General features: G+C 38.6%; 4 protein-coding genes and 1 pseudogene across 4 annotated transcripts; 2 read left to right on the plus strand and 3 right to left on the minus strand.

The window, feature by feature from the left end:
• Nucleotides 1-2,767: 2,767 nt before the first annotated feature.
• Nucleotides 2,768-4,160, minus strand: LOC141845116 (uncharacterized). The gene is made up of 2 exons (XM_074733165.1): nt 3,711-4,160; nt 2,768-3,625 (listed from the first exon to the last, which is right to left on the minus strand). Exons 1-2 carry the CDS (start codon nt 4,059-4,061, stop codon nt 3,035-3,037), a joined length of 942 nt encoding a protein of 313 aa, XP_074589266.1. The 5' UTR covers nt 4,062-4,160; the 3' UTR covers nt 2,768-3,034.
• Nucleotides 4,161-7,650: 3,490 nt separating this feature from the next.
• LOC141845553 (magnesium dechelatase SGRL, chloroplastic-like) lies at nt 7,651-9,292 on the plus strand. Its single transcript, XM_074733613.1, has 5 exons — nt 7,651-7,960; nt 8,178-8,357; nt 8,465-8,632; nt 8,717-8,863; nt 8,935-9,292. The coding sequence occupies exons 1-5, from the start codon at nt 7,787-7,789 to the stop codon at nt 9,043-9,045; spliced, it is 780 nt and encodes a 259-aa protein (XP_074589714.1). The 5' UTR covers nt 7,651-7,786; the 3' UTR covers nt 9,046-9,292.
• An 8,834-nt stretch (nt 9,293-18,126) lies between these two features.
• LOC141845125 (amino acid permease 3-like) lies at nt 18,127-20,184 on the plus strand. The gene is made up of 6 exons (XM_074733175.1): nt 18,127-18,306; nt 18,392-18,625; nt 18,712-18,805; nt 18,884-19,098; nt 19,191-19,330; nt 19,421-20,184. Exons 1-6 carry the CDS (start codon nt 18,198-18,200, stop codon nt 20,069-20,071), a joined length of 1,443 nt encoding a protein of 480 aa, XP_074589276.1. The 5' UTR covers nt 18,127-18,197; the 3' UTR covers nt 20,072-20,184.
• Nucleotides 20,185-27,495: 7,311 nt separating this feature from the next.
• LOC141845042 (cytochrome P450 736A117-like) lies at nt 27,496-29,342 on the minus strand. Its single transcript, XM_074733058.1, has 2 exons — nt 28,470-29,342; nt 27,496-28,391 (listed from the first exon to the last, which is right to left on the minus strand). Exons 1-2 carry the CDS (start codon nt 29,340-29,342, stop codon nt 27,777-27,779), a joined length of 1,488 nt encoding a protein of 495 aa, XP_074589159.1. The 3' UTR covers nt 27,496-27,776.
• A 31,315-nt stretch (nt 29,343-60,657) lies between these two features.
• LOC141845457 (cytochrome P450 736A117-like) lies at nt 60,658-62,442 on the minus strand (annotated as a pseudogene).
• Nucleotides 62,443-72,089: the final 9,647 nt, after the last annotated feature.

Below are 72,089 nucleotides of genomic sequence, written 5' to 3' on the forward strand. Positions count from 1 at the left end.
TGAACTTTGCCTTTGATAGAAGACGACAACAACTAGAAGAAAGAGATGAGAAGTTGTTGCTTGAAGACTGAAATCCGATCTATCACTAGAAAAAGAGCACCATATAAGGAAAGTTACAATTTTGGTGGTTGAAATTTGCTGGAGCGGAAGAGAAAAGGAAGAACATTTGCGACCTTATGGTGAGCAAAACTTGGAAAAAGTTTGCTATTGGCCAGTCAGAAAATGAGACAACACTTGATTGAGGAAATGCTGTTGCAAAGCGGCTACTGTTAGAGCGGAGAAAGAGAAGGAAAACGAGGACTGTTACTGTTATTGGTTATGAAAAGAAAAGTGGAAGATTTGCTGGCATTGACATCATGCTGCAAAAGATTGGAATCCGCCAACCTAGCGGCCCCACACGATTGGCTCCCCGACCATCTGTGGAGAGGTAAATTACGGTGAATGCGGGGCTGACCAGGGCATGGTGGCCGAGGGATTTGGAAACATGGCACAGATTGATGTTATCGCAAATGCAACCATGAGCCCTCGAACCGCCCACCTCATGCTGCAAGCACCCATGCCCTGACCAGCTGACCCCGCTCGTGGGGGGCAAAACCTCCAAGCAGATGTAAACCTAATTGCTGGCATTGACATCGCTGGAAGAACAGGAAGAGGAAGAAAGAGAAGAAAGGGAGAGAAAGACAAAGAGAGGAAAAAAGCTTATTGTCCTTAAAATTAAGGAGAAAGAAAGTGATGTTGCTGGAAAAACAAGAAGAGGACGAAGTAGTTGGGAAGAAGAAGAAGAGCTCTGCTCTTGGTTTGAAGAATAGGAAGGATGGTTGTCGGCTGCTGAAAGATAGCAAAGATGTTATTGTTGGTCGGTTGGAAAACTTGCTACGATTGAGAAGAAAAATAAGAAAAAGAGAGGTTGGAAAAGGGCAACAAGGTATTGCCCTTGCTGCTGTTGGGAATTGCTCTTGTTGTTGTTGATGTTGACTTCTAGCAAGAACAAGAGAAAGCAAGGAAAGGTTTATTGTTGATGGTGGTTGAAAGAAAGAAGGAGAAAGTTAGCTGTTGAAGAGAAAAAAAAAAAAAAGAGGAGAAAGTTTGTTAGAGAGCATAAATGACTTTCCTAACCTTGCAGGCTGTATTTGAAGGAGTATATGATAGTATTCATTTGATGTATCTCCCATTTTGAGCTGCCCCAATTGCAATCAATATATGAGGATAGTCATCTTGGTCACAAGAGAAAGTTTAATTTGTTAATTTGTTAATTTGTAATCAAACATTCTTTATATCTGTTTAAGGAGCCCAGCTCATTCTTTAATTTGATCGAATATATGCAATTCAATCCAATAACTAGTATCTCATGTGTGATTGTCCTCCAAAACTATTAATTAATTCTATAGCATTATTCCATTCTCTCTTTTTTTTTTTTAAGCTAATGCACTTCATTTGCCGTCAAAAGACTAGACCAATTATTTAAAATGGTTTAGGTTTACGTGCGTGCCTAAATATATTTAAATAGTTGAGTTTTATGCTCTGTCACTCCGAAAGATGGAAACGGAAGAGAAAAGAATCTAAGATGGATTTTCATAATTTTTATTTCCATCCTCCACAATTAATATATGAGTTATAAATTTTTTAAAAATATAAGTGATAGAGAACAAAGTAATATAATCCTTGCATTATTGGAGATTGATTCTCCAATAGCTACTAATACATTTATTCTTCCTAGACTATAATTTTTAAGAATCTTTATAATTCTTTGATTCGTAGTCTTCCTTAAAAGTAGTCAAGCATTAGGAAGTGCACGTAATTATTCCACTTTCCATATATATATATATATATATATATATATATATTTTGTATCATGTGTTCATTTATCTTTGTCGATCTTATTTTCACTTGTATCTAATGGTTATCATCATCCATTAGTGGAGCCAACTCGAGTGAACTTTGAGTTATGCCGATGTCACATTTCGAACTATCTTCTTTGTTCTCTCAAATTTTCTTTTCTCTCATCCGTAAATTCAAACTTTTTCTCTTTTTGATGCCGTCGGACCCTCGGATTATAGCCCGGGTAGCTACAAACGTGGCTCCATCCATGTCATCATTATCTCACTTCAGTAAAAGGTAAAATTTGCCATCCCAACTGTTTCACATAATCAGTCCTACGAGAAATTGCAGTTGACTACTACAGAAGAAGACATTGCCTCGACTTCGTTCTACTCCGTAGTAACCAACTCCACCATATTTCAGAGACATCATCATCATTTCACTTGAGCAAAGGTAGAATCCGCCTCATCAATGCGGTCTCACACAATCGACCTCATAACTATCTATGAAAAAATAAATTTAAAATTTACAATTACCGCGATAATCATCATCATCTCAAAATCATGTAAGAAAAGGTGTACATTTTTTTTTATCTTTCAATAAAGTTTATCCCTTCGCTCGTCTTCTTCGATTGAATAAAAAATAAAAAAGAATCAAATATAGATTTTTATAATTATAAAAATTAAAAATTAATCCCGGAGGCAATTCAGAGCAATGAAGCAGTAAGGAAACAGTGGTTTTCTGTCTGTTTGCAGGGAAAAGGCTTTATTTACCATGGCTGTCGCCATCGATTTTTCACGTCCATTTCGCCAGACAAGGCGATTCCTCTTGTCTTCTTGTCCACCCAATTTCGACTTTGGTGATCCCACAGAACACTAACAGATTTAGTTTCTTGTAAAGGTAAAGAAGAAAAGAAAAGATGATATCTTCTTTAACAAGAAGCTGAGATGAGATTCTTCAGCAAAGTTCAGTATTAAAAATTTCATCTTTTTTTATGAGAGAGATTTCACATTCTATTCTCAGTGTTTTGGTGGAAAGACTACAGAGATGCTAAAGAGTGTTGTTGTTGCTCTTTGTATATCGCTAGAACAGTTTTGTTTCAGATGAACAATACTTGATGCAGACAAATCTAAAAGGTAGAAGAGGCTTCTTCCTCAAACTTCTCTCTGCTGCCGCTGTTGCTGTTGCTGTTGCTGCCGTAGTTGAACACTTGAACTCACTGGTGGCTGCAGATGTCCAGTAGCTTCTTCCTTCCCTCCACGATCTCATCGAACAAGTCGTCCAGCTGCCCGATGAGGTTCTCAGTCCCGATCCTTAACGTCAAAAATAAGTCTTTTAGTCCTTCCAGCTTCTCCTTGAGCCTCCCTGCGGCGACATCTGGTTCTGCCTCGGCCTTCTCCAGCTCCTCCCTCAGCTCCTCCGTCGCCGCCCGCGACGCCCGGAACTCGTGCAACAATGTTCCCGGACCGCCACCGAGTCCCTCCACCTCCCCCAGCAGCCTCTGTTGCAGTCTCGCCATGGGAGTGGCGTAACCTCCGGCGTAGAAGGCGGAGCCGTCGAGGTTGCCCTGTTCGGGACAGCAATAGACTGATCCCCATATCAAGATTAAGAGAAGGAACGAGCTCACGTTCCTCAGCGCGTATAACACTCCTCTGAAGCCGTTGAATCCGTTGAGCCTGGACCCCGAGAACGCCCTCTCGTCATCCAACCGAAGCGAATCCGGCTCCAGTTTGGTCTCCGCCAACACCCTGTTCTCCTCCTCCAGTCTCATTGCTTCTCGCCTACAAAGTGTGATCGCTCGCAGCGCCTATTAGCGAAGGAAATCAGGTTAGAAAACACAACTATGCAGCTTCAAGAAAGATTTTTGAGGAGCCAAGGAAGTCAACCCGGACCTGGAGAGCGAGGTCGGGATTGGGATTCCGGTGCCATACTTCGAGGGAGGAGACCATATCAGATCCACGGGAGTTGTAACTCTCCATGCCGGAGACGCCAAGCTTGATGACATGGCAGACATCCCAAAGGCGGGAGCTTTCGTCCATGTACTCGTCGAGCCACCGCTCACCGGCAGGCAGTTGGAGCTTCTTCACCAAGCTGATGAGCTGGGAGTGAAGCGAGCGGAGGAGAGCCATGGCACGCTGCAAAAACTGCAGCGACATGAAGCTGTTCGACGAAAGGTCGAGCTCATTTAGGCCGGCAGAAAGGGAAGAGAAGAAGCCGTTGACGGAGTAAGGAGAAGGCCTCATCTCATGGGTTTACGAGCCGGGAGAAGGGCGAGGATGGTGGGTCGAGGTGAGCCACGGGAGGAGAGGAGATTTAATGAGATGAAAGGGGAAGGTTTGACGACAATGATGGGTGTCTCCTGTGGGGGGTGAAGGATGATTAGGAATCTGCCATGTTGAGTTGTTTAGTGGCAGAAAGGAAGAGCTAAGTCATGGAAGTTGGAACACAAACCTAATGAGTTGTATTCATTGTTCTCTTCTCCTTGGACTGCCTCCTGTTCTCAGATTGGTTCCTACCTTTTTAATTCCTCTCAGTGATGCATCTCCACGATGGGGTGGGTGGCGTGGGGGGAGGCCACCACAATCTTTACTTCCCTTTCAGCTTCAAGTGGAGCGAGGCGAGGGCCCTCTGCTTTCTTATCTTTTTCCACTAGGACACCAATTTCTTAGCCATAAATGATAAACAGATCTCCTTGTCTTTTAAGTTTGAAAATCGGTTCCATGGAACCTCTTCAGTCTTCATGATGATGAGCAGCTGCCGCACTTGTCGATTCAAGGAAGAAGAACTTCAGTAACATACGAATCAGCGAATTGGACAAGGAATGGCTTTGTCCAGCTACAGAGATGCACCATCATTCATCCTAAACCAAGGGAATGATGGGATTTCCTGAACCAAACCTGCACTCACATCAATTTGTTCTTCCTTTTACTGCACAAAGAGGTGGGTCTTGGTGTTGCAGAAATCGCAGTGGTCTTGTCTTTGCTGAATGGGAGGAGCCACTCATGTACCCACTTCTTTTTGCAGAATAAAGAGCTTGTTTGGCTGAAGAACGTAGTTAAAGCAGCTTGGGACTCATATTTTAAGATAATCTCTCTTTTTTCAGATAGATCTGCAGCCATGTTTTGCATAGTGAAGTTAGAGTGGCTGTCGACGTTAATTGCTTGATTTTTCTGACCACTGTTCGTTCTACTGTGGATGAGATGTTGTCTGATGAAGAATAATAGCAAGCAACAGAGAAGTTGGAGGATGATGATGATGGTGTTGGGTTCCTCTGGAGGGGTCGCGATCAGGATGTCTCCCTAGTCGTAGATAGTATGGAGGGGGGATCTTTAGTTGTCAAATAATTCCATTGGTTTGGTTTTACTTGTACTAGTTGTCGGCCCGTGTGATATGACATTGTATAGAGCATTCACATGAGTCGACTTGAAGCGACTCAAATTGGTGTCGTGTCACTGCACTAATGATCAAAATAAATGTTAAATAGACAGCCATCTGCATTAACTGTGATATTAGCAATATTGGAGCTTCCCATTGAAGCCGTGGTGCTGTAGTGATCATACTTTGGAGCTTCCCATGCATCCAAGATTCAATGTTCAGAGAGTGTCAAAAATTCTCCTCCCGTATTTGAATCATTGGGATCATTAGATCATCGTGTGGAATGTCATTTGTACTTTTAGATTTATCTCGATAGTCAATTAAAAATTTTTATAGGACCAGATTGATTACCTTTAGAATTAGTTAGATAGTAAGATTTAGATATACAAAAATGATACTAATAATATCTCTTCTCCGGGACTATGATGTAATAGTAAAAGATGAGGCATACTCCCTAAGCAATAAGGATTTAAATCTCACTTAGGACATATTACAGTTATAAAGTTTAAAAAATTTATAATACTGAATTATCCACCAGGATTATCCATATATGCTTTCTGATTTACCCTGGTAGTCGATAGAAAACTTCTATAAAATCGAACTGATCACCTCCAAGATTAATTAAATCGTAAGAGTTGAATATCTGACTTATTAAAAAAAATATGATGCTAGTAATATCATCAACAATATCAATGTCTAACGATGTAAATCAAGCTAATATGAATATCTTTTATGACAAAAAAAACACCTTATGATACTTCAACATCTTTATGACAATTCGTGAACTTATCAATTTTTCTATTTAGGGTGAAAGCTTATTTATATTTGTTCAATATACATAAGATAATTAAATGAACAAGCTTGAGCAGTTCATTTAGCTAAATAAACAAGTTATGAACACATCTATGTTTAACTTGTTAATATTCATGAATCAAGATTGTGTCTATTCATGAGTAATATTTAATGAACAAAACTTATGGATCATATTCATTAACAAATCTCTTATCAAATTTGTAAATAAAAAAACTTTTAAAACAAACAAATAAGTTTGTAATATCAAACTCACTCACTAATCAAACAAGGACAAGGCAACCAAGTGCACTAAACTCTCATGAGTGTAGGGTTTTGAAAAAAAGTCAGACCATATTGAATTTATTGTATACAATCTTATTTTATATTTTGTAAAAAGTTATTTTTACAATTTGAATCCGTGATCTCAAGTCACTTGACATCAACTTTATTATTGTCCTAAAATTCCCCTTCATTACCAAATAAGTTTACAAATATAAAAAATTTAAATAATCAAATAAGTTCAAATTAAGAGCTCGATCATATCTAATGAATTAAGTTCAAATTGAGCTCATGCACAAAAAAAAAAAAAAATCAAACTAAGCTTAAATAATCATTTTAATAGTTTCATAACTAGATTACATTATTAAATAAATTTGAACAATATATACAAATTTCACTCGACAGTCCTATTTCTATTCCAAAGTAGACAAAGAGGTTAACTTTATATGTACCAAAGCAAATCAAACTATTGTCATGTTCTTCATCTTTATTACACCAATCTAGCTGCTTACTTGAGTCCACCTCCATTTGGCATGACTAAGCCTATACAAATGAAGGGCAAATATCAAATACACACTAATACACACTAAGTCTTATTGATAAACCATCAAAACACTATTAACTCAACTATAAGGGAGAAATAGTGAAATAGTTTGTCTAACAAATTGTGTTTTTGTTGACAATTTGGAATATAATATTTTATTTTCAACATGGTATCATTTCAATTATTGATCCTTATCTAATCATCTCAAAAAATACCATTGAGAGGAGGTTACTCAAACAACTTTCCTTCCCTCTCAAACTTATCTTCCTTTTTTTTCCTTCATTTAATTGTATTTTGTCTCCACTTGAGTTGATGATGCTTTGCCGCTTCCTTCAATGTCACATACATCACCATGTCACACCTTGCACCATCTACCATGGCTTCCTATTCATTTTTGATACAGATTCAACATGATAAATTTTTAAAGATCATAACTTTTGACTCGAGTATCAAAATGAGATATGATTTTTAATCAAAATTCTTTTACTGATCTATATTCAATATAGGATAAAATTCTTCTACAACTCTGCTCCGTCGTAACCAACTCAGTTATATTCCGGGAGTAATATAGGATAAAACTCATACTGAGAATTCCGTGGTGAGGTAAAAGTATTCATGTGCGGAAAATTAAAAATTTAAGCTCTCTGGATATATTCCATGAATGAACCCTGGATTGAAAAAAATCCACATTATCGTTTCCTTCCCATGGCAGCCAATCCCACCAGTCCGCGTGGCTGAGTAAAGTAGCGGTCATGGCGAAGAGGAGCTGGCCACGCAGCGACAGCAGGTGCCGTACGAGTCCTTATTCCGTGGCGAGGGAAGGCTCGAACGATCCCAAGCCACAGCCGCAAAGCACAAGCGGTTAGATTCCACATCTCGTCAATCTCCACGCCGAGCCTCCACGTCTCGTCGCTTCCGTCGCGAGGAAGGTCATGGGGACTGCGCGAGGCCACGCCTGAGACGCCAGAAGGGCTCCCCATGGCTTGTTACTCTGCTGGAAATGCCTTCGTTGTACCCACCGTTTGTTCTCCGCCTTCTTCCTCGTCCTCTTCCACGATGGGCGGCACGTCTCGCATGTCCGTCGTCTCTGTAGCCCCGGCCAGCCGCCTCGTGGTCTTGAGCTGCCAAAGGAGAGATTTTTACGGACCTCTGGTGCGGAATTCCTAACCCTATTTCCTTCATTTAACAATGCTGACTCAAAGTATCAAAAAGGTTGAATCTTTAGGGCGATGCCCCATCTCCCAATGCTCGAACCTATTCGATCTAATGCTCCGCCAAATTCAAGTTTTTAGAAGCACAATTTCTGAGTTTCAATAAGAATTTGTTAAAGATATGATGATTTCATCCCACTGCGTTGTTCCATAACCAGGCTGCTAGACTTTTGGGTCCTCCGACAAAATTTGAAGCCTCGAAGCTGAAAGTAGTGTTCACGGGAGAAGAAATGGAGAAGCATGCTCCAAGCACCATTCACCGAGCTTACACACTCACACATTGCGACTTCACAGCGAATCTGACCTTATCAGTCTCCAACAATATCCACATTAAGATGGTATCTCAATCACTAGCTATTTCGCATGAAAGTGATAATACTTTACTTAATATTTACGATATACAATCATAACAACAATGACCTGTGAAAGCTTAATACGATCACAGTTATTGGACTGGCAAACTAGGTTACATAAAGATGGTGTGGTGGCAGAGTGGAAGAAGGTGAATGAAGAAATCTCTTTGCATGTTCACTGCTTTGTGAGTGGAACTAGCCTCCTCCAAGATCTGGCTGCTGAATTCCGATACCATATATTCTCGAAAGAGTTGCCATTGGTAAGCTTACGAGATGGACATTAGTCACTGAACTTAAATCTATCTCCTTGTCAAATTACTGAGTTGTCAATTTGGATATAACAGGTTTTGAAAGCTGTGGTTCATGGAGATTCTGCCCTTTTTAGCAAGCATCCTGAGCTAATGGAAGCTGAAGTATGGGTGTACTTCCATTCGAAATCAAAGAAATACAATCGATTGGAATGCTGGGGTGCTCTCAAGGATGCTGCACAGGTATGAGAAAACTGCCATAACTTACATTCTTTTCATTGTTGATGCAAAAGTTGATGAAGGCTGGTTGCTAGAGGACGTTGGACGACGGATTTGATACTTTTCAAGCTTCAGTGTTTGATAGCCTTGTGAAGTTTGGTAGCCCGAAAACAATCCTGCATGCCTTAGTTGCTTTCCTCCTATGAGACAGAAGCTACTGCATACAAACAAGTATATTTTTGGTTTCATTCATTTCCCTTCAGTCACAGAAGCTGGTGAGGGTATTAGCATTGTTCATCTAAATCCAAGTATTTGGTTAATCGATGATTTCGACAGAAGGTGCTCACTGCTAGAGAATATGAGAGGCACCCATTTACAAAAGGCCATTAGTTTGCAGTGTCTCTTCATTTGTACAACTGATACTGAAGATATGGTCGTAGTAACACATTAATCACAAAGGCTTTATGATCTGATTGCTTTAATAACTTGTGTTGGATTAGTTTGTTGACCTTATAAATTGATGATCCTCTTCCTTGGCTCATCTCTCTCTTCACCTTCGCCTCCTTCCTTTCTCTCCTCGACACCACCATTGCTAGAGCTGCAAAGGCCTTTTCTTTATCTATTTCTTTAGCACCACCATTGCTGGAGCTCCTTAAAATTTGGAGCACTCCTCTCCATTAAAAGATCCTCTCGAGGTATAGCCAACATTTTTTGAATATGATGACCTTCCTTCCACTATAAAACAAAAGTTAAGGCAGGAGTAGTTTTATTCTTTGCTATTCGACATCAAGAAAGACTAGGAAATTACTGAATGAGCACATTTTCTATATAGGTTTTTTTTGTGAAAGTCCAAACGTGCACCTTGAATGATCACGAATAATCTAAATGCCTAAGACAAATGATGCATCACCAAGATCCTTTATTTAAAATTCACCTAATAGAAATGACGAGATTTTTGGCAGCAAACCCTTATCATTATTTGCTAGTAATATATCATCCATATACAGAATAAGTATAATAAACTTATTTTCACTAAACTTGATATACAAACTTCCTTAATCTACATACTAGGAATTTTGAATCTTCCGGTTCAAAGTTCTCTGACTACACCATGTATATAGTTTCCTTAATATTTCTATTAAGAAATATAATCTTTACATCCATTTAATGGAGCTCTAGGTCATAATAAGTTATGTGTCATGATTACCTTAAAAGAGTCTTTCGTTGAAATCAGTGAAAAAGTCTCCTTGTAACCAATATCATTCTTCTAAGTGAATTCCTTTACGATAAGGCGAGCCTTATATTTTTTGACATTGCCCTACGAATCCTATTTGATTTTAAATATCAATTTACAAGCAACAAATTTCACTCCTTCATGCAATTCAACAAGTTCTCAAATGTCATTGTCCATCATAGACTTCATCTCTTCCCTCATGGCTTCGATACATTTTTCCTAATGAGGGCACTATTTGATTTCTTGGAAAGATATTGGATCATCTTCCAATCTAATGTTAAACTCATGCTCTTGGAGATCAATATAGTCATGTGGCATTGTAGATCTCTTTCCCTAATAGATCTCTTTAGAGGCACTTGTCCTTGAGGTGGTTGAGAGTCATGCTCACCCGTAGAGAGGGAATACATCTATTTGAGCTGACTTACCCTTCAATTGTATTGGAGGTGATATGGAAATATTGTGGTTCACTACCCTTCCGGTTATACAGCTTCAACTGTATGTAGAATGATAACTATTTCACTATCAATTGCATCAGTAGTTATTATATTATGATCACCGATATTCTCCTCAAATGATATTTCCCTAATTTTATCGCTCCTACCATTCTCAATGAATTTGACATTACCCATCTCGAAAAAGGATCTGCTCGAGGGGTTGAAAAACTTGAAGCCCCTTGAGTTTTCAAAGTATCCTATAAGACAGCTAACGATTTTTGCATCCAATAACCTTTCATTTTGCCTATAGGGCCTAGGCTTAGTTGGACAACCTAGACATGTAGATGTCTAATATTAGGTGTTCTACCTGTCCACAACTCGTATGAGATTTTTGTTACTACCTTACTAGAAACTCTATTGAGTAAGTAAACCACAATCTTAAGTGTCTTATCCCATAAAGACTGCAGTAGAGAAGAAAATGACATTATATTTCAATTCTCACCATATCTTTTAGGGTTCGATTTCATCGCTTTGTCACACCATTATGTTGAGGAGTCCCAGGCATGGTGTATTGCGATGATTCTGCACTCAGTAAGGTAATTCGCAAATGACCTAGAACGTTGTTCACCTAATCCATAAGATTTACCATAGTACTCACCACCATGATTTGATCTGATAGTTTTATTCTTCTTACTAAGTTGATTTTCAACTTCGACTTTGAAGGTTTTGAACATGTTTAGGGATTGCGACTTCTTGTTGATAAAGTATAAGTGTCTATATAAGGAATAGTCATCTATAAAGTTGATAAAGTATGCTTGACCATTCTATGAAGTCTTAGAGAACGGTCCACATATATCCGTATGTCTTAGCTCTAAGACCTCATTTCTCCGTCTTAAATCCTTATTACTTTTGTTAGTCGTCTTCCCCTTGATACACTCAATGCAAATCTGACATATCAAGGGAATCAAGAATTCCTAATGACATTAACCTTTCTATGTGATATTTAGAGATATGTCTTGAACGCCTATGCCACAACACAGATGAATTGTCACTCGTCAAACCATACTTCACCCCTATACTATGCATTACAATAATATCTGTATGAGTTTCAATGTCTAATCTGTATAGTTTATCAATTAAGGAACTAGTACCATCAAAATAGAATTTAAAAAAATATTGAATTTTTCATTTTCAAATGAACAAGTGTATCCAGATTTGTCCAAACATGAAATAGAAATTAAGTTTTGTCTAAATGACAACTCTATAAATATGTTTTTCAAATTCAAAAGTATATTGTTTCCTAAGTAAGGTCTAAAGCCACCTATGACATTTACGTTCGCTTTCTTATCAATTCCCATATAAATGAATCTTCAGCATCAATTGACAGTCAGCGCTAAAGGCAACTATACATAGTTACACTTATGTGAATAGTTATACCCATATCTATGCACCAAGTATTATTAGGTACAGTAGCTAGGTCGACTTCTAAACTGACAAAGTTATGAAGTTTATCTTTCTTGACATGCCAGTTGACGTATTTAGGGCAATCCTTTAAGTGACATTTCTTTTTACAAAAGTAACCTATTGGATTTGGATCTTGTTGCTTTTGCACCTTATGCTTTGAAGTTCTAGTCACTGCAAGTTGTTTACCCTTACTCTTATTGTATCCTTTTTCTTCTTCTTGTTCGAATACTGAGATAAGAATACAAAGTGAGCACTATGAGATGTGTCATGTCTCAATCTCAATCTCTCCTCTCCTGTACATATTGAAATATGAGTTTATTTAGTGTTTACTTCTCCTTTTGAGTGTTATAACTTATCTTAAAAGGAGTGAACTGTATAGGTAGAGAGATTAGTACTAGGTTCACAAGGACACTTTCATACATTGCTAGTTTTAGTGTCTTAAGCCTTATAATCAAATTTGACATATCCATGATGTACTCTCTTATGCTACCCTTCCTATTATATCGCATGGACATCAACTTCGTAAGAAGTGTGGTAGTCTCGACCTTTTTTGTTTGAGGTGAATCGGCCTATTAATTCCCTAATAAAGGTTTTAACATCCTCATTCACAGTTATCGAACCCTAATTGATTCTGGAATAGACATTCTTCATGATCATAAACTCATGCGATTATATCACTCCCACTTGTCAAAAATCACCTTTTGATCCATAGTGGAATCATTGGAAAAAGGTGCAGGACAATCGTGTCTAAATGCAAAGTCTAGATTCATGCAGCTTAGTAATACCATGATATGCTCTTTCCATTGATCAAAGTTTGTGTCAGTGAGTATGGGGATGTTGTTTAGATTGATATATATTGAGAGTGCTACATAAACAAAAGCAAATAGCATAGTTCAATTTAACAAACAAGGCATGTATCTTTATAGTTATATATCAACAAAATGCCACAAATAAAATATGCAACTTTATGGGCATTGATTGAGATATCTAATGCAACATTATATTAAAATTTTGGACTAAAATGTAACTTGCTATGGTATTTTTCACCCAACTCATAATTACTTTCATCTATCACACAACTTGCCTTCCTTTCGGCCGACGCATTATACGCATGATATTTTATTTATGAGCTTCTATAGTTAGCTTATGTTTTCAACTATCACTCATAATTCTTCTAATCGACCACATAATACCCCTTCCTTTTAGCCAACACACTACGCACATAACTTAAAATATCCAAACTAGATTTGTGAGCTTCCTTAAATATATATCTGGCATAAAGAATATTTTTTATTTGGACCAACCATTTTTAGCATAGATATACATCCATCTACTCAAATACCCCAAGCCTCTCTAATAGTTCTCGCTTCGGTGATAATATTAGCTTGATTAAGTAGTAAGCGTGAAGAAGAATCCAGGAAAAAATTGTTTAAAACGTAGCTAATCAGATATCAATCGGTTGATATTAATACCAATCCATGCATTGATACCCTCATCAATTGATTGCCTTCAGACAACAATCGATTGATACGTCTTATGTATCATTTTCAAGACACAACAATCGATTATCCACCATTGGCAATTGATTGCTCTATAGTAGTCGAGTTTCTTCATCGATTCATAAGGCTTTTGTTCGCAAGTTAATCCATAGGAATTGATGGAAATCAATCATGATATCAATCAGTTGAACTCGCCAATCAATTTGAAGACCTTTTGTAGACAACTGAGCGAACAACAATCAATTGGACCTCATGACAATCGATTAGTAAACACTAGTCGAACTACCCAATCGATTCTGCGACCTTCTGTACGTAACTCCAGACTCAACAATCGATTGGCTTTTTATGGCAATCGATTGGTGTCAACCAGTCAAACTATCCAATCGATTCTAGACCATTCTATGTCCAACTCTAGGTTCAACAATTGATTGGTCCTCATGGAAATTGATTGGTGACAACCAGTCGAACTGCCTAATCGATTCCAGATCATTATGTGTGCAACTTTAGACTCAATAATCGATTGACACCTTATAACAATCATTTGGTGTATCAATTGAATCCACCAATCAATTCCAGGCCATTCTATGCCTAGTTTTACGCTTAGCAATCAATTGGTGAGTTTTACCAATCGATTGGTAGCTGAAAATCTGATTTTTACACACAATTTTTTAGCTAAAAAAAACTCTAAAATCATGTCATTATTCGCATTCTTCACGGATAATGCAAAATACTCGATTACTATGTTAAATCCTAACCTATCCATCCTACATTCGATGAATATACATCAATTTGAAGCTCTGCAATTGAATTGAATGCCAAAACGATGCATATTTTTCAAATCGTTGAACATAATCCTTATGCCTTAAAGATGATGATAAAACAATTTTAAAGCTTTGATACCAATTGAAAGCAATAATGGTACATCAAACATAATCAATGATACATCTACAATGACCTAGTTATTATCATCTATAAAGCAAAACGAAACTAAATTGATACAAAGGCGAACAAAAATGACTGACTTGAATCGAGAGTCAATGTCATTGTATCCCTTACTTGTCGTCGGAGAAGTTCCTTCAATGCAATAAAACTCTTCTGTAGAAATAGACGGCAATAGATCTTAGTCTCAATGGGGAAGAGTCCAAAGAAAAAGAAATGTCAACAAAATTAGCAAGATGCCCAAATCAAGGACCTCTTCCTTTTATACAAAGCTTATGCAGAGACCATCCACCATAAAAGCTCTTAACTCATTAATAGTCCATTAATATTAATGAATTGAGTTATTTGATATATATATTGAATCCACATCCAATAACATAAATCCCGTTTCATGCAACATACATTAGATCACTTAATTGGAATTTAATCTGAATTGTAATTATTATGTATTGTTGTTTATCTCATATTGGGTCACCAAATGGAGACTTAATCCTTCAAATACAAGATGATGTGAGTAAATAGAATCAAGTGGATAACTTTGCAAACTTCACCCAACACAATCAAGGTGGCCTTGGCTTCACCACATAGTTTGGATCTTGGTCTACCACCACTATGACTTTGGCTTATCACTCTCCTCTCTCCTTAATTTGCCACCATTGTAAGAGATGCAAACGCCCTTCCTTTCTCTATTTCCTTAGATGAAGTGAAGTTTAGCCTTGACTATTTGCTTGATGATACTCACTTGCTTAATTGCTCTTGCATGACACATGCTTACCTTACCTTGCACATGAAGAGACTATTGTAAAAACCCTTCTATTCTGCACGGATCGATGCATTTTTAGGAAACACAAGGGAGAGAAGAGATGCTCAAATTAAAATTGGAGCACAGCGGCACTCCTATCCTTCCATAAATTAAGATTCTCTTGAGGTAAACAGCAGGTCTCAGCCTAGTTAGTAGGAGGGCTGGATTAATGCAAATCCGCATATTAATTGGATAAGGATAGGAAAGAGGCAGATAGATAGTTAGATCCACTATCTACCTAGAGATGAGTGAAGATTTAGAATCAATTCATTACCTTGTGTTTTTAGTAAATTGTAGCCCTCACCAAAATCAAGACAAAGTTGGGGGTGGAAAGATAAAGATGGGCAAAAATTAAAAAGACTTTCTTTTTATTAATGAAATAGTAAATGGATGTTTATTTGTTATTTATTATCAAAATATTATTTCATCCTGTCCCTCTCAACTTATTTTTATTTTCAAAAATGTCTTTATATTTTAATATAATTATAATAATTATGAAATTATAACTGTTATAATTATATAATAGTTATGATTATGTAGTTATTACAATTATACAATTGTAATAGTTATGATTTCATAGTTGTTATAATATAGTATTATTAGTATTGATAAAGTTAAAATATTTATGTTATACAGTTATAAATCATAATTTCTATAATAATATTAAATAAGAGTATTTTTAAAAATAAAAAAATAAGTTGACATAGGATGAGATGTTGTCTTAATAATAAATGAAAAAGTAGCTATTAGTGAAATTAAATGAAGAAGAAAGTAGGGTTGTAAATGAAGATAGAAGAAGAAAGAAGTATTTATAAAATTAAGTAAAAAATATTTCAATTATTGTCTATATGAATATTATTATAAGATTCTATATAAGATTTGTGATCTAGTAATTATTATTAGTCAATGAATCAAATATTCATGAATAAATTTAATGTTCAATTGGATAAGAGTTTATTTATATTTGTTCAATACATATAAGATCAATTAAATAATTAAATTTGAACAACTCTTTAAACTAAATAAATCAACTTGAACACATATGTGTTCAGCTCGTTAATATTCGTAAACAACATTCATGAATAATATTCGTGAGCCATGTTCATCAATAAAATTCTTATCAATATGCTAAATAAATAAATAAATAAATAAATTTATATTATCAAGTTCAATAATTAATCAAACAAGTTTAAAATGAAAAATTTTTAAACAATCAAATAAACTTGAATTGAAAACTTAATAACATGTAAACAAACAAAACTGAAATAAACTTGAACACCACGAAGTTTAACTCGTGCTCAGCTTATTTGCAGCCCTACTAGTAACGGTGGCCAAGGCGGAAATACACGGCAGAGTTCTCGATTTACCTGCATGATCTGTGGTTCACAGATAGTCGTGGGGCCGACCGTATGGGGCCGCTAAGGTGGCGAATTCCACCTTTATTGCAGAGGTGGTTCAACACGTTCCACACGATCGAAGAGTTGGGATCGAAAACCAGAAACAAGAGGAGATGAATAAGAGAGGAGAAGGGGTATATACTTTGCACGTGTACCCTAATTCCCATTCCACGTCGATGCCATATTAGCCGTCCTTCATTCGATAATAAATACATTTAAGAAATGCCCATTCCTTTGACATTTTCAGTCTTCGACTTGTCCACCCAAACGCTTTCAAGTCGAAATTGAACCATGAACCACCAAATTGGTCCACACACCATTTCATTTCTTCAACTTGCAGTGGAAGAACAGTAAAAGGCAGAGCAAAGCCATGAAAACCGCTTAAACTTGCAGATCCTCGAGATCCATCTCCGAATCTTTGCCTCTGGTTCATAAAACAGAATAATTGATGGCGTCGGAGAGGACCATCTTATCGCGCAAGAACAGTCGTCCATTCACTGACATGAGTTGACTTTTGGTACAGCAAAAGGAAGAAGAAAGGCATGCATCGTATTATTTCTTGATCTAAACAGTCAACTAATCTCATTCTTCGTATCGTAGAGCTAGTTTGAAACAAGTAACTATCACACTCAGGTCACTGTGGATCGACAAAGTCTCAATCGATAACGACTGCTAACCTACACTTTCTTTGACCATTTGAGTTTGACTTTGCCGTGTACTACGCACAACGATGCTAAAGTTGACTGGCTTTTCCTACATTTTGGCCACGAGCTGTTCAGAAAAGCAATGGACGAACACGGTTGCAGATACGAGCGAGTGGCAGAGCAAATCAAAGATCATGCATTCATACATATTTCAACGCTAATAATTCTGAAAGCATATAAACCGTACGTTTGTCCCGAGTGCTCTGACCTCTATGATTTTTTAAACCATGCAATCTTTTCCTTGTTTCACTCTCTCCCAATCATTTCTCTAATCACTGCAATTCTAAAATTCAATGAACCATTCAATTGTTTCAATGAGTCATCTGGGAAGTGCTTCATCTGCTATCGCACAAAGTGGGAATATATGTGAAGATCACATAAATATATCTATCTATCTATCAATGCTAGCTCACGTACTGCCAGAACAAATTCGATCAAAGAGGAAGGTTTAAAATTAAGATGTCACACAAGCTGGCATGGCAAATTAAAAGCTACGGTGTTCATCGTGAAGACTGCTGTCCGCACTGTTTCTTGACAGCCACTGCTTAGTTGAAGCTTCAGCAGCACCAGGAAGAGGAGAATCCAATGCAGAAGGTGAGGTTTAACTTAACATCTGGCCAGCTTGGGATATTTTGAGAGCTTCTGTTACTTTTGCCCTTTTACCCATCACTCGGAAAGTTCCTGCCGTCGACACCACAGCCAGCCAACCTTTGATCTGTACGCTCCTGGCTCCTATAAAAGATCTCCTCCATCGGCACTCTTCTCTGCATCTCATCTATCCAACGTTCTCTTCGTTAGCGTTCGTTCTTCTTTAGAGAAATTTCCTTGCTCTACTCTAAATTTGCATTGGTTTCACTGAACTGAATTCTCTGCGCGTGGATAAAGATGGGTGAGAACGGCGCCGCCAATTACTACCAAAATGCTGCCTTGGAAATAGGCCTGCCGCAGGGAGCTTCCAAATGCTTCGACGACGATGGCCGTCTGAAGAGAACCGGTAAGGAGCGAGACAGGATCACTGTGTTCTTCTGTTACTCTACATGTTTTGTTTTGGTTTTTGTCTGAATTATAATCGTGTTCAGGCACCGTGTGGACTTCAAGTGCGCACATCATAACTGCGGTCATCGGCTCCGGCGTGCTGTCTTTGGCCTGGGCGATCGGTCAGCTCGGATGGGTCGCCGGCCCTGCCGTCATGCTCTTGTTCTCCGTTGTAACTTACTACACATCTGCTCTCCTGTCCGACTGCTACCGCTCCGGCGATCCCAGCACCGGCAAACGCAACTACACCTACATGGATGCCGTCCGTGCTAACCTCGGTGTGTTCCGTACTCTCGAGCATCGGTAGGACTCCGTAAATTAAATTACAGTTCCTAACGTGGATGCGTCTTCTTGTTCCCGACAGATGGCTTCAAGGTCAAGCTCTGTGGCTACCTCCAGTACCTCAACATAGTCGGAGTTGCGATTGGATATACCATCGCTGCTTCCGTTAGCATGGTGTAAGCAGATTGCTCAAGCAGGTTTATCATCAACCAATGAAGATGAGTGTTTTGATGTTTACTTTTGGGTGGAAACAGGGCGGTGAAAAGGTCGAATTGCTTCCACAAGAACGGAGACGACAGCCCCTGCGAAGTTAACAGCAATCCTTACATGATCATGTTCGGGGTGGTACAGATCATCTTCTCGCAGATCCCGGATTTCGACCAGATATGGTGGCTCTCCATCGTCGCCGCCGTCATGTCCTTTACCTACTACTCCATCGGCCTTGGTCTCGGCATTGCCCAAGTTATAAGTAAGCTGAAAACTCATCCACTGCTCGATTCAACGCCATGAACAAAGTGTTGTGGAAACTAAAAATTGTGTTGTGTTTTTTTCCCTTCTCAGAAAATGGTGGTTTCAGAGGTAGCCTCACCGGAATCAGCATCGGCGCCGTCAGCCAAATGGACAAAATCTGGCGCACCCTACAAGCCTTCGGTGACATCGCCTTCGCCTACTCCTACTCCATCATTCTCATCGAGATCCAGGTAGTTGATTAGTTGAAAAACACAAGGAAAAGAAGTCGCTTAATTACGACGTGCAAATGCTCACTCAGTCATTTTTACATACACTTTTAGGACACAATTAAAGCTCCGCCACCGTCGGAGGCGAAGGTGATGAAGAGGGCGACGCTGATCAGCGTGGCGGTGACAACCGTCTTCTACATGCTCTGCGGGTGCATGGGCTACGCGGCGTTCGGTGACCTAGCGCCGGGCAACCTCCTCACCGGCTTCGGCTTCTACAACCCTTACTGGCTCCTGGACATCGCCAACGTCGCCATCGTCGTGCACCTCGTCGGCGCCTACCAGGTGTACTGCCAGCCGCTCTTCGCCTTCGTGGAGAAGTGGGCGGAGAGGACGTGGCCGGAGTCGAGGTTCGTTTGCGGCGAGATCGAGGTGGCGTTGCCGGGGGAGCGGACCTACAAGCTCAACCTCTTCAGGATGACGTGGCGGACGGGGTTCGCGGTTGTGACGACTGTGGCGTCGATGCTGCTGCCGTTCTTCAACGACGTTGTCGGCCTGCTCGGCGCCGTCGGGTTCTGGCCGCTGACGGTGTACTTCCCGGTGGAGATGTACATCGTGCAGAAGAAGGTGGAGCGGTGGAGCACGAGGTGGGTCTGCCTCCAGCTTCTGAGCCTAGCGTGCCTCGTCATCACCGTAGCTTCGGCCGCCGGCTCCATCGCCGGAGTGGTCAGTGACCTCAAGGTTTACCGGCCTTTCAAAGGCTGAGTGGCCAGTGATTTGCGCAGCTTGCTGGTTCCCATTGATTTGCATCTGCTTTGCTTCAGTTTACGTGATTGTTTGTAATCATTCAAAGAAAGTAGTTCAACTGAAACTCGTAATGATCGCCAGCTGATCAGAGCTTCAGAATAAGATTAATTAATTATCACAAAAATGAAAATTATTGTAAAAGAATGGAGGAAGAATCTCCTTTAAAAACTCAGGAAAACCTTGCAATTAAAACATCAACAAATTGTGTAATCCCAAGTATGTTTCATAGGATTTGAATGCCTTCCAACATGATCTTTCATCTTTTCTCTTCGTGAAAGATTAAGTTTTCATTTGGTGGGCTACTATATATGAGATTAATATAACACATGCAACAACATTAAGATTAAATTCTAATTAAGTGATATATTAGTAGCATAAATGGAGATTTAGATATTGGATGTGGATTGTATATGTAGATCCGTCAATCCGATTCTTTAACATTGTCGGTACAAGGAGTGTTAGATAATCGAACTTGAGTTTTGATATTGATAAAGGTTTAAAGTTAAATTTAATTATGATCTAATAGCTTGATCAGTTTGCAGGTAGCACAATCAAAAAAATTCTAATATGTCAAATTGACTAGATACTAAATAAGTTAAAGTCTTAGTATGTTAGTTGGATTGAATTAGATAAAGAAGACTTGCAGATCAAGAATACCAAACAACTAAGTCTAGATTGGTCAATAGACTAAACATCTAGCAAAATGAACTTGATGAGTTAGTGAGGATCGGAGATCAAGTTAGAAAGTCCTGGGGTCAAGTGATCGAATGCTGAGCAGAGGAGCCTTACATGGGTATGAAGGACCAAGGGTTTGACCAACGGTAAGTTGAGGTAAACTCTTGAAGTGAAATGATTCTTCTAAAAAGAATAATGGGTAAGGACGAATCCTCTTTATATGGACAGCCTTAGACGACGGTTCGACAAAGGGGGGGGGGGGGGGGGTTCACTCGAATTTCGAAGTTGAGATTGGATAGTTAGGAAATTGTCAGATTCAATATCATGATTTAAATTTCATATTATTGTGCTCACTCAAATTTGCAGGATTGATAGACCGATCGACCCAATCGGTAGATTGAAAGGATCGATAGATTGAAAGGCTGGTTCAGTCGACTGAAAGTTTATGTCTTAGCCAAGTTATCCTGTGTGCTGACATGGTATCCAAGGTGGAATGGATAAGACTTGGAATGTTGACGTGACATGGGATAAGAACAAAGTTGCTAACATGGCAAGGAGATACACTTTGACTAGCTGATGTGGCAGAGGGTGTGGTCAAGGACAAGGATCACGGTGCTGACATGACAGAAGGTCATCATCAAGTAGCTGACATGGCGAAAGAGGATTGGAAGAAGGTTGGATTGGTAGGCTAATCCTGGGGATCGGTAGACTAATCAATTGGATTTGGATTTGATATCGGTAGATCGATCCGGGTCTAAAAAATAAGGTCTCAACCTGAGGCTTCATTATCAACTGCCAAATACTTCTACTCTCGCCTCGGTCTAGCTGCATTATTTCTCCGACAACCATGCTCAACGATGAAATCATCTTTGTCAGTATCTTTTGTTCATTTCTATGTATCACTTCATTCTTTAATTTCTAAGGGGTGGTGAATCTTCACCCCACTTTTGTAAAGAGGTGAATCTCCATCTCCGAATTATTATTTAGACAAGGACATGAATAGTAAATTACCTATCGAAAGCGATTAAAGATTGAGGGTCATAGAGTAACAGCCAAAGTCTGTGAACTAAGTAAAAACAAACTTATTTTATGTGTTTATTTCCACTACATATTTTTGAAAATGATAAAATGAGAAAAATAGTTTTAAATGAGAATTAGTCACAAGTGCTACTCACCCCCTCAAGTGCTTTTTGATCCTACAAACATTATTGAACTATTAACGAATATGGACTTCATGTTGATGGTCCTTGCAAGATGGACCTTTGGAATACAAGGGATGGGCCTTTGGTATGTAAGGGAGAAGTCAAACATTCATTTAAGGCATCTTTTGAAGAATTGTTGACTCCTCTTTTCCTCCTCTCTTCCCCCATTGAGAAAGAACTCTAGTTACTGCCCATTCCTGTTGAAAACTTCCATTGCATTGTAGGAACTTCTCCGATTACAAATAAGGATCAATGGCTTTAGTGCTGGATTTAGGTAAGCAATCGAAATGTCATTGCTTCCATTCAAATTTTGATTTTGTAGCCTTATTGATGATGATAACTAGATCCAATTAATGCATCCTTTACTTTGTATTCATGTATTGCAAGTGCTTTCAATTAGTACAAGAGCTTAGGATTATCTTATTATCATTTTTAAGATGTAAGGATTGGGAAGCTTATAAATAAAGTATCATGCACATAATGTGTCAGCCTAAAAAAAGACGAGTTATGTAGCAGATAAAGGTGATTATGAGTTGTTTCGAGAGTACCACTAGCAAAATACATTTTAGTCCAAAAGACTTAATGTAATATTGCACTAGATATCTCAATTAATACTCATAAAGTTGCCTATTTTATTTGTTGCATTTTGTTACTACACAACTTTAAAGATATATGCCTTGTTTGCTAAAGTGAGTTATGTTCTTTGCTTTTATTTATATAGTACTCTAAATATCTGTCAATATGAACAAATCTCCATGCTTATCGGCACAAACTATGATCCATGGAAAGAATATATTATGGTGTTATTAGGCTGTATGGATCTAGACTTTGTATTTAGACACGATCGCTCTGTACCTTTATCTAGTGATTCCACTGTGGATCAATAGGTGATCTTTGACAAGTGGGAGAGATGAATCGCATGAGTCTTATGATAATGAAAATGTCAATTCCAGAATCAATTAGGGGGTTTGATAATTGAGAATAAAGGTGCGAAAATCTTCATTAAGGAGTTAGCAAACCAATTCATCTCAAACGAAATGTTGAGACTACCACACATCTTATGAAGTTGGTATTCATGCGATATAATTGGAAGGGTAGCATAAGAGAGTGCATCATGGAGATGTCGAATTTGATTATAAGTCTTAGGACACTAAAGCTTAAAATATCCAAAAGCATACTTGTGAACTTTGTCTTAATCTCTCTACTTACTTGTGAAAACTTATTCCAGAAAACACGCAATAACGTTTGTTATGATCGTTTCTGGAGTTTTTAAACTATCACTGGAAATCATATTCTTGGTGTAATTTTTGGTGGTCAACCATTGATCGCCAATAATGGACAAACAACTGAAAAATCTTTTCAGATCACGATGGAATAATTTTTCGGAACCTTCGTAAGCTTCCGAGAAGATTATAGGCAGTAAAACTCCTGACTACAACCCGACAATAATTCGAGTAGCGATTTCACAAATCACCACCCACAGAAAGCCAGCTTCGACGACAAGAGGCAGCAACTCCGGTGACAGATCCTTCACAGACCAGAGGGTCCAATCTAGCAAAAAACCTTTAATCCGGCGGATGGAAATCAAAGGTCGACGGTTTCACCTACCGACCGTGGAAAGGAAAGGTGGTGTCGAGCGCAAGAGCACAGGAGAAAGCTGATGGGAGAGCGAAGCCGGCGCTAGGGTTTCGGCTTCTCTAACCGGCAACCGCGCGATCGGAAAGAACCTTCTTCGCTATGAACGAAGGAAGACTGGCGAGCTAATCGCAATTCTTCGATGAAGGAGGATGATGCGATACAAAACCTCTTGATGATCCTCTTCCACACAGCCGACGGAGCATAGGCGGCCGGCCAACGGAGCAGGGGTAACCAGGCGGTAATCCTCAACGTCAAAATCGCAATCCAATCGCGATTCACAGCGAGTGAAGGGTGGATAGCTTTAGGGCTTCGGTGCACCGTCCTCCCACGCGGCTGGGCTGGTCGATGACAGAAGCTCACTGGTCCGGCGACGCCCTCGCATGGACGGAGCATGGACGATGACACACCCTCGGAAGCCTCTTCTAAACAGAGGCCTCCTCTATTTTTATCGCGCGGAAGGGAGAAACTATAGGACACGGCTACGGGCAGGTCGGGTGTGAACTGGAGGGAGAGGATTAGGGTTTTAAACCGAATCAAACCCGATTAGAGTTTTTGGCCTGAACCAGTTTAGTTTAGATTGGTTACTGTAGCAAATCGAGTTCAGACTTGGTTCGCTTGGTTCAATAACCAAATGACCTCCGATTTGACCCAAATTAGTTTTGTTCAATTCATCTTTGCAAGATGAATCTACTCATCTCTTCCATTTTACCAAAACCTCTTCCATCATGGACCAAATCAAGTTGGTTCAATTTGGTTCAAAATTGAATCATTTGGTTCATTAACCAAACGACCACTAATTTGAACGAAATCAATTTCGTTCATTTTATCTTTATAAGATGAATTCCATCATTTATCCTTTGTCCGGTCCAATCAGACTTTATTTCTCTCATTCTGAGAATCTAATTCTCAAACTCGTTTTAAGTCTTTTGGAGAACTTGTAGTGCGTGTGACCCAATAGGTTCCCGGTTATATTGGTTGTCCGTAATTAACCATTAATTATGGAACGATTATGAGTGACACCTAGTAGTACATCATGATCCCCAATTGATCAAAAAATCAATGATTGATTATAGAACGTTTCTAAACCCTTCAACAACTCCAATTAAACGTGCATTGTTCCTTTCACCTTCTTATACTTGCTTGGTTCAGAACATGGTCTATGTGTCGGTCTCCACTAGGCTGACTACGTCACACCTAGCCCAAGCTAGCTTTCTTATCCTGTAGATTCAAGTTACTTGTACATGTGCCCAAGAGCACCATACTCTTAACATGTAATGCTTTGGTCAAAGACTTTTAGTAATAATCCTGACAAGTAACCACAGGGTATACGTCTCCTTTTTCAAGGAGCGATAAATCCTTTGTGGGTTATTCAAACACTATCAAGCACTTTGACTTATATCCAATCATCTTGGGTCCATACCTCATCGGAAATGCTTACTTAAGATGTCAAAGAATAAGCCTTCATGATCAAAGTGACTTGAATACCGCAAGTCAAAGGAAACTCGCACTTAAGCTGTACTGAGATCTTCATTGACATATGTATAGAACCATATGAAGTCTCCAGACAAGTCACTCCAATGGATTGATTACCTTTAACCAATATCCACTTTTAACTCTCAACATCCAATGTGTCCAGCAGTAAAATCAGCTGTTTGGTTAACCAAGGAGTTTAAACGTGCTAGTCTCGACAGAATCGATGATGTCCCTGCTCATCAATTCCTCGACTGGGATAATTTCAATACATTCATAATTGCACATGTAGAGATGCTCACTAGTTGCGATCCAATCATAAATTCTCTCATGCTATGAATCGTATTGCAAACATTCAGTATTTGAATTTAAGATCCAATCAAACACATAGAAAATGTGTACTCAAATAGTAAATTGCTATTTATCCAATAAATAGTATAACTGTAAGGCGATTGTCTTAGGATGCCTCTCAAATCTAGCATGTTGTATGGTCCATAACTCAATCAAGACAACCCTCTACATGCCTTAGTCAATGTAACTCTCAATTTGTCTGACTCGAGGTGGGAACTCGAGTCAAGTTAACCAATTCAAAATGGGACTTAGCTCAAAATAGTCGACTCATGTTTGAACTCGGGTCGAGTCAGTCAGCTCAAGGTTGAGTTCAATCTAAGTCAATCTAAGTCACATCCGGGTGGAGCCTAACCTACTACAGTGCAATGAACGCGACCGTTACTCAAGCCACCAACGACCCCCAAGAGGACTCGACCATTACTCACACCAACAACCCCCAAGGGGCATGGCCGATACTCAAGCCACCAACAACTCCTAAGGTATGCGCAGTTGTTACTCAATACACTAGTGACCCCCAAGGGGCATTGTCATTACTCAATCCATCATAGGCTCCCAAAGGAATGTGATTGTTACTCAAGCCGCCAGCAACCCCAAAGGATGCAACTGTTATGCAGGCGACGAGCAGCTTTAAAGAACATGATAGTTGGAGCAAGTGCAAGTTACAAGAGATCATGCCTTTTGGGGGGGGGAGGAAAAAGGTTCATCCCTCAAAGATACTTTCTCTTATTATTGTCTTTCCTCTTTGATTCTTTCTCTCAAAATTTAACTTAAGTATCGGAGGGGTCACGACGCCAAGATACGCTGACCCTCTTTCTAATCTCCTTTTAGTCATTTTAGTAGTTAGCGTAGAAGAACTTTTTCTGAGTTTGTACGATTACTCAGCACAATAACAACCAACTTGACAGGAGCGAACTTAATGAGAGCCAACTCAACATAAGCCAACCCGACGCGCATCCAACCTACCTAAAGAGCTCGATTGTGAACACATTAAGGGCATGTTTGGTAAGGGGTAATCAAGTTTGTAATGTAATTAGGATTACATTACAAGATGATTTACTTTGTTTTGTAATATTTTAGAGATGTAATATAATGTAATTGCATTACAAAAAAAGAGTCAAGATCTGTAATCTCGATTACAAAGGAAATAGTGCGGAATCTGATTACATTACAAATTCTATTTTTATCATACCAAATATATCCTTCCGCTCTTCACCGTCTCAATCCGCACGATGCATAGCCTTCTCTTCCCCACGACGGGAAACAACCCTGACGAATGGCCTCCTCATCGGACCTCCTCTTCGCCTCGTCCAACCTCTTCTGCTTAGAGGACGCCGGCGACGTGGCCTCCTGGGACGCCTCCGTCACTCTCGGGGACAAAGAGTGGGCCCCGCGCTACCGCGCCACCGTCGCGGTGCTAGCGGACGACACTGGATTGACCTCCCTCCTCGCCGCCAAGGCCGACCATCCGCCTCCCGGCGGCGCCCACTTCACCGCTCCTCTTCGCCGCCGCCCGCAGTCGAGTCGTCGAGTGGATCCTCAAGGCACGCGGTCTTCTCCGTTCTCTCCATTTATTGAAAAATGCAGGTTGGTTTATTAAATCGGTGTATGTAGGTGAACGAGTTCTATCGATTCCAAGCGGTGACGGCGTACCTCTCCGTCACCTACCTCGACTGCTTCCTCTCCTCACATTCACTTCTGGTGAGTTCCATTAATCGCAATCCATTCAATCAATCGGCTGCCTTTTTGTTTAATTCCTGACCGAAATGTCGATCGATTTGGCTGGATTTGTAAATAGAAGGCGATGGAGAAAGGGGACGACGTAGGTTGGTTGATTTCTGTTATTGAGGCGTCCCTACCCTGTTGGCGCTATCGTTGGTGATCCCTCTCCACGAGCCCCGTTAGGGAGGGAGGATATTATTGATATTTTATAATAATAAAAATTATATTTCTTACTGAAAATAATGGATACCAAATACTGTAATGTAATCATCCTTGTAACCAAAGATTACATGCATTCCTTCAACCAAACATAGTAATGTAATCTTGATTATATTACATTACAAACTTGATTATATTACAAGCATGATTACATTATGTCCTACCAAACATAACCTAAGTAGTCATCTCATCCCCTAATCTTATACAAAATTAGACAAGAACTTATTCATTGAACCTAGAAAAGCAAAGAGTACTCAGCAACAAGCATCCAACTTTAAGGTAACACTCATATTTGATATTCACATATGATATAGTATTATTAAGCTGAAGTGATTCAGACCATCAGGCTTCACCGGTTTATTGTTGATGTAGCATATGCAGAGTTAATTTTATCCATCCCACGGTTTGGCAACGACATGAAGTCGCCCTTCTCGCCGGACCACTAAACCCGCCACCTCCTCCATGCCGAATTCCTCCCTGCTCAATCCAGCAGGCAACCCCCAGTCGAACCGATGCACCAAGTTCGCCAGAGCAAGCTCCACAGATGCCACGGCGAAGTTCAATCCAGGGCAAATCCTTCTGCCCGCTCCGAACGGAGTGAACCGGAGGTCATTCCCGGTGAAGTCAACTGCGCCGTCCATGAACCTCTCCGGCCGAAACTCTAGGGGCGCTTCCCAATACTTGGGATCTCTGCCTATCGTCCATGCGTTCACGAACAGTCTCGTCTTCTTCGGGATGTTGTAGCCTTGAATTGGGCAATCCTCCAGCAATTCTCGCGGTAGAAGTAATGGAATGGGGGGATGCAGCCGGAAGGTCTCTTTGATGACGGCCTTCAAGTAAGGCATCTGACAAAGCTCTTCCTCTTTCACCATTTTACCTCCGCCGCTGGCTACGCTTCTCACTTGGTCTTGCAGTTTTTGCATCTTGCCTGGGTTGCGAACCAGCTCCGCCATGGCCCATTCCAGAGTTGTGTACGACGTCTCTGTTCCGGCGGCGAACATGTCCTACAAATTGCAATCACATGTGGTTTGACTATTCGACCTATTGTTATTGGAAGTTGAGCAGAGGAAGAAATAATCTACCTGAAGAAGCGCCTTGATTATTCCCGGAGTGAGGATGGATTCCAACACGGGATCCTTCTGAAGGGAGATCAAAACATCCACGAAATCTTCCTCATCATCGGACACTCGCTCTGCATGTTCCTTGATAACCTGATCGAGCAGATCGTCCCACCTCTTCTTGTTCTTCTTCACGCTCGCCACTTTGCCGAGCAACCAATCCATCCAACCGAGCCGAGGGAGGTAGTCCCCGAGATAAATCTTGGCCAGCAGCACCGAGTTTTCTGAGATGAGCTCCGAGAACAACCATTTCCTCCCTTCGAAGTTCTTCCCCGCGACGACCCGACACATGATGTCGTTGGAGAAGGCAAACAGGACGGCGGACATGTCGATCTCCGCCGCCGATCCCCGGGAACATATGGCGGCGATCATGGCTGCCACCTCGTTCTCGCGGACCAGGGCGTAGGACTGCACCATCTTGGGGCTCAGCAGGTGGAGCGTGCAGATCCGGCGGCGTTGCCTCCACTCGTAGCCGTAGGGGGCGAAGGCTACGTCGCTGCAGTCATCGAGGAGGATTCGGGTGGCGGTGGTGGCGGGGCGGCTGGCGCAGATGTGATCGTGGGTGCGGAGGACGTCTCGGGCAGCGTCGGGGGAGGAGACGACGAGGGTCGGGACGCGGCCGAGGCGGAGGAGGATGAGAGGGCCGTGGCGGCGGGAGAGGGCCGCGAGGGACTTGTGGATGAAAGGTTCGAGCTGGAGAAGGTTGCCGACGAGGGGAAGCCCCGACGGCGAAGGAGGCAGGTCGCCATGCGAAGAGCTTGACTTCCTTTTGGCTCGTAGAAGTAGAAGCAGAAGCAGAGGAATGAACAAGAACAGGGCAACGCTCTGAAACGCCATTAGTCACATTGTTTTCAGAAGCAATCAACTTCAGCTATTAATTTGGGTAGACCTTGAACTACTGTACCTTAGTATTAAAATATTTATTTTTAGATCGTCTTATAGTTACTAAAAATATAAAATATAATAAAAATAATTTTGTATTAAAAATAATAAGTGGATTTGAAGTTGCCCAGTCAATTTGATTGATAAATAAAATATTATGAGTTTATATGATTTAAAATATTGAATCTATCTCTAATTTAACCTTTTGTATTAAGTAAATTAACTTGATGGATCACGGTCAATGCTAAACAGAGGGAATCTAAATGGATACAGAGGATCAAAGGTTTGGCCAACGATAAATTAAGATAAATTTTTGAGCGGAGTGATTTTTATGAAAAGAAAAATGAGAAAAGACGAGTCCTTTTTACGTGAACAGTCTTAAGCAATGGTCTGACAAAGAGATTCACTTGAATTTCGAAATCGATATCGGATAGTTAGGCAATTGTAAAATTTAATATCATGGTTTAAATTCCATATTACTGTGCTAATTTGATTTTGTAAGATTGGTAGATCAATCGGCTCGTATTGGTAAACAAAAAGGATCGATAGACTAAATGGCTGATTCGATCAATTGAACGTCGATGTGTTAGTCAAGTTGTCTTATCTGTTAACGTAATATCTGAGGTGAAATAAATAAGACTCCGATTGTTGACGTGACATGGGATAAGAACAAAGTTGCCAATGTGGTAAAGGAGACAGCCCCAGCTTAAGGCATAGGCCATTAAAACCTATGCCTAGGGCCTCAAATTTATTAAGCCAATTATTATTTTAAAAAATTATTTTAATAAAAAAAATTTTATATCAATCGCGTTCGTTTCGCGAGACCGTAGTGCTTCGATTTCCGCAAGGTTATATCACCTCTGCATGACTACGCATGAGAATTTAATGTCACTTCATGCATTTGCTGCACTGTTGCTCATGCCTGCATGCATAAGAAGTTGCTACATGCATAAGAATGAATTGATGCATCATTCTAAAAACAACGGTAAGACTAATTAATTTTATATTAATTATAATCATTATATTAATTATAATCATTATATTATTATAAAAATATAAAATTCTATTTATATGTCAATACAAGCAATTTTCTTTTCTTTCATATAATTTTATATCTTCATCCTCTCAAGAGCTAACAGAATAATACTGTGTGCTCTGTAATTTTCTTTATTTATCGGTGATTTTCTAAAAGACATCCTTCTCCGCAAAGCTCAGTCATCCTTTACTCGTTAATATTGTTTTCATTCTTTGTTTCTTCTAATATACTTCAAAATAATTTTTTTTATTCTGTATAATTTGTAAATTATAGATATAATGAATAGAATTTTTTTCTCAATTTTTTATGCAAGCAAATTATTACCATCACAAACTTAAAATGTCATAAAATATAATTTTTTAATTGTTAATATCGTTATTGTTCTTGCTTTCATCCATATACCATATTATTTATACCCGTCTTATTTTTTAGCAATTTAACTTTTTTATTTAAAAAGTCATTTTTAAATTAATATTTTATTTTTAAAAAATTTTTAAATCTGTCGTTGTCGGTCCCAAGTCCAAATGAAAAAAAGGTGAGAAAAAAAATTATATTAAAAAAAAATATATTAAAGGTAAAAAAAAATAGCTTAGGGCCTTATGGAATCTTGAGACGGCCCTGTAAGGAGATAAACTTCAACCAGTTAACGTGACAGAGGGTGTAGTCAAGTATAAGGACTGCAATGCTAATGCGACAAAAGGTCATCATTGAGCAACTGACATGGCAAAAGAGAATTGAAAGAAGGCTAGATCGGTAGATCAATCTTGGGGATCGGTAGACCACTCCAAGTCTATAAAAGAAAGTCTCGATCCGAGACTTCATCATCAACTGCCAAATCCCTCGCTTCGAAGCTTCAACACTACTCTGCAATTTGTCATTGTAAATTTTCAAGTATCTCATTTAGGGTGCTACGCCCACGGTGCGAGGCTTGCTCAGTCAGAATATGCCTATCACGACCATGACAACTATCCATGAGATCTAAAAGCTATAATACCAACTAATGTCGGGCATAATAATAATTATCTTACAAACAATATTGATTTCGTTAGTTCAACTTGTGAATGTCAAAAATAATCTTATAAAATTTATTAATTTAAAAGAATATCAAAAAATAAAAAATAATAAATAGCATAGTCATAAATATTATTCATTAAAAAAACTCTCTAACATCAAATAAACAAACACTTATATAAATCTAAAATCTTAATTTATAAAAAATAAAAATTATTATAAATATTATAAATATAAAAATTAAAAATTATTTTAAAAAATAATAAAAATTTTCTGATCATTTTACATTCTGATAAATTTAGAGAGTTCTGGTACAATGAATTTTACTGCTGAGATTCTAGTTATTCTCAGAAATGATATGCATCTAATGATTCTCTAAGTAGAAATCACATAACAAGTGGAATGCACACAGACTATTCGTAACGTGTAATTCTCTTTCGAAAATTATATCTTTATTTTATCATCTTGAAGATATCCCGTTAGGTCTTTTTAGAGTTATTCCTATTTTATTTTTATTTATTTATGAGGTTATTTAGATTTTGAGAGTCACATTTTATAACTATTTGAGAACAGAGTATTCATGTTTTAGAGTTATTCATGTTTTTTTTAATGAGGTTATTTAGATTTTGAGAGTCACATTTTATAACTATTTGAGAACAGAGTATGATAGCCCCCGGAGCATAATTGACTTGGTAACGACGCAGCAGAGTTGTAGAAGAGGATAAGGATTTGAATTCTGACGAAGTCAAGCAACACTCTCTTGTATCGTGATCAACTGTAGTTTCTCAATTTACTTTTTCATAGATGATTATCGATCGTATGGGATCATTAAAGTGATGGATTCCATGTGATATAACTATTTGAAAACCGTATTTTAACGGAGAACAACATCATTTAAAAACATTATCACACGGCCAAAAATGGTCGCTAGATGTTCTTTTGTGCTATAAAGATGCGTGACTGCACGTCAGGTATTCGGTAAAATGTTTGTGAGTTAAAAAGGTGGATACTTTTATGGGAGAATGAACAGTAAACTAGTTGAGAACAACATCATGTAACCTATTTAGAACACTATACTAGTTGAGATAAACATCATATAACTATTTGAGAACAGCATCACACAGGTAAGAATGGTCGCTGCTATCTTGATGTTCTTTTGTGCTTTCAATGATGCGTGATCTGCACGTCAGGTATTCGGTAAAATGTTGCACAAAGGCATTTTGTGGAGTTAAAAAGGTATACACTTTTATTGGAGAATGATAACAGCGAATCTTTTATGATATATTCCTCATGGCTTTCTGCTTCTTACTGACTTTGAAATCATGGAAGATTGTTTCTAGTTATTTCTTTCTCTCTATGAATGATGAGTGAATATTCAACAGTTTGTCAAATCATATTAGGTGGCAATGCTTCTTTTATGCTATATTCGTCATGGTTACCTAGTTTTTCTGTCTTCTATTGGTTTTGAAATCATGGGAGATTGTTTCCTATTATTTCTTTCTCCCTACAAATGATGAGTGGATATTCAACAGTTTTGTAACTGTAAAAAAAAATAAAATTCATCGTTCTAATAATGATCTTACACGACCATTTATGAAAAGGTAAATCGAGAAGTTATAATTGATGATGATGGAGGAGGGCATTATCTCGGCGAAGCTGAGATTCGATCATTGTCCATTTTAACAACTCTGTTCCGTCGTAATCAACTCAATTATGCCCCGGAAGCAACAGTTTTTCAACTCACTATTAGATGAAAATGACATTGAGGATAATGTCTCTGCATCAAGTTTGCTACATCCTTATTAATACTGGATAAACACAGCATGTTCCTTATGTCATGTTTACTGGAAGCTCATCTAATTTTGTGGGCTTCTAAATGTGTTAGTATACAAGGTCAAAGATGACTGAAATCAAATGAAAGACTCATAAGTTACCATGTTGTAGCATTTGAAAATTTTGTTCATGTTTCCGAGGACTGCATTTCAAATATCAAATATTATTATTAAAATCCTTTCTATACTAATATAGTATAGGAAATGATTCAGAATATCTCTCACAAGGAATATAGTCTATGTGTGATAAATCTTAAAATCAAATTTTATATGTAAATAATTTTGAGATTGGATTTAAGCTGTAAATGCTAAAGACTAGTAACGAAAGACAACTTATCTAACCTAAACTATGATTGCAGCAAATTAAAGAAGTTGAAGCAATTAGTGAAACTTAAGCATTTATCAAAACCTAGTCTAATCTATCATACTTGCATGAATAGAAAATTAAAGAAAATATGCTAGGAATGCAAATCAACTCGTGAAAAGTAAGAAAGCCAAACTAATCTAACTACCATAAGCTTTGCTCATTTTCTAATTCTCCATCATCATAAAAACATAACACACATGAATCAAAAGGATTTATTATGAAATGTAATAGAATCAAAATTAACTAAGTGAAGCAATTAAGATGATTGAAAGAAAGGAAATCAATGAGTAAATGAGAGTGTTGAAGGAATAAACTTGATGAGTTATCCAATTCGATATGCATTAAAGAATACATCCTGATAGATCATAAGTACTTGGAGGGTGATGAACACCATTTGTCAATGACAAAACAAAAGATTTAGTCAAGTTCCTCTTCAATTGGATAGCTACCCAAGAACTTGGCATGCTATCTCTTCAACTTGATACACTTCCTTGTACCTCTATTTTTAATGAACCCACACAACCAAAGAGCTCCAAAAATGGAGTTAAACCTCTGAAATTCTGATTTCCAAAATGCAGTTTCAGAATTTTAGAACTAGGCACAGCACTCAGAGAATTAGTTTTGAAAATTCAGATTCAAATAGGTCCAAGGCTGAATCATGCACGGCTCGGAAGGGAAGGAAGCAATACATGCAATACATGACACATCTCAACATTCCAAAGGAAAAGTTCAGAATCCTATCATAACCTATCTTCTTTAGATTTCCAACAGAAAGTTTCAGAATTTTCTAGTTGATGGAGTTTCTGCTTGAATCATGAAGAGGAGAGATTAACAAGGACTCTCATTTAGCACTAGAATGATTGGAGCTTCAATCCAAAACAACGTTGATTAGAAACAGCATCAGCAGTTGGCACAAGGAATACACTCCACTCCTTGTATCTATGAGTTCAAATTTCCAGCAGCAATAATTCAGATTTCCCAGTATTGGTGCTAGTATCTATGAGTTGTTGCTTCAAATTTTTGTTGCATCCCGAACCTCATTCCTTACAAAAGAATGAAGAGTTTAATGCAACCATCTCATAGCTCAGATTTCCTTAACAGTAAATTAATATCAATTCAGTACATCCAACTCAGCAACTTCCTGGACTAAGTTTCAGCAGTTGCAATTTAAAGGAATTCAAGACTAGATCATAGAAGAAAGGCTAAGTTAAGAAGAAAGGTTAAGTTAAGAAGAAAACATCATTTGACACTGTAATGATGGAAGCCTAAATTCATTTTGCTGTTGATCAGGAAGAACTAGAGGATTTGGCACAAAACAAGTTGCTGCTACTGATCAGGATTCTCTCCTCCTTTTTCCTCTTCTTATTCTCATCTTTTTTCACTCTCGAACAAACTCTTTTTTATCTTCTCTCTACTCTACTTCTATCTCATATCTCATCATCTTAAATAGCTTGAAGAACACATTTATGTTGTATAAGTGAAGAACCAAACAGACAATTCAGTAGTTAGTTTCATTCCTGCATTTTTTTCATCTCAGCAATCAGATTCCAAATTTTGGTCACAAGAGACTTGATAAGAGTAAAAGACCACTTGTCACTGAGTAAGAAAGAACTTTACTTGAGCTTTTCACTGATCAAGAAGATGCATAAAAATTCAGGAACTCAAGAGGTCAATTTCAGAAATCACATTCACTGGATTAAGTTTCAGAACCTGTAAGTTGAGGTAATTTCCAACTTGTGTCATGGAGATTGCAACTTAACAAAGACTCCCATTTATCACTGAAATAATAGGAGGTTGAATTCTAACTTTGGATGTTCAGAATCAACACATTAACTTGCCAATAAACAGGGCTTGGAGGTACAAACTATTGCAATCGATTCCAAAATCAGATTCCTAGGTTTAGTTGTGCCATTTCAGAAATTCAGAATTAGAATTCGAATTCAATGGAGTTTCAAGAACCTCATAGCAGCCACACGCATTCTCTAATTACTGCAGCCATTCATCTCATACACTTAACCACTCTATTCATCATTCTACTCCAAATTCTGTAGCCCTGGATTTCCCTTCATTCTATTTCTTTTTCTCTGTACATACTGATCAGAATTCTAAAAATTTGGACCTGGTTAGAAAGAACACCAAACGACCACAACAGGGCATGCACTTCTTCTGAAGTTATCATTAGAATAAAACTGCAATAGGGTTTGGCAAACACATGTTCAACTTGATACTTACTTTTTCAAATTCCAGAAATTAGATCAAGCTTCCAGGATGCTGCAAACATGATCATATTTCTCTTTATATATGACTTCAGATCCCTCAATACAACCAATAATAAGTTCAGCTATGACATCTACCCTTTTAAAGTCTTCTTGAATTCGATTTGTATCTCAAATGGTTCAACAATCGGATTGGTGTGGAGATGGAACTTGTCAATTCTGCACTGCAATCCAGTTGTCAGTTTCAGGCATCAAACTAACTGAAATTTCATGCTTTGAGTTATAACAGGCTTGAAGAGAGGTGAACACCAAATGCCACTGAGAAATTAAGTGCTCCACTTAAACTTCCTATTGATCAGAAACTTACCTCCACAAATTGGCACGCAACATTTTGAACTGATACATCAATTGCAAAAATATTCTCTTTTTTTCCAGCAATTCTAACTTTTTGCTCTTACATAGGAATGGGAAGATAATAAACTTGGTTCAACTACCCAGCAGCTCTAATCCACATTCCAACATCAAATTCAGACTTTAGCTCAAGGATTTAGGGTCGCCAAATCCAAAGAATCAAATTCTGATCTACTGAATAACTGCTGCATTTCAGAATTCAATTTCAAAATTTCAGAAATTTGAAAAAGGTAATCAGATTCACAAGAAACTCAAACTCAAAAGGTTCCTGCGTTTCTGAAACTTAGAAGACTTGTGAATATCGATTGATTTGTAGCTGGGAAGTAGAAATTGTCATTGTTCATGGAGAATGTTCTTATGAATGTTGTCTCACAGTAGGCAGGTGCATCTTGTTGTCTTTAATGCTTGTAATATGTAGTCAATTGTGATGGTAAATGTTTTAGAATGGGAATCTGAAGACTTGCAATCTGTAGCATCCTGGACATGAATTGCATTTTATTTTTCTGATTTGGATAAATCCTAAGCACTGTTTGCAAATGCTGATGACAAGACCTCTTCTAATAACACTAAATTTCAGCTTCTCTCAAATATTAGTCGATTTCAGTTATCAAAGTTCACAGAATCTAACTTTCCAAACTATAGGAATCCCAGATTCAGTAATCCTGATTCATAAATCAGATTTGTGTCATTCAAAAATTGAGAGTCAAGGAGGTTTCAGATTTGTGTCATTAAGAATTTGTGTCATTCCTAACTGTTTTCATACTAAACATGGAAGCATTAAAGATTGTTTGCTTTGAAAGAGCTCACACTTCAAAGCTGGCCGAATAGGCCACAGGTCCACAGAAATCAGTAGCTTCTACATTCTCCAGTTTCAGCAATTAGCTTCAGAAATTGATTCAGGGATCAGATTTCAAGAAGTGGCCGTCTTTGAATCATGAAAGATTTTAAAGAGATGAAACACCATTTGTTAATGAGAACACAAGAACTCTAACTGAATTCCTCAATACTCAGGAAGCAACACAAAAAATTTGGCACGCAAGGTACATCACTCTCAGATCATTTCCTGCAGGTACATCACTCTGCTATTGTTAGTATAGTCTCGGCTGAACAATCATCCTAAATCAGCAATAGTTCCTGCATTCCAATTCCAGATCATACCACTATTCATAGTGCATAATACTATGTCAATTGTATGACTATAACTCAACAGCCAATATCCAATTCCTCCTCGATCCTTTTGTGGTGTGGCTCTTGTTTTTCTCCAATACCATAATTCAGATTCAACATACAGCTCAAAGAATTTCAGTTGGTAAAGGGGTTCAGACATTCAGAAATCAGAGCCAAGGACTACTCTTGAAGTCTCTGCTATTAGATTTGAGTTTGACACAGCATTTTTTTAAAAAAATTTTCTAACATTATGTGGGTTGTGAATCTATGAAACACCAACAAAGATGTTACATAGATTTGGAAAGATTTTGAAAATTATAGCACTTTGAGTATCTATAAAACTGATATAGCATTCAACCAATCAACCAAGTTGAAAGTAATTCCATCTCCAAACGTTTAAATTCAGCTCAACCAACCGAATTAACCGAAATAATTAAATTTTTAAATATTATAAAAAATTTATAATTAGTTATGGATTTATAAATTTACTTATTTAAAAATTTAATACCTCAATGATTTGTAACCCTGTGATAAGGTTCTACATCCATATCCCATGATTGGAAGCTTCGTAATAGGCTATAAACTCTATTTTCATAGTGGAAGTGACTATTAGTGTTTGTTTGACGCTTTAATTTTCATGACACAACCCCTCCTGCCAACATGAAGACATAATCTGAGGTAGACTTCCTGCTATCTAAATATCAAGCAAAATCAGAGTTTGAATATTCAATGATCTTCAGATGACCTGATCTCCGATATATGAGCATGCAATCCTTAGTTTGCAAATACCACATAATCCTCTTTATAACTTTCCAATGCTTTGGTCCAGGATTACTCAAATATCTATCTAACATCTCCGTAATGAACGCAATTATTCAGATGTGTAAATACCTGAACATACATCAAATTCCCTATTGCCAATGCATAAGAGAATTGCTGCATTTTCTTAATCTCAAGTTCATGGCGTTGCTATAATCTAAATCAATCACCTTTTGACACAGGTGTGTCACTAGGAGCACAATTCTACATGTCATACTGAATGAGCACATTTTTTATATATATCTTTTGTGAAAGTCCAAATGTGCACCTTGAACGATCATAAACAATCTGAATGCTTAAGACAAAGGATGCATTCCAAGATCCTTCATTTTAAATTCATTTAATAGAAATGATTAGATTTTTGGCAACAGACCCTTATCATTGTTTGCTAGTAATATATCATCCACATATAGAACAAATATAATAAATTTGCTTCCACTAAACTTGATATACAAACTTTTTTAATCTACATACTAGGAGCTTTGAATATCCTGGTTCAAAGTTCTCTAGCTACACTATGTATATAATTTTCTTAATGTTTCCATTAAGAAATACAACCTTTACATTCATTTGATGCAACTCTAGGTTATAATAATCTATAAGTGTCATAATTATCTTAAAAGAGTCTTTCGTCAAAATCGATGAAAAAATCTCCTTATAATCAATATCCTCCTTCTGAGTGAATTCCTTTACGACAAGGCAAGCCATATATTTTTTGACATTGCCCTATGAATCCTGTTTGATTTTAAATATCAATTTACAACCAACAGGTTTCACTCCCTTATACAATTCGACATGTTCTTAAATGTCATTGTCCTCCATAGACTTCATCTCTTCCCTCATGACTTCGATCCATTTTTCTTGATGAGGGCACTATTTGATTTCCTGGAAAGATGTTGGATCATCTTCCAATGTAATGTCAAACTCACACTCTTGGAGATCAATATAGTCATGTGACATTGTGAATCTCTTTCCCTAATAGATCTCTTTAGAGGCACTTGTCCTTGTGGTGGTTGAGAGTCATGCTCACCCGTAGGAGGGAATACCTATATTTGAGCTGACGTACCCTCCAATTGTATTGGAGGTTGTTAAAACTGATAGAATCAAAATATCTCCACAATGGCATGATATTGTCCACTTTGGGCCTAAGCCCTCATGACTTTGTTCTTGGGCTCTCCTCAAAAGGCCTCATACCCAATGGAGATACTTTCCATCCTTTTAACTCCATGATATTTTCCATGTACTTTAGATGTGGGACTATGTTTGCACCCTTGCAACCCAACAATCCCCCCCCTCAAACAAAGGACCACAGGCCCCCCTCAACGTCATTTTTGATGTCTGAATCCTCGACCTACCAAAACTTTTTGCCCCTCGGTCCATCCGACCTCCTAGGACTTCCCACCTAGCCGCAGCTAGGACTTACCCCCCCTCGGTCCACTCGACCTACTAGGACTTCCCACCTAGTCGCAACTAGGACTTTTTGCCCCTCGGTCCATCCGACCTACTAGGACTTCTCACATGGTGTCTGGTCCTCTTGATTCAGACATGGGAGCACCCACTTCCTTTGTTTAAGGTTCAAACCACATGGTTAGATTTGGATCATGGCTCATCCGGCGGTTAGTCCGGTGAAGAGCGGTCTCGCTCTGATACCACTTGTTAAAACCGATAGAATCAAAATATCTCCACAATGGTATGATATTGTCCACTTTGGGCCTAAGCCCTCATGGCTTTGTTCTTGGGCTCTCCCAAAAGGCCTCATACCAATGGAGATACTTTCTATCCTTTTAACTCCATGATCTTTTTCATGTACTTTAGATGTGGGACTATGTTTGCACCCTTGCAACCCAACAGAGGTGACATGGAAATATGTGGTTCACTACCCTTTTTCGGTCATGCAACTTTAACTGTATGTAGAATGATAACTATTTTACTATCAGTTGCATCAGTAGTTACTATATCATAATCACCAATATTCTCCTCAAATGATATTTTCCTAACTTTATTGCTCCTACCATCCTCAATGAATTTGACATTACCCATCTCGAAAAAGGATCTGCTCGAGGGATTGAAAACTTAAAGCCCCTTGAGTTTTCAGAGTATCCTACAAAATGACAGCTAACAGTTTTTGTGTCCAATTACCTTTTGTTAAGCCTATGGAGCCTAACCTTAGTTGGACAATTCAAACATGTAGATGTCTAATATTACGTGTTCTACTTGTCCACAACTCGTATGAGATTTTTGTTACTACCTTACTAGGGAGCTTATATTGAGTAAGTAAACTACAATCTTAAGTGTCTTATCATAAAGATTGCAGTAGAGAATAAAATGACATTATACTTCTCACCATGTCTTTTAGGGGGCGTTTGGTTGGGGGTTATCATTGATAACCTTGGTTATCTGTCCAAGGTTATCAACGATAACCTTGTTTGGTTTAAGGTTATGATTGATTCCCAAGTAATACAACATCACCGCCACATCAGCAAATGGGTTATAATCCGGTAATGTGATTACCTTGGCAGCCTAAGGTTTTCTATGATTCCTGAGGTTAACGAAATTTTTTCCATAATTCCCTCCGATTTTAAAACTAAATTAAATTAAAAGGTAAATCTAATTAAAATCAAATTATTTAATTCAATAACTTTTAATTTAAATATTTATAAATTAAAAAATAATTTATTTTAAATTCTAAAAAATAAAATTAATAAATTATATTTATTAATTTAATGAATTATTTTATTAAAATAATTATTTTAATAAATTATTTTATTAAAAAATATTTTTTTAAAATTTTAAAAAAATAAATTTAACAAATTATATTTATTAATTTAATAAATTATTTTATTAAAATAATTATTTTTAATGAATTATTTTATTAAAATAAAATTATCATATTATCTTTATTAATTTTAATAAATTATTTTATTAAAATAATCATTTTAATAAATTATTTTATTAAAAGAAATATAAATTTATTTTAAATTTAAAAATATAAAATTAAGGAATTATATTTATTAATTTAATGAATTATTTTATTAAAATAATTATTTTAATAAATTATTTTATTAATATATATATTTATTTATTTATTTTTAAATTTAAAAAATAAAATTAACAAATTATATTTATTATTTTAATAAATTTTTTTATTAAAATAATTATTTTTAATGAATTATTTTATTAAAATAAAATTAACAAATTATACTTATTAATTTAATAAATTATATTAAAAAATAACTGAATGAAGGATAATATAGTAAATATAAAACTGGTTATGTTTTATTCCCTCCGAATAAATAAAGTAAACCAAACAACATTAGGTTATGTTTTATGTCCCATAACCTTGGTTATGTGATTACTTGGTAATCACATAACCAAGGTTATATATCATAACTTGAACCAAACGCACCCTTAGAGTTTGATTTCATCGCTTTGCTACACCATTATGTTGAGGAGTCCCAAGCATGGTGTATTGTGCCCTGATTTCTCACTCAGCAAGGTAATTCATAAATGACCTAGGACGTTGTCCACCTAATTCATAAGATCTACCATAGTATTCGCCACCACGATTTGATTTGATAGTTTTAATCTTCTTACCAAGTCGATTTTCAACCTTGACTTTGAAAGTTTTGAACATGTTTAGGGATTACGACTTCTTGTTAATAAAGTATAAGTATCTATATAAGGAATAGTCATCTATAAATTTGATAATGTATGCTTGACTATTCTATGAAGTCTTAGAACGGTCCATATATATCCATATGTATTAGCTCTAAAACCTCATTACTCCATCTTGAACTCTTATTACTTTTGTTAATTGTCTTCCCCTTGATACACTCAATGCAAATCTGACATCTCAAGGGAATCGAGAATTCCTAGTGACATTTTATGCCACAACACAGATGAATTCTCACTTGTCAAACCACACTTCATACCTATACTATGTATTACAATAATATCTATATAAGTTTCAATGTCTAATCTGTATAGTTTGTCAATCAAGGAACTAGTACCCTACAAAATAAAATTTTAAAAAATATTAAAAAATTCATTTTCAAATGAACAAGTGTATCTAGATTTGTCCAAATATGAAATAGAAATTAAGTTTCGTCTAAATGACAACACTACAAATGTATTTTTCAAATTCAAAAATATATTGTTTCCTAAGCAAGGTCTAAAGCCACCTATGATATTTGCTTTCGCTTTCTTATCAGTTCCCGTATAAATGAATCTTTCAGCATCAATTGACAGTCAGCTCTAAAGGCAACTTTGTACAGTTACACTTATGTGAGTAGTTATATCCGTATTTATACACCAAGTATTATTAGGCACAGTAGCTAGGTGATGAGCAAAGATTTTTATGTAATTTTTAATCAATTCAATTCTGGATTTTTACCTGAAAATAATTGTTAAATGAATTAATTTGATTATATTTGTATCATGCGGTATAATTGAAGATTTTATTATAATTTCTATTATTTGATGGAAAATTTTACATTAATTGAGTTTATTTGATTTTAGGACTCAAATCGGGTCAAGTTCGAGCTCAACCAAGATCAAATCGAATCAAATTTGCCAAATTGATCAAGCCAACATGAAGGACATGATCTAGATCGAGCCCGATCAAAATTCCAGAATTTTTCGCAAACGCTAAAGCCTAGATCAAGCTCAGACCATCAGATCAAGAAACGGACGGCCAGGATTTGATGATTAATCAGGGTATTCGGTATTTAAATGGCGCTTAATCAAATTCGCGACGCGCGGCACTGTTCTTCGTTCCCGAGCGCCGACCCCTGCCTTGCGACGTACCTCCACGGGCAGTCCCGTCCTCCCAATTCGAACCTATCGCATTCCCTGATCTCTGAAGAAGCTGAAGGCGGCCGTTTGGGCATTTTTCCGGCGGCTGGAGTTAAGCGGCGGAGAGGGTTTCTTCGCCGACGAAAACCCCTGTTTCCGCAAGTTCCGAACAATCACAGCACAATCCGGCCTCACGAATCCTTTGAGGGGTTCTCTTAGGATCGTGAAGCCGCCTTACATCCTTGTCAATTCGATCGGAGCACGAAGAACAAAGGAAATCCAGTTTGCAACCTTAATTTCGCTGTGCAGTATCCTGTTTTGATCGGAGAGGGTGTTTCCGGCCGATTTCGCGGTGCTGGCAACGAGAGATCCACCCAACGATTTGATGACTTAGGATTTTTACGATTTAAATCGATTCAATTTTGGGCTTTTATATGAAAATAAATTATGAAATGGATCGATTTGATCTTAATTGTCCTATATTGCATAATCTGAGGTTTGATTCTAATTTTCATGATTTTATGGCAATTTTTGGCATTAATTTGATTTTTATTGATTTTAGGGTTAAATCGGATCCGACTCGAGCTCAACCGCGGTCAAATCAAGTCAAATCAAGTCAAATTTGTCAAATTGATCAAGCTAACATGAAGGACATGATCTGGATCGAGCCCGATCAAAATTCCAGAATTTTTTGGAAGCCCTAAGAAGCCCTAAAACCTTAGATCAGTTCTGGCCGTTGGATTCAAAGTGGACGGCCCAGATTTTGCAATTAATCAGAGTATAAAATCCCGGATTAAAGGAATGAACAGTGCCGCCGCACTGTGCTTCGTCCCCGACGCGCTCTCTCTGTTGAGGAGCGTAACTCACGGCGTGCCCTCTTCCTCCCAATCAAATTCCGTTGCATTCCTTGGTCTCTGAGGAGCTCGAATCCGGTTCTTTGGGTATCTTCCGGCAGCTGGTTCCGGCGCGGCGGAGAGGGTTTCTTCACCGGTCAACGCCCTGTTTTTTCGAGTTCCGGCCATCCACAGCGCCATCCGATGCCGCGAGTCCTCTGAGGGGTTCTCTGAGGAGCTTTCAGAACACCGGAGCCACGAGCAACTCAATCGGAGCAAGAGAAGCCAGGGAATCCAGTAATTGCCAGCTGAAAACGCATCGTACAGTGTCTGACTTGGCCGGAGAGGGTTTTTCCGGGCAATTCGTGGTGCTGGCGGCGAGCGAAACACTCCGGAGACCAGAATCAAGCTCCAGAGGGATCAGTGAACCTGAAATATTGGTTTACCAGCTTGTTTGACAAACAAGTTGTGAAGATGAAATGGAAAATGAGAAGGAGGGATGAGTTTCTGATTGTTTCTGTTAAATTTGGTTTTTCTGATTTCGACAGCTTTGAATTTGCAGCTATCAAGTTCTTTCAATTCCATTTCTCAGCAACTTAGTTAACATGGTTATGGTTAATGCTTAGTTTTGTTTGAATCCAAATTTGCTTTAGGAATTGGTGTGCCTTGTGTTATCCTTTTGTTCTAGCCACTGAAACTTAGCACTGTTATGTGCCAAAGTTGCTGTAGCTAGGTTCAAGCCCGTTAAAAACCTTTGAATGCCGTGTGTTTTGGTTAATGATGTTAGTATAGTTAGTTAGTGTTGTGCCAATTTGATTCTTTACTCAATCACTGTTCCGTGCCACATTAGTGGTGTGCCAATGTGTTGATTTAGGTTAACCTAGTTTAAGCCTTTTCCATTGCATTTTAGGAATTGCCTTAGAGTATAACTAGGGTAGGTTTCATTCTCTTACGGCGCATCGAATTGCATTTTAGGTTTACTTTGATACCTTTGTTTTATAGTTTCATTTTTTGCATTTTTCACTGGACTTTTCTTGCCAAGACTACCCACTTGGACTTTTCTTTGCCAAGACTTCCCACTTGGACTTTTCTTTGCCAAGACTTCCCACTTGGACTTTTCCTTGCCAAGACTTCCCACTTGGACTTTTCCTTGCCAAGACTTCCCACTTGGACTTTTCTTTGCCAAGACTTTGGACTTTCCTTTGCCAAGACTCCCACTTGGACTTTCCTTTGCCAAGACTTCACCACTTGGACTTTTCCTTTGCCAAGACCACGCTTGGACTTTCCTGCAAACTTGCATCACACATGTTAGATCACAAGAATTGCCTAACTTTAAACATGGTTTAGCCAAACATTGAAACTCAATGCACTTGGGGCAAAGATTGCACCAACAATCTCCCCCTTTTTGATGTTTGGCAAAACCTTGTTTAAGTTAGGTCTTTAAATCATATAAAGCATGGCATGTGATTAAAACATGATAAATAAAGCATGAATCACATGATATCAGAGTATTAAAAGTATCATAAAATATGATAGCATGAATAGCATGAATAGAATATGAATAGGCATGAAAAACTTCATATTTCTCCTTAACTTAAACATTCATATTTCTCCCCCTTTTTGTCAAAGATCAAAAAGTATTACCATAAGCTAAGTGGGGTTAAATTCTCCTTAAAAATGTTTATCCCCCTTTAATATTGCACCAACAAACGTTTCGGAGGGAAAAGATAACTTGAATTCTCAAAAATATGCTGAAAACAGAGGTATCAGTCGACTCATAGTTTATCAGTCGACTCAGCAGTCGACTGCAGTCTGAAACAGTCGACTGATAGACTGTATTTCAGTTATCAGAGACGAATTTGAAAAATACATAAGTAATTGTACGAGTTTCAAAAATTTATGAAATTTCACACGTACATTACTTATGACTAACCCTATTTGAGAAAAATATTTTTGAAAAATTTTGGTCTCAAATATGGTGGTTTGATATAAATTCCAAAAGTGATTGAATAAAGTCAATATATGTCCAAGTTTGTATCAACTTTTCTAATGTATTGGAATTTTCTGATTTAGAGACTATGTTTAAATTCCTGAGGGATTTTAAAATGTGTTTGATTATGTTAATTTAGGATATAACCACAAGGCTCCCCCTAAACATCATGTACTTCTTTCAAACACTTTTTAAATCAAATGCTCCCCCTAAATCATAACTCCATGAAATTTTAAAAACAATTAAGCTCCCCCTTAAGGTTTGAAATCACAACTCCTTGAGTAAAAGAAAATTAAGCTCCCCCTTAAGGTTTGAACTCACAATTCTTTGAATTTTAACCAATCAAACTCCCCTTTAAGTTGTGAAATTCCAATATCTTTTAGAAATTCCAAACTTTTCTCCCCCTTAAGGTTTGAAATTATAACTCATTGTCTTTTCAATAATTCTAGCTCTCCTTGAAATTTTACCTCCTTCAAAATAGTTGAAAACTTAAACTCCCCCTTTTTAAAGTTGGTAAAGTCACGAGCTCAGGGTTCAATGTTTCCAGTCTGTCATAAGGTAAAGTCGCAAGCTCAGGGTTCGTTGTTCCAAGCCTATCTTAAGGCAAAGTCATGAGCTTGAGGCTTGGTGTTCCGGACCTGTCATAAGACAAAGTCGGGAGCCCGGGGCTCGGTATTCCAGGCCTGTCATAAGGCCAAGTCGCGAGTTCAGGTCTCGATGTTTCAGGCCTATCGTAAAGCAAAGTCGCGAGCTCGAAGCTCGGCAATAAGTGGACAAGATCTTGAGGTAGAAAAATTCATGTTATTTAATCATAAATTGCTGATATAAAAGAATTAAGTAAATTAAGACAAAATCCAATCCGATTAAGTACAATAAAGTCTAAGATGTGTAACGTTCCAAGGTCTAGTGAGCTCCTTTCCTTTGGTATCATCCAGATAATAAGATCCGCTATTGATACGTTGAGTAACTCGATAAGGTCCTTCCTATTGAGGCTCTAATTTTTCGATGTCACCTACTGATTTTATTTTCTTCCAGATGAAATCTCCTACCAAAAAATTAAAGAACAAGGGATCACTTGTTTATTGTAGGTCTGACACATTTGCTGGCAATATGAAGTGAGTTTGATTGTTGTCAACTCTCTAGTTTCAGTAATGAGGTCGAGTTCTACACATCGCTTGTTAGGATTATCATCTTCATAGGTATGGATCCATGCTAATTCCTCCTTGATCTCCACAAGAACTACTGTTTCTTCTCCGTAGATGAGATGAAAAGAAGTCATCTGAGTGCTATCTCTCAGGGTGGTTCTGTATACCCATAGAATACCGAGTAATTCATCCACCCAATGTCCTTGCACCTGATCTAACTTTATCTCGAGACCTTTGACAAGTTCTCTATTAACCACCTCTGCTTGTCCATTGCTTTGTGGATATGCTACGGAAGTGAAGGCTTGTATAATCCCAAGTTCTTGGCATCATTCTTGTAACTTGTGTCCTTGGAACTGTCGTCCATTATCTGATACTAACTAGTAGGGGATTTCATATCGATAAATGATATTTTATCATAGAAACTTCAAGATAGCCTCTTCAGTGATCCTTGCCAATGGTTCAGCTTCTACGCATTTAGAGAAATAATCAACAGCTATCAAGAGAAACTTTTTTTAGTTATGTCCTATCAGGAAATGACCCACAATATCCATTTCCCATTGATCAAAGAGGCAAGATGAAGTGGCAGTTCTTAACAACTACTGTAGGATGATGAGAAAGATTCTAATGTCTTTAGCAATTTGGACAGACACTAGTTATCCAAGCTATGTCAACTTATAAGGTGGGCTAAAAATATCCAGCTAACAATACTTTTCAAGCCAAAGTTCTTCCTCCTATATAATTTCTATAAATACCTTGATGAATTTCTTACATAATGTACTCAGCCTCCCTAGTACTGAGACATTTGAGTAGAGGTTGGGAGAAGGATTGTTTATACAGACTATCTCCCACCAAAGTGAATCTGGTTACACGCCTTTTGAGGATTTTGATATGATTGGAGCTGGATGGCAAGGTCCCATCTTTAAGAAAGGCGATGATGGGAACCCTTCAATCATCAGATTCACTTGTTTTTGAGACCCTATCAATGTGGGCTATAAGTTGATTGTGTACTATGAGTTCCTCGTGTTCCTAATTAATTAAGGCACTAGCTAATCGAGCAAGCTCATCTGCTTTTTGATTTTCAGCCTGAGGTATTCTTTGAATAGTAACTTTTTGGAAAGTAGCCTTTAATTTCTTGAAGGCCTCGATATACCTTCGGAGCATATCATTACGAATTTCAAAATCTCTTTCGATCTGCTGGGTAGCTAGTTGAGATTTTGAACATATAACTACTCGAGTTACTCATATATGTCTAGTTGCTTGCAACCCAACAATTAAGGCTTCATATTCGATTTCATTATTAGAGGCTTTAAAATTGAGTTTTATAGTCATCTATTACGTATCCCCTTTAGAAGAACATAATAAGATTTCGACTCCACTTTCCTTTTTGGTGGATGACCCATCTACGAAGATTTTTCAGGTTTCTTACATATCCATATCAAGGGGTTTCGGTCAGGAAGTCGGCTAAGGCTTGGACCTTTATGGCTGTTTTAGGCTGATATTGTATGTCATACTCGCCGAGCTCCGTAGTCCATGTTATTAGTCATCCCGAGGTCTCTAAATTAGTTAATACTCGACCCAGAGCACTATTAGTCAGTACCATGACCGGATGTGAGAGGAAGTCTGGCCGAAGTCTACGAACAGTCAAAATCAAAGATAAAGTAAGTTCTTCCAAAGTGGTGTACCGACTTTCGACATCCTTTAACAAATGACTATAGAAATAAATAGATTACTGGGTATTTCCTTCTTGCCTGACCAGAACCGAGCCCAAGGCACCTTCAAAGAAAGACAAGTAAAGCCATAGAGATTCTGGTGTAGGCTTTGACAAGACCAGTAATCTTTGCAAGATTAAAATTCAAAGATTGATGAACTTAAACTACTCTCCTCTGCTCCAATAATCTTTGATCCGAAAACTACAAATTAAACAATGAGCTGATACTGAAAGTGAAGGATCCAAATGCAGGAAATCACAAATCAGAAACATCAACACAGAAAGCAGTAAATAGAAGAATTAAACTTCATGTGCAGGAATGAAAACTAATTCGATTGCAGAATTCCAACACAGTAACAAGAATTGAAAGCTATGCACAATCTAAAAAAATAAAACAATGCTAATTCATTAACCAAACTGCATGAGATTTCAATCAAATCGTATGAACACAATTGCAAAAACAAAAAATGAATCAGAATCACTCAATCCTTCCCTTTCAATGAGGTTTTCTCCTTGCCGTCACACAAGAACTGATTCAAGCTCAGAAATCTCAAAGAATTGTCACGTAGCTCTGCTCAACATGTGATAGATCGACTCCAATCAAATGCACTGTGAAAAACCCTCTCGCGATGCACAGAACAGAGCAGATCCAACAATAAGCTGCAAATCAGGGAACTCCATACCGATCTTTGAATGCAAGATCCGATTGCTTGCGAATTAAGCTCAGGAACCCTCAAGAGTCTTCAGAGAACCCCTCCAAATACTCCAGATCACTCCGATTGCCTTGGATCAGAAAATCAAACCAAGAAACCACGGCGGAAGCAAATCTACTGGAGAAACCCTCACCAGCAGATTTTCAATTGCAAATGTAGCCAAGCACCACTCGTGATCTTCCTCTGAGATCCGAAAACCAAATTGTAAATGGAAGAGATCGAGATGGGCCACGTGAGAACGAAGAAAATGTAGAAGAAAATGAAGAAGAAGCTGGGAAAATCACGCGCCACGAGCCATTCGAGAAACTCTATTTTTAACCCTTTTAATTTGAACCGGGTTCAATTCTTGGTTCAATCTTGATTCAACCCGGTTTAACACTGGTTCAGCTCGAATTAATAATGGTTCAGCCAAAATTGCACTTGAGTCTTGATCCTTGATGAAGCTTGGGTCAATTGATTGGATAAACCAATTTGGTTGGACTCGATCTTGCATCAAATTTGAATCCTAAAAAAACCAAATTCAATTAATGAGTAATTGGACATTAAATCACAGAAATTACAATTGACTCCAAATAACCCTAATATGATGAACGCAATAAAAATGTATATATTAAGCATATAATTGCATAAAAGAAACCCAACATGAACCCATAATTTTACATCAAATTCTAGCTTATCAGTACTCTCCCAACTATGGTTGTCGAAGTGCCGAGGCAATTCTTGTTCCAGGATTTTCTTAGAAAAAGATATTCGAAGTATGCTTACCTCTTTTGCAATTGTTGTCTTACTTATAATCAGGTAAGGCCATTTCTACTTTCGACTCATGTGAATTTACCTCCGAAGAAGTTGCCTCCTTATTAAGAGAGTTCATAATGGGCATATCTCCATCCAATGGTAACAATAATTTTCTATGAGGAAAGGGATCTCTTGGGGAAGGTAAAGGAACTCCTAAAGGAAGTAACAATGAGTGTTGCTGTAGTACCTTTAACATCGTCTGAGATACTAATTCATTGATCTTCTCAGGCGTGACCATTATCTTGTCACCACAACTTTTCTCCTCAGTAGAGTCATGATCACCAATGATTCTTCCAGTGTTGACCATCGTAGCGTCTCGACTTAGATTTTTCACAAATGACGCTAATTTTTTTCGGTCAATACATTGTGGATGATCAAGCCACCAGTTCACGAATTGTTGACATGCACGGTCCTTGAAGATAGTTGTCAAGAAAGACGAAGGAACATGAAAAATACTCAAAAAAGAGTTAAAGTGGCACCGGGGTGGGTCCCGGTAAACCACTCCAACGCTCAAGTTAGGGTTTTGCGTGAGGAATGAGTTTAATAACTTAGGAAAATTAAAGAAAGGTTGATGTGTGCGTACCTATGTCCATAGGTATGAACAACTTTTTATAAAGTTGATCTTTAAAATATTAGTGTCCGTTTAGGAAATATTATGAAATACTCATTCCAGTTTTAGAAAGATTCTGATCGTCGGTGTCTTTTGGGGATATTTTCCTTTTTTTTTGAAAAAATAATCTTAGGCTCCCCTGATTACGCGGGTCAACCAACTCCTGAGATTAAGCAGACTCTGAGGTCAAGACTCGATGTTGAAATGAGGTCGGTGCGTGATGTAAAGTGATTGCCGAGACCAAAACTTGAGGTCGAGATTCGAGGCTGAGATGGGGTCGACGTGTGATACTGAGTGAGTGTCAAGATCGGAACTTGAGGTCAAGACTCGAGACCGAGATGAGATTAGCACGTGAGGCCGAGTGAGTGTCAAGACCAAAACTCGAGGTCGAGACTTGAGGCTGAAATGGGGTCGGCGCATGATGCCGAGTGTCGAGATCGGGACTCAATGTCAAGACTCGAGGCCGAGATGGGGTCGGCGCATGATGCCAAGTGAGTGCCGAGACCGGAACTCGAGGTCGAGATGGGGTCGAGGCGTGATGTCGAGTGAGTATCGAAACCAGAACTTGAGGTCGAGACTCGAGGCTGAGATGAGGTTGGGGCATCATGCCGAGTGAGTGCTGAGACTAGAACTCGAAGTCAAGATTCGAGGCCGAGATGAGGTCGGCGCGTGATACCGAGTGAGTGTCGAGACCAGAACTCGAGATTGAGACTCGAGGCCGAGATGGGGTTGGGGCGTGATGTCGAGTGACTGCTAAGACCGGAACTCGATGTCAAGACTCGAGACCGAGATAGGGTCAGCGCGTGATGCCAAGTGAGTGCTGAGATTGAAACTCGAGGTCGAGACTAGAGGATGAGATGGGATCGACGCGTGATGCCGAGCGAGTGCTGAGACTGGAACTCGAGGTTGAAACTGAAGACTGAGATGGGGTCGGCACGTGATGCCGACTGAGTGTCGAGCTTAGGTCCTAGATCTTAAGGATGACTATCATTAGAACCTGAGGGATGTAGGTTTATCAATTACCCGCCTCTCGAATATTATCTAATCGTTCTTAATGATTCTTCTCCTTCCTATTTTACAACTACGTGGTGTTCCAACAGCCACCACGTGCCGACCTAGAGACACCACCGTATCAAATACTACAAGATAAGAGTTCAATTTCTTTAATATTTAACAATGTAGCATATTTAACAGGGATATTTATTTTGTACAATAACTGTTATCATTCATAAGTACCTAAACCGCCTCCTTGTTTTGAATAAGTTTACTATTCATATTCTTTTTTATCAGTGATGTTCAGGATACTTCCTTGGAAGACACTCATGTATGTTCCCAATGGTAAAGGATTAGAAGAAGTGAAAGAACCTTGTGATGTCTTGTTGAGGCATGCACTTTTTCTCTTGGAGATAGAGTCCTATCATTGAGCTTAAATTCCTCCAGCTTCTCTGAATAATCAGGACTTATTCTTTAAGGCTTTGTATAATTCATTCATATTATAATTTACTAATCCTTATGGTATTACTTCTATCCATTCATAATGATAAATTTAGTGTGTCACCTTGAAGTGTCTCTATAAATTCTCAGGTACTTCTATAAATTCCTTTGTTTGGAATAGAGTCGCATACAACAAAGATTCCTCTATCTGGGATAGAATTGCCTATAATAAACATTCTTCTTTCTAGGACAAAGTCGTCACATACAACAAACATTTCTCTATCTAGGACAAAGTCGCCTATAACAAATATTTTCTATCTGGATAGAATCGCCTACAACAAACATTCCTTTGTTTGGGACAGACTCACCACTTACTCTCCCAACTCAGACATAGTTGCAAATCAAGTATTTTTTCTCTGTCAAGGACAAAGTCACATACAACATATATTCGTTTGTCAAGAACAAAGTTCCCTACTATATATTGTCTCTGTCAAGGATAAAGTTGCCTACAATATATATTTCTTTATTAGGGACAGAGTCATCTACAAATCATATTTCCTCTAACAAGGTCAAAGTCACTTACAAATCATATTTCCTCTACCAGGGACAGAGTCACTTTAATATATTTCCTCTATCAGAGACAAAGTCACCTCCAATAATTTCCTCCGTTAGGGATGAGGCCGCCACGTACTCTCCCAACTCGTAAGTTTTCGTCATAACCTCATTAGGGAGTTGGCATCTTCACACCATATTTGATTGCATTTATTTCATTTTTGAATATGGTTTGTAGCTCTTCCTTCTAGCTCTACCTTGAGGGGTTCCACCTCAATCACTAGTTGCTTCCTCTTGCTCTTCTTCTTTGATCCCAGCGTCTCAACTATATGGACCTTGACGTCAAGGACCTCGGAGTCATTGATGCACCAATCACTAGTTAATTGGAGTATGTTCTTCTTCAACTAGACTTGAGGGAATGCTTATGATGCGGTGGAGAGGCAGGTCCCATGTGGCATGACTCAATCAATGCAAGGGCTATGTGGCATGCTTCCAGACTTGGTCAATGTAAATATCCAAAACTTGGTCAAAGCTAATATTATCGGTCTCTGACCGGTAGAATTGATCAGACCTGCCAACCTCCAGACTTGTTGGCTTCCCAACCTCTCGAGTTGCTGACTTTTTGACCTCTCGAGTTGTTGACTTCCCGATCTCTTGAGCTCCTGACTTCTCGACCCTAGCATGCAAATGATAGTTATCAACATGAAAGTAAAAAAGAACTATTCAATAAAAAAATTAATTATAAAATTAGAATTTTTCTTTTGTAATATGTCAATTGACAGTTTCTTTATTAATCTGTCAATTGACCGAACACCCTAATCCCTCTATAAATTGTATCCCTCATGGATAAATTATTAATCAAGATATTTTATTTCCATGTATTTTTCTCTTCTCTAGTTCGGCTATTCTTCTCTAATTTTTTCTCCTTCCATAGTGGTTTTTTTTGTATCACCACCACAAATGCACATATTATTTTTTCTCTTCCTATATCGTTGTTTTTCCCTTATTCTCTCTTTTTTTTATTTTTTTCTTTTGTTTCTATTTTCAATGTTGAATACTCAAAGTATATGTCAAATTTGTCTTAGAGTTGGACATATTATTACTCAATATCTTAAACAATTTGACATAAATTTTATCGGTGGTCCCACAACTTTAAGACAATCGACTATTTCACATATTTATCCTAAAATGCTCTCGTCCGTACCTACTCTTGGTAAACCACTAGAGTTTTCATCTACTAAATGGTATATTTACACAGAAGTAACTCATCATGTCACATCAGATTATAATATCCTTATAGAAGTAATACCAGACTATGGCTCGGATATGGTGCAAGTAGGCGATGGCTTAGATTTATAAATTACTAATTTTAGAAATACATATATTCATTTATCTAATAGTATTTTTCACATGCACAACATCTTTAACGTCTCATCTATTACTAAAAATTTATTCTCCATACGTCAATTTTATCTTGATAACGATATCATTTTTTAATTTCATCGTAATCCTTATTTTATAAAAGATAGAGGAACAAATACTATTTTATTTTATGGGGAATCAAACATAGCCTCTATTTTCTTCAAAATTCTTCAATCAAAGCTTTCATTAGTAAGCATGCAAATAAATCAGTTTGGCATGCTCGACTTGGTCATTCTTCTCTTCATATTATTCAGTCGCATTGAGTACCAAGACAGACTCTTCTCTATTCATTCATCAAGAAGTTTTATTTATTTACATATTTTCTCTTTTCTAGTTCAGTTACCCTTCTCTAATAGAATGGACACAACGATTACGATGATGCCCTTTAATGAGGTACATTCTTTGGACTTCTCTCCCTAATTAAGGTAAAGGGATGGGATGCTCAAGGGAGGGTGATTATCTTATATCTTGTCTATCTCATCTTTAATTCTATTTTTTACTCTATTTTTTTTAGTATTTTCTCTTTTTGATTATATTTTTTGAACTCTATGATGACTTAAGTATTACAAGAACCTTAGCGGGTAACTTATAGGAAATTCTTTGACGTGTATTATTTTTCACAGGAATTGATCAGATTCAGCTATGCAAGGTAACTTCTAGGGAATTCTTTGATGTGCATTAATTTTCATAAGAGTCGATCAAAGTCAGCTATGCGAGGAGAAGCCTTCAGTACATCTTCAGTACTCTTTGTTGCGGGGGAAGCATTCTATCCTACGTTTGTAGTTGCCACCTCGGTTTGCCTTGCCCATGATCATGCCTTATCCTTTCCACCGTTTTGACTTGTTTGGCCGCCAGACGACGACACCACATTGCGCCTCTCCTTCACCGGCGGCGGGGAAGAATCCTCGCCGCCATCGACAGCTCTCTTCGAAACAGTCAACATATTGACTGCGTTGCTCTGAGTGACGCTACCCAATTCCCAACTGCTTCATTCAGTAGCTGCCTCGAAGTCAACGGGTGGGGCCCCATGTTGATTGCTTTGACTAAACAAAACATTTCGTTTGATTTTTCCAACACTACCAGAGAAAATATCATCAATTGAGGATTTAAAAACTGGAGGAGGTCCTTTATCATCCTTTCTTCTCACCCACTTTACTAATTGTCCAAACGAGAGTGATGCAACAATAAAATACTTAAAATAATAAAATAAATATTTTTAAATATGAAATCCAATAAACGACCCAAAACAAAACCATAAAGAAACCATCAGTTAGTGACATTTTGTAGCAGGTAAAATAGAACTATAGTGTATAGTGTGATCAAAGCAAAATTTTGATCATTGCTCAGAAGAATTGAGGATTTTAAAAATTTTCTAACGTTTTATAGGTTATCATATCCATATTGATTATTGTATATTTTTGGAATAAGAGGAAATAACAAACTTTTTTTACAAAATAATTAAAAATATTTTAGATAAATATTTTTAAAAAAAATACAAATTTGGATGTAATGAATGTCAGTGAGTAAATATTTTATTATTAATATAAATATTAATATTACTTTAATTTGATTGGTTCTATATAATAGTGTTTTATATGCTGACTACAAATTTTATAAAATATTTAAAAAAGCAATCCATCTTTATTATGCAAATCAAGTTTGTCATTTATATAATCCTTAATAAAACATACTTGGATAATAAAATCTCTTAAGAAAATTATTTTTTGCCATCAAAGTCTATATTCCTACTAGTCCCTTTGACCAAGAAAAAAATCTATTTAATAAATAGAGAAAGATTAAGAAATTCATATGGGGGAGAGGGTAAAAAGTTAAGAGAAACATTTATTTTTATGCTTCTACATCTCTTGTACTAAAAATTTAAGGGTGACCACCCTTACTGCCCCGGGCTGCGTCTTTGGAGAAATAACTAATTTTTCAACCTTAACACATTCCATATATTACATATATTCAATTGTAGTTCATTGTCATAATTCATAAATATAAAAATATCTCTTCATTTTCAATTACATTCATTCATTTTCGTATATGAAATGATCTCTTAATTGACCCATATAAATTAAATAATTAATCATTATTATAACTATTTAATCATAATAAAATTAAAAAATGCAGACCATTTAATAGAAAAATAAACTACAATAATACCGATCATTTAATAAAATAAAATGGATCATTAAAAAAAATTATTTCGAACTATTAAAAGAAATAAAAATATTATTTCTAACAATATTTTCTTAACAATCTCACACTAATGTATAATATTTTTAAGTAATGATTGCTTTAAAAAATAATCCTCATGCAATGCATAGTGTTCTTCTTGTTTTGAAATTCGTTCCTCGCATAAGAAATTTCCTCTGGCGTTTCATTCCATTCAAAAAATAATAATAATAATTCAATTATTCTTTTCCTCTCTAGTTCTTAGGCTTTTTCTTTCTTATGTGACACACTTAGCTTAGTATTTCGGTCAATACATTATGGATGATTCAAACGTTGGTTCAAGGCCTGCCGATGTACACACTTCTATGATGAGGCTGCGGGAGGAGAAGAAAGGCATGCAAGACACACCAAAAAGATAGTTAGAATGACACCGAGAAAGGGGCAAGTCATTCCGACGCTCAAGTTGGGATTCAGCATTAGGAAGGAGTTTAAAGGGCTTGGGGAAGTTATGGTTTATGTGTGCGTACCTGTGCCCATGGGCATGTGCTACCTTTTTATAGCAGTTGATCTCTCAAATATTAGCAACCGTTTGAGAAATAGTTTCGGGCAGATTGGTTCCCTTCTGAAAAGACTTCGTCTGTTGATATATATTCGTTCCTGTTGCTGCGGAAGAATTAGTTCTGCTTTTTCCCATTTACACGGAACGACCACGTCTTTAAATAAGCATTACGTGCCAAAGATTAACACGGGATGCAAGAAGCAAGCCGAGACCAAGTCATGAGATCGACGCTTCATGTACAGAACAGGTAGAGCCCGAGTCATAAGGTCGGCGCATGATGCGAGAGGCATACCGAGACCGAAGAGGGAGGTCGGCATATGCTTAAAGAAGCATACCGAGACCAGAGAGAGGTCGGCACATGCGTAAAGAAGCATACCGAGACCAAAGAGAGAGATCGGTACATGCTTAAAGAATACCGAGACCAGAGAGAAAAGTCGACACATGCTTAAAGAAGCATACCAAGACCATAGAGAGAGGTCAGCACATGCTTAAGGAAACACACCGAGATCAGAGAGAGAGGTCGGCACATGCTTAAAGAAGCATACCGAGACCAGAGAGAGAGGTCGGCACATGCTTAAAGAAGCATACCGAGATCAGAGAGAGAGGTCGGCACATGCTTAAGGAAGCACATCGAGATCAGAGAGAGAGGTTGACACATGCTTAAAGAAGTATACCGAGACCAGAGAGAGAGGTCGGCACATGCTTAAAGAAGCATATCGAGATCAAAGAGAGAGGTCGGCACATGCTTAAGGAAGCACACTGAGACCAAAGTATGAGGTCGGGGGGTTCATTGGAGGTTCTTCAGTAATTAATCAATACTTATATTTACTTTGTTTTTCTCCTATCTCCCTTTACCCAACGTCCACGTCATCGATAAATAATCTCGTCGGATCACTTAGCATGAGAAGTGAAGTCTAAATTAAATAGATTATGGAGAATCGAACACTTAACATGAGAAGCAAAGTCTAATTAAATAGATCATGGAGAATCGGACACTTGGCAATAAGAGAAGTTATAATAGGTTATGATTGATCAAATGTTAGGCATGAGATGAGAAGTCCAAAAGGCCAAGGAAGATCAGATATTTGATAAGTCCTAATAGGCCAAGGTTGATCAGATGTTGAGCAACGAAAAATCTCGGTAGGTCAAGGTCAATCAGATACTGAGCAAAGGAAGTCCTAGTATGTTAAGGTTAACCGGATACTAGATAAGGCAAGAATTCAACCTTAGTAAGGTTGAAATAGGAATATCAGTCAATTGATAAGATATAGCAATCAACTTATGAATCCTAAACTTCAAATTCGGGATTTAAGGGAGTTAGAGGGTTTGTTGCATGATCAGTCTATTGATAAGGTTGGTCTATCAACTAATAAGCACATCAGTCGATTGACGGGTTATAAAATTTGACCGATGGCATTGTAACAACGAATATAAAGTTTGAACTCTATTGTTCAACTCGATCATTCATTAGCAATCGACTGCTAAGGATGTCACTGTTCACGCTAACAGAAGGTTCAGAAATTGACTATAGAACTCAACTGATTGGGTTAGCAATCAATTGATGGAGCTAACATTTGACTGATGCTGAGGTGGATGGAGTCGTTGAGCTGACAAGTTAGAGCAATGGTCAAAAACACAGAAGAGCAATCAACTGGTGAAGGCTAACAATCAGCTGCTAGGTGGAAAATAGCTTGACGATAACCCTATAAAAGAGGATTTCGAAGAAGACTAGAGGCGCCAAAACTTGAGGGTTTGAGGATGAAATGCTATTGTATTTCCAAATGAGGCAATCTAAAGCTATCTAACAGTAAGCAAAACAAGATTATTGGGTAAAGTGTAGTTTACTTTGTATTTCAATTTTCTCTTTATATCTTTGTATTGCTTTTATTTGGTTGGAAAGAAATAGGTTGTAAAATGCTTCTCGAAGAAGAAAAAGGTCTAGTAGTGATAGTTTGCTAAAACTAAGCCTTGGATGTAACAACCTTGGGAGGTTGTGAACCAAGTAAATCTTGGAAATGTGCTTGTGTTGTCAAGTTACTTCAAGTTTTAGCTAAGTAATCTATCGATGCAAAATGAGCTATTCACCCCCTCTAGCTCGTATCGGTCCCAACAAGAGCTTGGATTGTTTGGTGCCCAACACTCGGGATTCGGGCCAAGGGAAGGTTAGTTATGTTTGTGGGTGATGACTTAACCTAAAGATGAAGTATCTTAGGAAGGAGGACTGGTAATAAAGGTGATTGGTGATAAAGGCAATCAGTAATAGTGAACGTTAACTATTACGAGGGATGAATATTAGAGCTGTTATGAGAAGGTGACCATTAATGGAGATCGACAACCATCATAATGACAGTTATTACTCGATAGAAGCTATAAAAGGATATCGGTAATTAAAGAATGGAGTATGTTTTCTCCACTTCGATCATCTCTTTTATTCCACAACATTTTAACTTTTGTTTTTTTTTACTAAATCTTATTTAAACATTAGAGGGTCATACATGGACAAAATTGACACCTTCTGACCACGTGTTGACATTGGGTCGTGATGTGATTGGGATAATGGTACCACGTGGCATGGTCCATAACTCAATCAACACAACCCTCTCCATGACTTAGTCAATGTAGCCCACAATCTGTCTGACTTAAGGTTGGAACTCGGGTTATGTCAACCAATTTGGAATGGGACTTAGCTCAAAATAGTTGACTCATGTTTGAACTCGGGTTGAGTCAGCCAACTCCAGGCTGAGTTCAATCTGAGTCAATCTAAGTCACATCCGGGTGGAGCCTAACCTACCAGAGTCCAACGGACGTGGTCGTTACTCAAGCCACCAACGGCTCCCACGAGGACTCAACTATTATTCAAGACACCAACGACCCCCAAGGGACGTGGTTGTTACTCAAGCCACCAACAACTCCCAAGGTACGCAATCATTACTCAAGACACTAGCGGGCCCCAAGGGACGTCGTCATTACTCAAGCCACCATAGGCCCCCAAGGGATGTGATCATTACTCAAGCCGCCAACATGCCCAAAGGATGCAACCATTATGCAAGCTACAAGCAGCTCTAAAGAACACGATAGTTGGAGCAAGTGCAAGTTATAGGAGATCATGCCTTTTGGGGAGAAGGAAAAGGTTCATCCCTCAAAGATCAAGGTCATATCTTCACCCTATATATACAATGGCGGAGCCAGCCCGGACGATTTATCCGAACTGATGACAAATGGTGAGTCATGAATGTCGATTTTGATACGGCTACCTAGGCTAATCTTCCTCTTTTTTCTTTTCACCCCTAAGAAATCGAAATTTCTCTTCTTTCCATCGCCGTTGAGCCCCCGGGCTATATATAAGATAATGTTGACAACATTGAGAGGTAGCTTAGCATATAGTGTTTTACTACTTTCTCTTCATTATTGTCTTTCCTCTTTGATTCTTTCTCTCAGAATTCGACTTAAGTATCGGAGGGGTCAGGCTAAGATACGCTAGACCCCCTTTTAACATATTTGTCATTTTAGTAGTTAAGCCGAAGATCTTTGTCTGAGTCTGTACGATTACTCAGCACAACAACAACCAACTTGATATGAGCGAACTTGACAAGAGCCAACTCAACATAAGCCGACTTGATGCGCATCCGACCTACCTAAAGAGCTTGATTGCGAACACATGGAAGAGTCATCTCATCTCTTGATCATCAAACAAGTCATTGGACCTAGAGAAGCAAGGAGCTAGCATTCAAATTTTAAGGTAATACTCATATTTGAGATTCACATATTCGATTATTATTAAGCTGAAGTGATTCAGACCATCAGGCTTCACCGGTTTATTGTTGATGTAGCATATGCAGAGTAAATTTTATCCATTCCACGGTTTGGCAACGACATGAAGTCGCCCTTCTCGCCGGACCACTAAACCCGCCACCTCCTCCATGCCGAACTCCTCCCTGCTCAATCCAGCAGGCAACCCCCAATCGAACCGATGCACCAAGTTCGCCAGAGCAAGCTCCACAGATGCCACGGCGAAGTTCAATCCAGGGCAAATCCTTCGGCCCGCTCCGAACGGAGTGAACCGGAGGTCATTCCCGGTGAAGTCAACTGCGCCGTCCATGAACCTCTCCGGCCGGAACTCTAGGGGCGCTTCCCAGTACTTCGGATCTCTGCCTATCGCCCATGCGTTCACGAACAGTCTCGTCTTCTTCGGGATGTTGTAGCCTTGAACCGGGCAATCCTCCAGCAGTTCTCGCGGTAAAAGTAATGGAGCGGGGGGATGCAGCCGGAAGGTCTCCTTGATGACGGCGTTCAAGTAGGGCATCTGGCAAAGCTCTTCCTCTTTCACCATTTTACCTCCGCCGCTGGCTACGCTTCTCACTTGGTCTTGCAGTTTTTGCATCTTGCTTGGGTTGCGAACCAGCTCCGCCATGGCCCATTCCAGAGTTATGTACGACGTCTCTGTTCCGGCGGCGAACATGTCCTGCAAATTGCAATTGCATGTGGTTCGGCTATTCGACCTATTTTATGTTGGAAGTTGAGCAGAGGAAGAATTAATCTACCTGAAGAAGCGCCTTGATTATTCCCGGAGTGAGGATGGATTCCAACACGGGATCCTTCTGAAGGGAGATCAAAACATCCACGAAATCTTTCTCATCATCCGACACTCGCTCTGCATGTTCCTTGATAACCTGATCGAGCAGATCGTCCCACCTCTTCTTGTTCTTCTTCACTCTCGCCACGTTGCCGATCAACCAATCCACCCAACCGAGCCACGGGAGGTAGTCCCCGAGATAAATCTTGGCCAGCAGCACCGAGTTTTCTGAGATGAGCTCCGAGAACAACCCTTTCCTCCCTTCGAACTTTTTCCCCGCGACGACCCGACACAGGATGTCGTTGGAGAAGGCAAACAGGACGGCGGACATGTCGATCTCCTCCGCCAGATCCCCGGGAGCATATGGCGGCGATCATGGCGGCCACCTCCTGCTCGCGGACCAGAGCGTAGGACTGCACCATCTTGGGGCTCAGCAGGTGGAGCGTGCAGATCCGGCGGCGTCGCCTCCACTCGTAGCCGTAGGGGGCGAAGGCTACGTCGCTGCACCCATCGAGGAGGATGCGGGTGACGGTGGTGGCGGGGCGGCTGGCGCAGATGTGATCGTGGGTGCGGAGGACGTCTCGGGCAGCGTCGGGGGAGGAGACGACGAGGGTCGGGACGCGGCCGAGGCGGAGGAGGATGAGAGGGCCGTGGCGGCGGGAGAGGGCCGCGAGGGACTTGTGGATGAAAGGTCCGAGCTGGAGAAGGTTGCCGACGAGGGGAAGCCCCGGCGGCGAAGGAGGCAGGTCGCCATGCGAAGAGCTTGACTTCCTTTTGGCTCGTAGAAGCAGAAGCAGAAGCAGAAGCAGAGGAATGAACAAGAACAGGGAAACGCTCTGAAACGCCATTAGTCACATTGTTTTCAGAAGCAATCAACTTTAGCTATTTAAATTTGGGTAGACCTTGAACTACTGTACCTTAGTATTCAACTATGTTAAAATATGTATTTCAATCGGCAGATCGAAAGGCTTGTTCCAAGTTGAAATGGATAAGACTCGGATTGTTGACGTGACATGCGATAAGGACAAAGTTATTAACATGTCCAGGAGAGAGACATTAACCAGTCGACGTGGCAGAGGACATGGTTAAGAATGCTGACGTGACAAAAGGTCATCATTGAGCAGCTGATGTGGTGAAAGAGGATTGGAAGAAGGTTGGATCTTGGGGATCGGTAGACCGATCCGGGTTTATAAAAGAAGGCCTCGCCCGAGGCTTCATCATCAATTGCCAAATACTTCGACTCACACCTCACTCCAAATCAATGAAGTAAATGCCCGATGATGGAAGGAGAAGATCTTGGCATTAGGATGTAGATGAAGATGATGGTCGAAGCTCGGTGAATGGCACGCGGATGAATTAGGTAAACCCCCTTCTTTCTTTCCGATGATGGATGAATGTAGATGGATGAGGAAGGGAAATCCCCTTTGGCCTCACTGAATGATGGTCGACTGGAGCTTCAGAGTCGGCAGTGGAAGAAGTGATTCTGATTCCTCTGTTTACGTCGATAAGAATACGAAGATGGAGAAAGCGCTGGATATGATTGACGCTTGTTGTGATCATGGAGGATGTAGATGTATAGAGAAGGGAATCTCATTAATCCTAATGGTGTGAATTCCAGCGAAAATGATGGTCGCAGAAGATGATCAATCCCCGCTCCCTCTTCCATGCCTCTGTTTTGGCGGATCCCCTCAAAATCGTGATCTGATAGTACTGCAACATTCTCTTTTGAATGCGAGCCATCCGATCATCTCAGATCTGAATCAAAGGCCCCAATCAACTCAGATCTGGATCAAAGGCTGAGAACTCTCCAAATCCTATCCAAGGCTTGAGATCATTCCAGATCTGATTCAAAGGCTTAGATCTTCATCAATGGACATAATCTATTCTCTCTTTGACTTGGATGGACCAGATCTTGATGGATGACTCAGATCACTCTTGATCTTAGATGGACGATCAAGATTGATCCAAATTGGTTCTCCTAATTTAGCCCTAACTTTTAGCTCAAATTGGTTCAATTTGACTCGAGTCCATGATCCTTAATCGTCTTTAACATCAATTCCACAAATTAACATATAATTCCACAACTATAAAGGAAATTAAATTAAAATCCAAAATAAAGCCAACTCGCAAAATACAATATAAATGTGAATTTAAACACATAAAAGAATTAAAATCATGAATTTAAGAGTCTAAATATTATGACAAATAATGATTATCAGTGACATGGAAGAATACTATTTTAGCCAATACACCGTAAATGATCAAGCCACAAATTCATAAATTGCTGGCGTGCATGTTTTTGAAGAAAACTGCCGAAAAATAAGAAGGAACCTGAAAAATACTCAAAAAAAGAGTTAGAATGGCGATAGAGGTGGGTTCTGGCAAGCCACTCCGACACTTAAGTTAGAATTTTACGTGAGAAATGAGTTTAATGACTTGAAAAAATTAGGGTTAATGTGTGCGTACCTGTGCCCATAAGTATGAACAACTTTTTATAGTGTTGATCTCTGAAATATTAGCGTCCATTTAGGAGATATTCTGAAATACCCATTTCAGTTTTAGAAAGATTTTGATCATCCGTGTCTTTTGGAGATATTTTTCTATTTTTTTAAAGAAATAGTCTTAGGCTCTCCAAATTGCGTTGGTCGACCGACTCCTGAGATTAAGCAGGCTCTGAGGCTGAGACTTGAGGCCAAGATGAGGTCAGCGTGTGATGCCAAGTGAGTGCCGAAACTGAAACTCAAGGCCAAGCGGCGCGTAATGCAGAGTGAGTGTCAAGACCAGAACTCGAGGCCAAGATGGGGTCAGCATGTGTGGTCGAGTGAGTGCCAAGACTGGAACTCAAGGTTAAACACGAGGCCGAGATGGAGTCAGCGCGTGATGTCGAGTGAAAGCTAAGATCGAAACTTGAAGTCGAGACTCAAGGCCGAGATGGGGTCAGTGCATGATACCGAGTGAGAGCCGAGACCAGAACTCGAGGTCGAGACTCAAGGCCGAGATGGGGTCGACGCGTGATGTTAGATTTGAGGGGTGTCGTAAGGCAATCGCCTTACGATTATACTATTTATTGGATAAATAATAATTCACTATTTGAGTACACATTTCATATGTGCTTGATTGGATCTTAAACTCAATTACTAAATATCCACAATATAATTCATAGCATGAGAGAATTTATGATTGGATCACAACTAGTGAGCATCTCTACATGTGCAATTATGAATGTATTGAAACTATCCCTAGTCGAGGAATTGATGAGCACGGACATCATCGATTCTATCGAGACAAGCACGTTTAGATTCCTTGGTTAACCAAGTAGCCGATCTCACTGTTGGAGACATTAGATATTGAGAGTTAAACGTGGATGCTGGTTAAAGGTAACCAGTTCATTGGAGTGACCTGCCTTGAGACTTCATATGGTTCTATACATATGTCAATGAAGATCTCAGTGTAGCTTAAGTGCGAGTTTCTTTTGACTTGCGGTATTTAAGTCACCTTGGTCATAGAATCTCGACCAAGGTGGTCTCTACTATTCCATATGAGATATAGAGTATTAAAACCTCGCTTATCTTACTTGAAGATATGAGGTTGTCATACTTACGTGAAGAGGACTGCATCAGATCAGCTGGAGGCTAAATCTGATAAATGTCTATTGGATACCCTAAGAAAATGAGGGGTTACCAATTATATTCTCCAGTAGAATAAAAGCGTTTGTTTCACGTCATACCATATTCCTGGAAGAGCTTCTCTTGCAGGAAATAGTGGGAGCAAAATTAGAACTTCGTGAAGTTCAAGAGACTCAAATAGACATTAACAAGACACAGTCAAGATCCACAACCGATTACTCATAGTGATGAGCCATTGGCTGAACCTTTGGAAACACAACCTCTTTGTAGATCCAGTAGGGCACGTAATATTCCAGAGAAATATGGATTTCTCGTAAGTGAATCAAATGATATGTCACTCATCGAGCACGAGTAAACTACTGATCATGAAGAAGTTCTTAAAAGTTCAGAAAGGGATAAATGGTTAACAACCATGAAGTCAAAAATGGATTTCATTAAAGCCAAGTTTGAAACTTGGTGGAATATCCGTTTTGATGAGACGATCAAAAAGTTTGATTTCTCACAAAATATGACGAACCCTTTGTATATGAAGAGGTTAGTGGGAGTGCGATCGTATTCTTGTAATTATTTATTAATAACATATTAGTGATAGAAAATGATATACCTGTTCTACGGTCAGTCAAGCGATGGTTAGTTAAAAGTTCTCCATGAAAGACATGAGAGAAGCGACCTAAATCCTTGGGATTAAGATCTATAGAGATAGATCAAAGAGGTTGCTTGGTCTTTCGTAGTCGACACATATAAAAAAGGTGCTAAAGAGGTTTAACATGCTTGAATCCAAGAAAGGTTTACCTTTCGAAGTCTACGTGTCCACGAACAAAAGATGAGAGGATTTACGTGAGTTAGATTCCTTATGCTTCGACAATAGAATCCATCATGTATGCTATGATGTATACGAGACCCGACGTATCATGTGCTCTGAGTGTCACGAGCAAATATCGGTCAGATCCAAGAATGAATCATTGGGCAGCTGTCAAGATAATTCTTAAAGTACATGAGATGAAATAAGGATTTGATCTTGGTACATGGAGAAGATGATAAGGTTACACGCGGGTATACTGATGTTAGCTACTAGACAGACCAAGATGATTCCGACTCTCAGTTTGGGTACATATTCATTTTAAATTATGACGCAATAAGTTAAAACTGTTTCAAATAAGAAATAATTACAGCTTGTGAAGCAGTAAACAAAACAGTTTGGATCAGGAAGTTCATTACTGAACTTAAAATGGTTCCAACCATTGTTGAACCGTTACTTGCTTACTACGACAATAATGGAGTAATCGTGCAAGCGATGGAACCTAGGTCTTACCGTCGATCCAAACACGTGCTTTAGCGGTATCAATTGATTAGAAAGATCTCTGTAGAAGAGAAATACAATTCGAGAAGAACCCCACCAAAAGGAACCTTGCGGATCCTTTAATCTCTACCTCAAAGTAAATTTGAGGAACACATAGAGACACGTGGTATTGGATACCATGGCAATTGGCCTTAGGCCAAGTGGGAGTCTGTTAGATTTGAGAGGTGTTCTAAGGCAATCACCTTACGATTATACTATTTATTGGATAAATAGCAGTTCACTATTTGAGTACACATTTCATATGTGTTTGATTAGATCTTAAACTCAATTACTGAATGTCCGTAATATGATTTATAGCATGAGAAAATTTGTGTTTGGATCACAACTAGTGAGCATCTCTACATGTGCAATTATAAATGTATTGAAACTATCCCTAATCGAAGAATTGATGAACACGGACATCATCGAATCTGTCGAGACTAGCACGTTTAGACTCCTTGGTTAACCAAGTAGTCGATCTCACTGTTGGAGATATTGGATGTTGAGAGTTAAACGTGGATGCTAATTAAAGTCAACCAGTTCATTGGAGTGACCTACCTTGAGACTTCATATGGTTCCATACATATGTCAATGAAGATTTTAGTGCAGCTTAAGTGCGAGTTTCCTTTGACTTGTAGTATTCAAGTCACCTTGGTCATGAAGGTTTATACTTTGACATCTTAAACAAACATTTTCGAGGAGGTGTGGATCCGAGATGATTGGGTATAAGTCGAAGTGTCCGAAGGTGTTTGAATAACCCATAGAGGATTCACTATTTCTTGGAAATGGAGACGTATACCTTGTGACCGCTTGTCAGGATTGTTACTAAAAGTCTTTGGCCAAAGCATTACATGTTAAGAGTACGATACTCTTGGACACATGTACAAGTAACTTGAATCCACAGAACAAGAAAGCAGCTTAGGCTAGGTGTGACATAGTCAGCCTAGTGGGGACCGACACATAGACCATGTCCTGAATCAAGCGAGTATAAGATGGTGAAAGAAACGAGACACATTTAAGTGTAATTGCTGAAGGGTTTAGAAGATGTTTTGGAATCAATCGTTGATTTTTCGGTCAATTGGCGATCATGATGTATTACTAGGTGTCACTCATGATCGTTCCATAATTAATGGATAATTACGGGCGACCAACATAACCGAAAACCTATTCAATCACACGCACTACAAGTTCTCCGAATGACTTAAAACGAGTTTGAGAATTGAATTCTTAAAATGAGAGAAATAAAGTATGTTTGGATCGGATAAAGGACAAAATGATGGAATTCGTCTTATGATGATGAAATAAATAAAATTAATTTCGTTCAAATCGGAGGTCATTTGATTATTGAATCAAATGATTCGATTTCGAACCAAATTGAACTAACTTGGTTTGATTCATGATGGAAGAGATTTTGGTAAAACGGATGTGATGAGAAGCTTCTGTTGTGAAGACGAGTTGAACAAAACTAGTTTGGGTTAAATTGGAGATTGTTTGATTATTGAACCAAGCGAACCAAGTTTGAACCCAGTTTGCTGCAGTAACCCAGTTCGGTTCAGCCCTATTTCATTCGGTTTAGCTACGCCCGGTTCACTCCACCTACGCCATAAACCCAAGAAGCACTGTAGCTTCTCTATAAACCATGAATCACGATTTCTACTTGGTTTTGATCTTCTTCTTCTCAAGTGCGGCGCTGCCCCTCTTGCAGAACGGGGTTGGAGGAGGGTAGGGTTTTTGCCGAACGTAGGTTTTCTTCTCCGGTGAAGAAAATGAAACCCTAATCGTGGCACCATTTCCTCCCGGTCACAGTGCTGCCCTGTCTTCTTCGATCGCGAGAAGATGCTTGGTGAATCGCGATAGATCAGCCATCGTTCCCTCTTCGCGTTACCGACCACGAGCTAACCCTACCAACCACTATGACGAGGGTGATGGAGCCAACAAATCCTAGCCGTCGCCGCTCCTTCGCGTCGTCGGCCAAAGGAACCCGATCACCGATTTTCCTTCGCATGGGCGGCCGGAGGAACCCAAGTGCTGTTGTTTCTTTCCTTCTTCCTCCCAACCACGAGGGTCGCCGGATCTGTGAGTCGTCGTCGTCGGTTGGAGGTGCCCAATCGCCATCCGTCGGTGGGAGAAGAGGGAGCTGTCTGCCCTATTTTCTTCTACGAAGGAAAGGAGGATCTTATTTGCTCGAGGGAAGTAAATTGGGTGTACTTCTTCTAATTCTCCTTTTGATCGCAAGTGAGATTCCGCCCAGAGTTCATTTTCAGCCGTCGGTGCTCTTGTGAAGAGCCGTTGTTGGCCGATGAAAGGTTCATCGAGGACAACCGTTGTCGGAGAAGAAACGACATTGATAACTCTTACGAAGAGTTGTCCAATCATGGTCAATCAACCTCAGTCGTCTGACGATCGTCTGTCAACTTCTCGAGAGCTTATGAAGCTTTCGGAGAAAGTTCCATCAATGTCAGAAAGTTTTCGACCACTTGTCCCAAATTGACGGTCAATGGTTGACCATTGAAACTACATCGTGAATATGATTTTCGGTGATAGATAGAAAGCCCCGGAATGATTGCGACAAACGTTGTTGCGTGGTTTTTGAAATAAGACTTCTCTTGAATCAATCGTTATCGATCATCGGCTAGTACCGAAGACGATGACGCGACTCGTGACTTCCGAAGCCATCCAAACGAGAGCTTAGCGTAGATCACTAGTAGAGGTGGGACTTCGACAATGACTGCTCGATTGATGCCAACTCCGCTCAACGTCATCATCCGCAAGGTACACATTTAGAATAATTTACTATTTTAAAAAAATTTAATTTTCTATTATACCTTGTACGTTGTTATCTCCTGCTTATGTTGTGTGTGCTATAATAATTTCCTATTAGTTATTATGTTATTTCCGCTGCGCACGTTTGCGAAACGTGTAAACACGCGCATTATACCGGGACGATCCCAACACGTGATGCCCAGTGAGTGTCGAGACCGAAACTTGAGGTCGAGACTCGAGACCGAGATGAGGTCTGCGCATTAGATTTATCAATTACCCCCTCTCGAACATTATCTAATCTTTTTTAATGATTCTTCTCCTTCCTGTTTATAATCACGTGGTGTTCCAACAACAACCACGTGTCAGCCTAGAGACACCACCGTATCAAATACTACAAGATGAGAGTTCAATTTCTTTAATATTTAACAATGTAGCATATTTAACGGGGATATTTATTTTGTACAATAACTATTATCATTCATAAGTACCTAATCCACCTCCTTGTCTTGAATAAGTTTACTATTCATATTCATTTTTATCAGTGATGTTCAGGATACTTCCTTGGAAGACGCTCATGTGTGTTCCCAATGGTAAACGATTAGAAGAAGTGAAAGAAATTGCAACACTGTAATGTCTTGTTGAGGCATGCACTTTTCCTCTTGGAGATAGAGTCTTATCATTGAGCTTAAATTCCTCCAGCTTCGACTTATTCTTTAAGGCTTTGTATAATTCATTCCTACTATCAATTTACTAATCCTTATAGTATTACTTGTATCCATTAGTAATGTTAAATTTAGTATGTCTCCTTGAAGTGCCTCTATAAATTCTCAACTACTTCTATAAATTCTTTTATTTGGGACAGAGTTGCCTACAATAAAGATTCCTCTGTCTGGGATAGAGTTGTCTATAATAAACATTTTTCTTTTTGGGATAGAGTCATCACCTACAATATCTGGGACAATGTCGTCTATAACAATATTTTCTATCTGGATAGAGTCACTTATAACAAACATTCCTCTACTTGGGACAGAGTCACCACTTACTCTTCCAATTCGGACATAGTTGCAAATCGAGTATTTTTCTCTATCAGGGACAAAGTCACCTACACCATACATTTGTTTGTTAAGAACAAAGTTTCCTACAACATATTTTCTCTGTCAAGGACAAAGTCGCCTACAATATACATTTATTCATTAGGGGCAGTCATTTACAAATCATATTTCCTCTATCAAGGATAAAGTCGCTTACAAATCATATTTCCTCTACGAGAGACAGAATCACTTTAATATATTTCCCCCGTCTGAGACAAAGTCGCCTCCAATAATTTCCTCCGTCGGAGATGAAGTCACGACAGACTCTCCCGACTCGTAAGTTTTCATCATAACCTCATTACGGAGTTGACATTTCACACCATATTTGATTGCATTTATTTTATTTTGAATATGATTTGTAGCTCTTCCTTCCAACTCTACCTTGAGGGTTCTACCTCGATCGCTAGTTGCTTCCTCTTGCTCTTCTTCTTAGATCCCAACTTCTCAACTATATAGACCTTGACGTCAAAACCTCGGAGTCGTTGATCCACCAATTGCTAGTCGGAGTACATTCTTCTTCGATTAGACTTGAGGGGATGATTGTGATGTAGTGGAGACGGCAACCCCATGTGGCATGACTCGATCAATGCAAGGGCTATGCGGCATGCTTCCGGACTTGGTCAACATAATTGTCCAAAACTTGGTCAAAGCTAATATCATCAGTCTTCGCCGGTAGAACTAATCAGACCTACCGACCTCTAGACTTGTTAGCTTCCTAACCTCTTGAGTTGTTGACTTCTTGACCTCTGGAGTTGTTGACTTCTAGATCTCTCGAGTTCCTGACTTCTCGACCCTAACATGCGAACGATAGTTATCAACATGAATATAAAAAAGAACTATTTAATAAAAATTAATTATTAGATTAGAACTTTTCTTTTGTAATATATCAATTGATAGTTTCTTTATTAATCTGTCAATTAACCGAACACCTTAATCTCCCTATAAATTGTATCCCTCATAGATAAATCATTAATCAAGAAGTGATTTTCTTTGTATTTTTTCTCTTCTCTAGTTCGGTTACTCTTCTCTAACATAGTATTAGAGCTATTATTTCTCTATTTCCCCCCTTCTATAGTGGTTTTTCTTCTATCACCGTTGCAAATGCGTATATTATTTCTTCTCTTCCTTTATCGTCATTTTCCCCCTTATTCTCTCTTATTCTTTATTTTTTTTCCTTTTGCTTCTATTTTCAATGTCAAATACTCGAAGTAGATGTCAAATTTATCTTAGAGTTGGACATGTTGGTACTCAATATCCTAAACGATTTGACATAAATTTTGTCAGTGGTCCTACAGCTTTAAGACAATCGACTATTTTACATATTTGTCCTAAATGCTCTCGTCCGTGCCTACTTTTGGTAAACCACCAGAGTTTTCATCTACTAAATGATATATTTACACTGAAGTAACTCATCATGTAACATCAGATTGCAATATTCTTACAGAAGTAACACCATACTATGACTCGGATATGGTGCAATTAGGTGATGACTCAGGTTTGTAAATTACTAATCTTCAAAACACATATTTATTTATCTAATCATACTTCTCACATGTATAACATCTTTAACGTCTCATCAATTACCAAAAATTTGCTCTCCGTATGCCAATTTTGTCTTGATAACGATGTTATTTTTGAATTTCATCGTAATCATTATTTTATAAAAAGATAGAGGAACAAATACTATTTTACTTTATGGAGAATCAAACATGACCTCT

The sequence above is a fragment of the Curcuma longa genome, chromosome 14 (genome assembly GCF_044706935.1).
Source record: "Curcuma longa cultivar G26 ecotype Majalengka, Jawa Barat chromosome 14, ITB_CL_G26_1.1, whole genome shotgun sequence".
Classification (NCBI taxonomy): Eukaryota; Viridiplantae; Streptophyta; class Magnoliopsida; order Zingiberales; family Zingiberaceae; genus Curcuma; species Curcuma longa.

Coding starts and splice junctions, on each gene's coding strand:
- LOC141845116 (XM_074733165.1), bottom strand. CDS start 4,061: ATGAGGCCTTCTCCTTACTCCGTCAACGGCTTCTTCTCTTCCCTTTCT. Junction 3,626..3,710: donor ATCCCGACCTCGCTCTCCAG/GTCCGGGTTGAC, acceptor CTTCGCTAATAG/GCGCTGCGAGCGATCACACT.
- LOC141845553 (XM_074733613.1), top strand. CDS start 7,787: ATGGCTTGTTACTCTGCTGGAAATGCCTTCGTTGTACCCACCGTTTGT. Junction 8,633..8,716: donor TCTCGAAAGAGTTGCCATTG/GTAAGCTTACGA, acceptor TGGATATAACAG/GTTTTGAAAGCTGTGGTTCA. Junction 8,864..8,934: donor CTCTCAAGGATGCTGCACAG/GTATGAGAAAAC, acceptor GCTGGTTGCTAG/AGGACGTTGGACGACGGATT.
- LOC141845125 (XM_074733175.1), top strand. CDS start 18,198: ATGGGTGAGAACGGCGCCGCCAATTACTACCAAAATGCTGCCTTGGAA. Junction 19,099..19,190: donor CGGCATTGCCCAAGTTATAA/GTAAGCTGAAAA, acceptor TTCCCTTCTCAG/AAAATGGTGGTTTCAGAGGT. Junction 19,331..19,420: donor TCATTCTCATCGAGATCCAG/GTAGTTGATTAG, acceptor ATACACTTTTAG/GACACAATTAAAGCTCCGCC.
- LOC141845042 (XM_074733058.1), bottom strand. CDS start 29,342: ATGGCGTTTCAGAGCGTTGCCCTGTTCTTGTTCATTCCTCTGCTTCTG. Junction 28,392..28,469: donor TAATCAAGGCGCTTCTTCAG/GTAGATTATTTC, acceptor TGCAATTTGTAG/GACATGTTCGCCGCCGGAAC.